The sequence below is a fragment of the Neophocaena asiaeorientalis genome, unplaced genomic scaffold (genome assembly GCF_003031525.2).
Source record: "Neophocaena asiaeorientalis asiaeorientalis breed wild unplaced genomic scaffold, Neophocaena_asiaeorientalis_V1.1 scaffold46, whole genome shotgun sequence".
Lineage (NCBI taxonomy): Eukaryota > Metazoa > Chordata > Mammalia > Artiodactyla > Phocoenidae > Neophocaena > Neophocaena asiaeorientalis.
This window is the reverse complement of record NW_020175393.1, coordinates 1174328-1243492: the sequence shown is the minus strand read 5'-3', so window position 1 is coordinate 1243492 and position 69165 is coordinate 1174328. Positions and strand designations below refer to the sequence as shown.

The 69165-nt window shown below is 48.3% G+C and overlaps 3 protein-coding genes and 1 pseudogene across 9 annotated transcripts in view; 2 read left to right on the top strand and 2 right to left on the bottom strand.

Annotated features, from left to right (window-relative positions):
* Window positions 1-10699, top strand: part of COL11A2 (collagen type XI alpha 2 chain) — a 27367-nt gene extending 16668 nt beyond the window's left edge. Inside the window, 34 exon segments of the mRNA XM_024765958.1 lie at window positions 247-300; window positions 465-509; window positions 594-647; window positions 765-809; window positions 948-1001; window positions 1101-1154; window positions 1372-1425; window positions 1818-1925; window positions 2072-2161; window positions 2331-2384; window positions 2589-2696; window positions 2825-2932; window positions 3077-3130; window positions 3231-3284; window positions 3466-3573; window positions 3798-3851; window positions 4103-4156; window positions 4382-4435; window positions 4575-4628; window positions 4971-5078; window positions 5464-5517; window positions 5679-5732; window positions 5849-5902; window positions 6447-6500; window positions 6772-6883; window positions 6979-7082; window positions 7313-7420; window positions 7574-7627; window positions 7940-7975; window positions 8177-8230; window positions 8343-8610; window positions 9171-9283; window positions 9647-9853; window positions 10559-10699. Coding sequence (XP_024621726.1) covers window positions 247-300; window positions 465-509; window positions 594-647; window positions 765-809; window positions 948-1001; window positions 1101-1154; window positions 1372-1425; window positions 1818-1925; window positions 2072-2161; window positions 2331-2384; window positions 2589-2696; window positions 2825-2932; window positions 3077-3130; window positions 3231-3284; window positions 3466-3573; window positions 3798-3851; window positions 4103-4156; window positions 4382-4435; window positions 4575-4628; window positions 4971-5078; window positions 5464-5517; window positions 5679-5732; window positions 5849-5902; window positions 6447-6500; window positions 6772-6883; window positions 6979-7082; window positions 7313-7420; window positions 7574-7627; window positions 7940-7975; window positions 8177-8230; window positions 8343-8610; window positions 9171-9283; window positions 9647-9853; window positions 10559-10699 — 2781 coding nt within the window.
* Window positions 10700-31497: 20798 nt separating this feature from the next.
* LOC112414040 (HLA class II histocompatibility antigen, DO alpha chain) lies at window positions 31498-36562 on the top strand. The gene is made up of 5 exons (XM_024766319.1): window positions 31498-31629; window positions 32794-33042; window positions 33485-33766; window positions 33865-34000; window positions 34231-36562. Exons 1-5 carry the CDS (start codon window positions 31548-31550, stop codon window positions 34232-34234), a joined length of 753 nt encoding a protein of 250 aa, XP_024622087.1. The 5' UTR covers window positions 31498-31547; the 3' UTR covers window positions 34235-36562.
* A 15595-nt stretch (window positions 36563-52157) lies between these two features.
* Window positions 52158-53217, bottom strand: LOC112413945 (polypeptide N-acetylgalactosaminyltransferase 1 pseudogene; annotated as a pseudogene).
* A 4052-nt stretch (window positions 53218-57269) lies between these two features.
* On the bottom strand, window positions 57270-68873 carry BRD2 (bromodomain containing 2). 7 transcript variants are annotated; one of them, XM_024765993.1, is made up of 13 exons: window positions 68500-68873; window positions 64893-66218; window positions 62982-63285; window positions 62241-62378; window positions 61596-61734; window positions 61295-61509; window positions 60823-61197; window positions 60175-60303; window positions 59738-59989; window positions 59334-59599; window positions 58540-58844; window positions 58113-58235; window positions 57270-58005 (listed from the first exon to the last, which is right to left on the bottom strand). In XM_024765993.1, exons 2-13 carry the CDS (start codon window positions 64919-64921, stop codon window positions 57869-57871), a joined length of 2412 nt encoding a protein of 803 aa, XP_024621761.1. In that variant the 5' UTR covers window positions 64922-66218; window positions 68500-68873; the 3' UTR covers window positions 57270-57868. The 7 variants fall into 7 exon arrangements, with proteins under 7 accessions (XP_024621761.1, XP_024621765.1, XP_024621763.1 ...); XM_024765997.1 differs by having other exon boundaries at window positions 61295-61446; window positions 68500-68858; XM_024765995.1 differs by lacking the exon at window positions 68500-68873 and adding an exon at window positions 67092-67209.
* Between the last annotated feature and the right edge of the window lie 292 nt (window positions 68874-69165).

Sequence of the window (69165 nt, the reverse complement as noted above, 5' to 3'; positions counted from 1 at the left end):
TCCTTTTCCCTTCCTTGACCCCTAATTACAGGAAGCACAGACTGACACAGCAGCGGGGGACCCTAGAGAGAATTTAGCCCACTCCCATTCTACAGATGAGGGAACAGAGGCCAGAAGCACTAGTTATTGGCAGAGCCCGGGTCTCCCACCCTGCTGCCTCCACCACCTCTCCTGACCCCCCTTGGCCCTTCCTTGGTCCTCCCCTTTTGTGACGTGTCAATTTTTCCCCTTCTCCATCCTCACCAGGGGTCTCTGGGATTTCCTGGTTTTCCTGGAGCCAGTGGAGAGAAGGGAGCCCGTGTAAGCTGGGGAAGAGTGGGGGGGGGGCAGAGGGAGGAGCAGTTGGAGAGAAGGGAGCCCGTGTAAGCTGGGGAAGGGTGGGGGGGGGGCAGAGGGAGGAGCAGCTCTGGGAGCAGGGGCCTCACACCCTGGGTGATGTGTTGTTTCTGCTTCGTTCCCACCAGGGCGTGTCGGGCAAATCAGGGCCTCGGGGAGAACGTGGCCCCACGGTGAGTGCAGGGGAGAGATGTGTGGCTCAAGATCCAAAGAGGTGCTTTGGGGCTTTTCTGACAACTCCCCTGTCCTCTCTCTAGGGTCCACGGGGTCAGAGGGGACCCCGAGGTGCCACTGGGAAGTCTGGAGCTAAGGTTGGTGGTCTTGGCAGGGCTCATCCCCGCCACTGCCCTGTAGCCCAGCTGCTCTCCTCTGGCCTCAGGGTTGACTAGAAAGCATCTCCTCTCACTCTCTGACTGTTTCCCCCACAGGGAACATCGGGTGGTGATGGCCCCCACGGGCCCCCCGGAGAGAGGGTGAGTGTGGCCTGAGCCCCCTGTTCCCCAGCGCTCCCCAGGGAGCCGGAGTGGGGCCGGCTCCCTCTCACTGCAGGGAGAGACCCCTTGCCCAGCACCCCTCCCCATTCTCCTGACTCAACCTAGCTTTGTATCTAGGGTCTCCCTGGACCTCAGGGCCCCAACGGATTTCCTGGCCCCAAAGGACCTCCAGTAAGCTGACCTCTGACCTCTGACCCGCTCTGGTACTGTGAATCCTTCCCCATCCCCCTTCCCAGCCTAGAGCTCACCTGACATCTGAACCTCTTCCAGGGCCCCCCCGGGAAGGATGGGCTGCCGGGACACCCAGGCCAGAGAGGAGAAGTGGTAAGTGGTGCCCCGGCCTCCTCAGACCCTCACTCCCGAGCTGTCCTGTCCCGAAGGCCCTCTGGGAAGGTTCTCCTGGCTGAGTGGAGCACATCTCAGCGCTGCTCAGACCACAGCCAAGGACTTGGTGGTGACCCTCCGGGAGCCTGGGGTCTGTGCCACAATGTCCACGCCTGACTGTGTGTTCTGACTGCCCTCTCCTCTCTTCCTCTCTCAGGGTTTCCAAGGGAAGACCGGCCCCCCTGGCCCCCCAGGAGTGGTGGGACCCCAGGTATGCCTGCTCCCTGGAGAGAAAGGACCCCAGACCCTGGAGTTAGTCTATCTGCCTCTCTTCTCCCTTTTCCCGGTCACGGGCCCCTGCCCCTCCTTTGACTGAGCTGGGCCCCTGGGACTGGGATTTGGAGCAGGGATCCCAAATTTCAGTCTGTTTCCTGGGCCAGTTCTCATCTTCTCACATCTTGGAGAAGAGGAAGGTCCCCTCAGGGACACCAGGTGGTATGGTTACTCCACACCGGGGAATGAAAACCAGAGCGGAGGCCTAGGAGAGCTCCAGGAATTTCCCAGGAGCTTTGGGGCAGACATGAAGGGGTTCTAAGGGAAAATTTAAGGTGGACAGAGTGAGGTGAAGGCTCTGAGATTGGAGTCTCTCTCTCTCTTTCCCAGGGAGCCGCAGGAGAAAGCGGGCCCATGGGGGAGCGAGGTCACCCAGGCCCCCCGGGACCCCCTGGAGAGCAGGGACTCACTGGAACAGCTGGAAAAGAAGGGACAAAGGTCAGTAAGGGGCCCGGCAGGGGGGAACTTGGGGGTCTAGGGTTGGGGTGCCTAAGGGAACAGGCAAACGGGGATTTGAGGGGACAGAGATCTCTCTGCCCAATTTGGGAGTGTGGAAGTGGCTCATCACCTCTGTTTCCTTTTAGGGTGACCCTGGGCCCCCTGGGGCCCCAGGGAAGGATGGTCCCGCTGGTCTGAGGGGCTTCCCGGGAGAGAGAGGCCTCCCTGGCACTGCTGTGAGTGTGACTCCAACCTGGCTGTCTGTAATAAGTCACCAGTCTTCCCGGCACCCCTCAGCGTCACCCTACTCCCGTCTCCCCACCCCCATCCTTCCCCGCTTGTCTCCTGGACCCCATGTCCCCCCTTCCTGTCTCAAGTCTGTTGCCTCTGATTTCTGGTTCATAGGGCGGACTTGGTTTGAAGGGAAATGAAGGTCCGGCTGGTCCCCCTGGCCCTGCAGTAAGTCTGGGGTCCCTGGGGGGCAGAGGGGAGGAAGGATGCGGTGCGGCATCTGGATTTTGGGGGGGCTGCGGGACCGGGCAGGGTCAGCCATAAGGCATCTGATGTTGGGCTCTTCTCCTGGGAACCATGGTCAGTGGTCCTCTGGTGTAGGTGGGCTGTGGTCTCTTCCTTTGGGGTGTCTCACTCTATCTCCTGTCTCAGGGCTCCCCTGGGGAGCGAGGTGCAGCAGGATCTGGGGGACCCATTGGCCCCCCAGGGCGCCCAGGGCCGCAAGGTCCCCCTGGAGCAGCAGGAGAGAAAGGTGTTCCGGTGAGTGTGGGGTCCCTGGGGAGATGCTGGGGAGGGGTCTGTGAGCTGATGGGTTACGGGGGATTTCCTGTAGGGGTGTTTGAGGGGGACAGCTATCTCTGGGTCATGACTCCTTCCTTCTCTCACAGGGTGAGAAGGGCCCCATCGGTCCGACTGGCCGCGATGGGGTGCAGGGTCCCGTGGGGCTTCCTGGCCCTGCTGGCCCCCCGGGCATGGCAGGAGAGGATGGAGACAAGGTGAGGGAGGCCACAGACCCTGGACTCAGTCTTCTTTCCCGATGAGATCGCTGGTCTGGGCATGGCCCGCAATCCCTGTCTGCTTATTCTCCCCGCCCCCCCCCCACTCCTTCCTCTAACGTCCCACGTGCTTTCTACCCCCAGGGTGAGGTGGGAGACCCCGGACAGAAGGGCACTAAAGGGAACAAGGGGGAACATGTAAGTGTCCATTCCTTTGACTTTTCACCTCTGGCCTTTAACCTCATTCCCACCTGGTCTCTCCCCATCTTGGCATCTCTGACTCTTCTTTCTCCCCCAGGGCCCTCCTGGACCCCCTGGACCCATTGGTCCCGTGGGGCAGCCTGGAGCCGCGGTGAGTGACGATGTCCTGTGTGCAGCCTTGATTCTGCCCTCAGTTTCCCTCTGCCCATGGGGTTGGGGGTGGGAGTGGGGGGCTCCAGGCCTGGTGCCCGGCTCTGTGTGGGGCTTGTGGCTAGAACACACCTGACCCACGACCATCTTTGTGTCCTTGTCCTGCCCTCCTCCCACCTCAGGGGGCAGATGGGGAGCCTGGAGCTCGGGGTCCCCAGGGACACTTTGGAGCCAAAGGTGATGAGGGAACAAGAGGGTTCAATGGGCCCCCAGGACCCATTGGTCTACAGGTGAGTTGGGGGGTGGAGACAGGGGCTGAGAGGTGGGTTCACGCTGGAGCTGATGTCCGCCCCAGACCCCCCAGCCCCCTGCTGACAAAGGAGGTCTGGGGAGGTGGGGGCAGAGGACTGGGTGGTGGGGGGTATGTGGGATCTGTATGGGGGGGACCCCTCTGCCGAGGGCTGTGCTCCAGGTGGTTTGGTCACCTGGGTCTGTGCTGTGTACACCTGCGCAGGGTTTGCCAGGCCCCTCGGGGGAGAAGGGAGAAACAGGAGACGTGGGCCCTATGGTGAGTGGGACCCCATTGATAGGGTGTGATCCCGACTGATTCCAGCCCCACCCGCTAGGCACACCCCTGCTCATCCAGCCCCCACCCCAGCAGCCCACTGCCTCCGACTCCCAGCTCCCTGCATGCCATTCCCTGGCCTGGCTGCCTCCCTCCCCGCCAGGACCTCTGCCTCCCTCACCCTCCACCACTCACGTGCATCTATGGCTGGCTTTCTCTCACGTCCCTTCCCGTCACGTGTATCTTTTCTCCAGGGACCCCCCGGGCCCCCAGGACCTCGAGGCCCAGCTGGACCCAATGGAGCTGATGTGAGTCCTCTTGGCCCCTTGTCCCTCCAGATCAGTGTGGCCGGTCCTCTGCCTCCCTTTCCCCAGACTGTAAACTCTAGTCTCATCTCAGATGCCAAGAGAAGCCGGTGGACCCTGGGAAGGTCTCCCACTGTCTCACTGCTCTGACCTTAGGCCCTCCTCCAGGCTCTGCCCCCCCATGCTCCCCCCCATAAGCAATGATCCCTATTTCTATTCCTCTTCCAGGGTCCACAAGGTCCCCCTGGAGGTGTTGGGAACCTGGGTCCCCCTGGAGAGAAGGTACTGGGAAGGGGTACATAGATGGTCTGGGGGGATGAGGGTTGGACTTTTGCCAATTTTTGGGGGTCAAAAGAGAGTGGGGGGAATATCAGGATTCTTTTTTGGGGGGTGGAGGTTTTTGACCCCAATCTCCTTGCAGGGGGAGCCAGGAGAGCCAGGATCTCCAGGAGTCCAGGGCGAGCCAGGGGTCAAGGTGAGTGGTAGTTCTGAGGCCCTGCTCTGCAATCCTCTTCACCCACTCAATCCCACTCCCACCTTTCCTCTGACCTCCTGGAGCTGGAACTCCTGCGCAGCCCATGAGTCTGTGCTCCTGGTCATTCTCCGTGAGGCCTGGTCCCTGGATCCGGGTGGGCCCTGTCCCCTTTCCTTGAAGGGAAGAGGGGCCAGGGACTCCCACGATGGGCTTGCCTTTCTGTGTGCACCCCGATGTCGGCGATGCACGAGGGGGAAGCTGAAGGTTTTTTAGAAGCAGGGGCTGGATCTTTGATCTCTGGGACCCCTTTGGGACCAGCTGTAACCTCCGCTCATCCTCTAGGGTCCACGCGGGGAACGTGGGGAGAAAGGAGAGTCGGGGCAGCCAGGAGAGGCGGGACCACCAGGGCCTAAGGGCCCCACCGGTGATGATGGCCCCAAAGGGAACCCTGTGAGTTTGTGGGGAGGGGCTGCGAGGAGGCCCCTGTGAATGGAGATCTGGGGATATGGGTGTGAGGATCTTGGAGTTTGGGGAAACCAAGAGTGTGGGGGATGCCTGGGAGGAAGGCTTTGCGAATGGGGTCTCCTGGGAGGGATGTACGGGGTCTGGGATCCAGAGAGAAAGTGAGAGAAACCCTAGTTAATAACCTGAAAGCCTTAGAGGGCAGGCAGTGCAGGAGGTGGGGAAAAGGGGGTGCCAGAGACCCTCTTCCTAAATGGTGCAGGTGGGCACTGCCTGTAGAGAGGGAGAGTGTGGCATGTGGCCATGGGGGTCTGTTGGCCCTGCGTGGGCTTAGGGGGCTGTGACCCTGACCCTTGGTCTCCCTCTGGATCAGGGTCCTGTTGGCTTTCCTGGTGACCCTGGCCCTCCTGGAGAAAGTGGCCCTCGGGTGAGTCTTACCTGGGGAGGGGAGGGGCAAAGAGGTGGTCTGCTCTGGAGGGGCTCTGTGTGGCCGATGGGTGTGGGCATGGGAACCGGGGTTTTGGTAGGGCAGGTGGAGGGATGGGAGGATTGGCAGTTTGACCTTCTGACCTTGTTTCATCCCTGCAGGGCCAGGATGGTGCTAAGGGTGACCGCGGAGAAGATGGAGAGCCAGGACAGCCTGTGAGTGCCCGGGGACCCCTACCCCACCACTGAGCCCAGGCCCTCAGCCCTGTTTCCCCTCTACTATGCCCTATGCCTGAGGGGTCCCTCACCCACCACTCTTCCTCCCTCCACAGGGATCCCCTGGTCCCACTGGGGAGAATGGACCTCCTGGACCACTTGGAAAGCGGGTAAGTGAGGTCGTCACCTGGGACCTTGCGGGGCAGGCTGGATGGCAGTTGGGGCAATGGCAGGTGGGATGTGGAGGGAGATGCCTGGTGTGCCGGTTGTCCTTGGGTGAGGTGTGTATGTGTGTGACCATGTGTGTTTGTAAGCGTGCTGTGTATATTTGTTCCTGTATATTCCATCTGTTCTTGCCAGGGGTGGTGTTGTGTACCAGCCAATCAGAATGGACACGGAGGGAAGGGGCTGGCTTTCCTGGGGAGGTACCTGCTGGGTCAGGATTAACCCTCTTTTTGCTGGTGGTGTGTGGGCAAGAGGCTCTTCACCAAATGCACAGAACTACTCAGTATTTTAACAGCTGATACAGCTGTACCGGCTCTCCCACCCATGAGTCGGCCTCTGCGGTCGTGCCTGTGCATGCGCAGGTATGTGTGTGTGTGTACACGTGTGTGTGTGTACACGTGTGTGTGTGTACACGTGTGTGTGTGCACCAGGAGGACAGCGAGGGGGAGGGAGGTGAGCCTGGCTATTCACTGCCGCCTCCACCTGCAGGGACCTGCTGGTGCGCCTGGTCCTGAGGGGCGACAAGGAGAGAAGGGAGCCAAGGTGAGGGAGAGGCCGCCCTGGATGCTGGAACATCCCTTCCATTTTCCCACCCCTTTGGTCCTCACACAGCAGCCTCCAAACACCTCCCCCACATCCACCATCTCCACGCCGAGCCCCCTGCGGGGACAGGGTTCCCTATACTTGTCCCTGTCCCAGGAGTCCCTGGGGTTTGACCCCTCCTCCCTGCCTCACCCCCGTCCACCTTGGACCCACTGCCCCCAGCCACACCCCCTCCTTTGCCCTTCAGGACACTTTTTTGGGTGTGTTTCAGGGGGATCCTGGTGCTGTGGGTGCCCCGGGAAAGACAGGCCCTGTGGGTCCTGCAGGGCCAGCAGGAAAACCTGGCCCTGATGGTCTGCGGGGGCTCCTGGGCGCAGTGGTGAGTCACGGGGCAGAGAGGCTTGGCTGGGGAGGGGGAGGCGCACGGTGTGGGGACACTCTTCCTCATCTTGGAGGAAGTGGGAAGTGGTGGGGGGAGAGTGTGGTCCTGCCTCCCCCAGGAGAGAGTGACTTCCTATCTCCCCACAGGGACCCCCAGGGCTTCCTGGCCTCCGGGGCGATGCTGGGGCCAAGGGAGAGAAGGTGAGTGACCGCACATTGCCAGGTGTCTCAGCCCCACCCCTGAAACCTCCGGGGGGCCTTGTGCTCTTGGGGAGCCCTTCCTCAGTCAGGGCCGTGGCAGCCGCTGCTCTTTCCTCAGACCCGGCCCAAGTCCCTCTCTTGTCTTCTGGGCTCTGACCCCTGTGGTTCTCCTTCTCCCCATGCATGTGTCTCCTCTCTGCATCCCCCTGACCACCTGGCCCCTTTTCCAGGGTCACCCAGGTCTCATTGGACTGATTGGCCCCCCGGGGGAGCAGGGAGAGAAGGGTGATCGAGGGCTTCCTGGTCCTCAGGGATCCACAGGGCCAAAGGGGGAGACAGTGAGTAGAGGGCGTGGTCCTGGGAGGTCTAAGGGTGGGGTGAGGGTGGGGATTCATGGGGGTGTGGGAAGGTGGGGGGTGGAGACTCAGCTGTGGGGTGAGGGAGGGGGAGGGGAGGAGGACCCAGTTGAACCAGGCCCCTCCCTTTCCTAGGGCATCCCAGGAGCATCTGGCCCTATTGGTCCTGGAGGGCCCCCCGGCTTCCCTGTGAGTACCCCATCTGTTCCTCAACTCAGTCCTCTAAACCCCACTGCCCCCCTCCATAATCCCCCACTGGCTTCCATGACAACGCCAGCATAACACTCATAGGTTCCCGTGTCCCCCATATGTTCTTACACTTTCAGTGTTTCCACTCCTGTCCTTCCAGGGCCTCCCGAATGTCCCCATGTCTCCCATGCCTGCCCCTCTTGTGATGGCTCCCGGGTCCTGTGAACTCGTGTCGTGATCTTGCCTCTCCAGTTCTCCTTGTCCTGACCTTCCCCTGTGCTGACCATCTCTTTCTTGTTCCTCGTTTCACAGGGACCTGCTGGCCCCAAAGGAGCCAAAGGAGCCACAGTGAGTGACCCCCAGCCAGCTCTGACCTTCCCTTCCCCCAACCCTCCATAGGTGGACTTGACACTGTCTCTTCAAGACAAACATACTCCCTGCTGGTGGAGCCCCTCATTCCCAGCCCAGAGACTGATTTGACCCTTCTGTGACCTTGATCGCATTCTTGACCTTCTGACCCCTCCATGACTTCATTGACTCCCTTGGCAGGGCCCAGCCGGACCTAAGGGAGAGAAGGGCATCCAGGGCCCTCCGGGACACCCGGTGAGTCAGTGTCAGGTCCTGCTCTTCTGACAGTCCCCCTCTGTCTGGGTGTTTCTCCACATCGCCCTCACCCTGACCTGTCTCTTGCCCTCTCCGCCCTTCCCTCCACCAGGGCCCCCCCGGTGAGGTAATCCAGCCCCTGCCCATCCAGATGCCCAAGAAGACTCGGCGCTCAGTGGATGGGAGCCAGCTGATGCAGGAAGATGAGGCCGTGCCAACTGGGGGGGCCCCGGGCAGTCCTGGGGGGCTGGAGGAGGTCTTTGGCTCCCTGGACTCCCTGCGGGAGGAGATTGAGCAGATGAGGCGGCCGACAGGGACCCAGGACAGCCCCGCTCGCACTTGCCAGGACCTGAAGCTCTGCCACCCAGAGCTGCCCGACGGTCAGTGCCAGGGACACGACATGTGAACAACTGCGTGGGCATGAACAAGCAGGACGGATGTCGGGGGAGGCTTGGGGAAGCTGTGGGGTGGGGGTGAGGGTGGAGGGGCTTGGGGCAGCAGCTCTTTACCAACTGGGTCAGAGGTATTTCAGTATTTAGCAACTGACATGGTCCTACCAGGCTCTTCAGCTCATTATCCGCTCAGGGTCTACAGAAATAGATAAACATAGACTCGTGGACACACATGCTGGCATTTACACACACAGACACGTGTGCAAGCCTACAGCCACACGCTGGACCAGCGTGAGGGTGTCAGTGCTCCTACCGCCTCCATTGGCGAGCCTGGGGGTGCTGCTGGGGGGAGGGGCGGCAGAGCCGGACAGGGGCATCAGGTGATGAGGGAAACCAGAGCTGTGTTCTGGGGGCCTGGCGGGGGAACGGAGGACTGGGTGTCTGAGGGCATATGTGGGGGCGGCTGGTTGGAGCAGTGGGAGGGAAGTGAGGCAAAGAGCATCTTGGGTCCAAGGCCTCAGGGGCCCTGACCCTCCCCCACTCGACAGGAGAGTACTGGGTCGACCCCAACCAGGGCTGTGCTCGGGATGCCTTCCGGGTTTTCTGCAACTTTACGGCAGGAGGGGAAACCTGTGTGACGCCCAGGGATGATGTCACGCAGGTGAGATCTGGCCTCTGACGGCCCTGTCCCTTGCACCACAGTGGAGCCCCCCTCTGGGCCTAGTGGTTTCTGGGTTTGTGTGACAAGTTCCCTGACCCTTGACCCTGCGGAGCCTGCAGACTATTCTCTTATTCCGTTCCTTCTCACCAGTCTTCTGGTGCTCACTTCATCTCCTTCCCTTGACAACCTAAGACAAAAGTCTGCCTTTTATTTATGCCCTGGCTCCCGCCCCTGCCCCTTACTTCTCCCCCAGCCCTTTCCTCCCACCCATTCCCCGCCCGTGACCCTGGCTCAGCCGCCCTGCTTCTGTAGCTGCTCTGCAGGCCCGTGTCCATCCTTGACTACAGCCCTCTCTCCTGCCAGTTCTCTTACGTGGACTCCGAAGGCTCCCCAGTCGGTGTGGTCCAGCTCACCTTCCTGCGGTTGCTCAGCGTCTCAGCCCACCAGAACATCTCGTACCCCTGCTCTGGGGAGATCCGGGATGGCCCCCTGAAGCTCCGAGGGGCCAATGAGGATGAGCTGAGCCCGGAGACCAGCCCCTACGTCAAGGAATTCAGAGACGGCTGTCAGGTGGGAACCAGGGAGAGCTGGGTGGGGGCAGGTCCCAGACTCAGGCTGGAGGAGGCGGTGGGAAGACCCTTCGGGCAGGGGCGCTCGGGGAGAGCACGAGGAGGCCAGCTTCCTGGTGTCAGGAAGGGCAGGAAGGATGGAAGGTGGGTGTCACCTGTGTGCACATGGCAGTGTCACCCAGAGTGAGTCATGCAGGCTTGTAAGCACATTTACACAGGTTGCCCTCTGCACACACGGGGTATAAACAATGCCCCCTCCCCACGGAGGGGCACACGGACACCCCCAATCCGTATATACATCCCCAGAGTCGCCTGGAGAGGGTCACACAGGTACACACGCGTGGAATCGTGTTGGCTGTCATCACACACTTACACCCACAAACACATGTACACGCGTCCCCGTGGAGTCACACAGGCTCACACCACCACTACAGACAAATAATCTCAAAGGCAAACCCAAAGGTGTTCAGACTGGCTCAAGACTGCATGCGTGTGCATGCACACACACGCACAACCCTCCCAGCTTTCCCAATCCTGACTCTCTGGAAGAAACTTTAGCAAAGTCTGAACATGGGACACGGATGAGAGGAACAGCATCTCAGGGCACTTGAAGGCGCGGAGAGCCTGGGCCTGAGGTTGGGGTGTCTGCGGGCCCTGTGTGCCTCCCCTATGCTCACTCCTCTCACTCTGGTGTCTCCCCCTCAAGACCCAGCAAGGCCGGACGGTGCTGGAGGTTCGAACACCTGTACTGGAGCAGCTGCCAGTGCTGGACGCCTCCTTCTCAGACCTGGGGGCCCCCCCGAGGCGGGGAGGGGTGCTGCTGGGGCCTGTCTGCTTCATGGGCTAAGACCTTCTCCTCTGTCTGACCCTGTCCGTCGACACCAGGCCCACCTGGAATCCCACAGCATCAGCTCTGTGCCACCTCGCAGAAGGGCTCCTCGCCATCTAGGGGGCCTTGGGCCAGGGCACCGAGAGCCCCCAGTCAGGGGCAGTGCAGGGGAGGGGTGCACCTGGGGCTCGCGGCCCTCCCACTTGGAGCCTGTGCCCTGTTCGACAGCTGAGACCCTTATTTAAAATTTACCTCCCAATCACCCCAAACACGTGGAAGAGAAAGGACACTGTGTATTTTGTATTTAAAAGTAATTATATTAATTATTTAAAGAGTGGAAAACAAAATGACAAAAAAGATAAAGAGAGAAATGCCAACAAAAATCAGCGGACTTTGGAGACAGGGCTCTCCAGGGGTGAGCCTGGCACCCTCATCTTTGCCTCAGGGCTCTCCTCAGAGACTGTGGGGGGTTGGGGGCCGAACCCCGCCTCCCTCACACCCCACCTGCAGCACCCACTGTGAACGTTGTAATACATGGTCTCCTTTGTCTCAGGGCTCTGCCTCTCTCTGCCCAGTGTGGGGCTTGCTCATCTCTACCTACCGGGTGTTTGGCTCTGTGGCCCGCACGCCTGCTGTCTTTCACTTGGTCTGGGGCTCGCAGGAATGCCTGCTACTTGGGGACCAGGCCAGCCCCTCAGGGGAGAAATGGAATAGTGAGGGGTGTGTGCAGGCCCTGCGGTCAGCAGACTGTTGAACTATTGAAATTCTTCCACGTTAGCTGGGAAATCGCCGTGGCCCTGAGTCCCCCCGGTACACCACTGCCATCCTGGCCACCCCCATCCCTCCCCTGGGTGCCCCATCACCTTCTCTGATCCTGCAATTAAAGGGTTAATGTGTGGCATCTGGATGGGACTCCCAGGGCCTTGTCTAGCACTATGACCTGCGCCCATTCTGACTGATGGTTAAAAAATGTGATTGTCTCCTGCTGGGGTGCATGTGTGTGGTGCTTGTGTTGTTATTTCAATCCCCACCCCCACTCTCATCCAAAGGTGCCCCTTCTGGCTGAGCTGTTCCCAGAAATGAACGGCTTAATCCCTATTTCCTGGAGGGCCTGTCCAGCTGGGGTGTTAGGGTGCAGAGAGAGTTCATAAAGCCTGGCATAAGAGTTCAGAATCTCAAACAGATCCCCCAGTGACAGCAGGTGGGGGTCCAGGGTTCTGCCTGACGCTGGCGCTGGATTGGTTCGGTGTGCCTGCCCTCCCTGGTTTCACCTCAAACACCCCATTGCCTCCCAGCTTTAGGGACCTCAGGGCTGGAAGGAGCCTCAGATGTCTAGTCTGAACTGTTTGCAAATGAGACCGAGGCTCACTTTCACGACAGCGTTTACCGCCCCAGTCCCTTTGGTACAGGCTCGAATGTCCTGCCATAAAAAGCCAGGGCTGCGGCTGGGGCCCCTCATGCTTGTGTGTATTAGCGTCTACATTACTCCAGGCTTTGTGCCGTGTCAAGATGCATAATCCTCGCCCAGCGTCTCCTCCGACTCCGTGCCGCCCGCTGGCGGCCCCTCTCGGGGTTTATTCAGCAGCTCCGAGCCCTCTGGGTCAGGTGTCTCCTCTGTTCAGGGCTGGCTGCACAGCCGGGCATTCTTGGCAGCTCCTGGGCTTCCCATCCTCACACAGCACATCCTGCCTCCCGCCCGTCCTGGCAGGAGATGAAGACTTCTTTCAGGGCCTCCTGATTACGACGCCCCTTTCCTCGGGCTGCTGGTGCGGGAGGGGGACGGTGTACGAGCGTGTGCACGTATGTCTGTCCCTGCTTCTCTTCCGCAAACCCCCGGTGCGGGTCGGGGCGGGGCTGCTTTGCACCCCAGACCCGGAGTCCCAGTAGGCAGCGCCCCCAACCCTCGTCCCCGTACTTCTTCCTCCCGGCGGATCCCCGATGGCAAGGACAAAGCCCCGATCTTGAAACCCTGAAGTATTGGAGCTAACTCAGTATCGATCCCAGGGAGCTCTCCTATGGGCATCTAGAAGTCCGGCCTCGCATCGGCGGCGGGTGGGCAGGAAAAGCGAGCGCAGGTGAAAACCCGCTTCCGCGCGCCTGCTCTTCGGGCTCCGCGCATCTCTCTGCCTCTGCGGCCCCCTGGTGGTGGCGCGGAGACCTCGCCCGACTAAAGCGCAAGCGCAGTGATTCCGCGCCCTAAGACATCCCTAAACCGCCGCCCCTCCTGCGTCACCAACTGAACCCTCATTCCCACTCCCCCAACCCAGGAGGAGGCTGAATGGAGCAGAAGCCCCTGGCCCTCGTCTATATGGAATCAGGCGATGGACGTGGTTTCTGGGATCAGCCACGCCCTCCCCTCTATCTCAATGGCTTCAGGCACCCTTCTCCCCCCAATCCCAGGCCTCAGCTGAACAGAAGATCATACCTAAATAGATGCTCCTCACACCGCTCGCCCTCACCCACTCCCAGACAAGCCGGGCCAGAGCTGAGGTTTCTCCGGAGCTCTCTTTGCAGTTGGAGCCAAACCCACAGAGGTCGCCCTTGGAGCACAGAGGGGAGTGTTCCCAAAGGTCACTTTTGGTCAGATGCTCTGAGCTCAGAGAGATTTTCTCCGTGGAAACAAAGCCATGCATTTACTCAACTAACATTTATACACGGCGGTTAGGTCCCCAGGCCCATCCACAAAAGCCTATTTAACTAGTATGCCAAGCAATCCCGTCAAACGGTTTTATGAGCAATTCTGTGCCAAGCTGCAGCTGAGGACGCCAGGACCACAGCCCTCTCCTTGCAGTGGGGCATCTCCTGCCCCCTCATCCAGCAAGCTGGGGCCTGGCTCTAAGGAAAGATGAGGGGAAGCACCCAGAGGTGGAAGTTTTGGTGTGTGACTGGGCGTAGGTAGTGCAAGCGTCCTGGAATCTGGACATGTGGGGGCTGGCAGGGACTCCAGTGGCTTGTGGACAGTGGAGACTTCTAGATGGGATGGGGAGGAGATAAAGGAGAGAGAAATAGAGACTTGGGGGGGTGACTTTGGGCCCCCCAGGTTGGAGGAGGGTGTGAAGGTCCTAGACACACAGACAACAACAGGTTGGGAGACTTAGGAGGGGTGAACTAGGAGTAGGGAGGACAATGAGATTATAGCGTGAAGCCTGGGGGGTTGGGTCCTCTAGCCTCTCACATCTTGGAGCTGCTTCTTAGCCTTGAGCTGTATTTGTGGCGTCTGTAACTTATGGTCAAAAAACAACTTGTAGGGCTTCCCTGGTGGCGCAGTGGTTGAGAGTCCGCCTGCCGATGCAGGGGACGGGGGTTCGTGCCCCGGTCCGGGAAGATCCCACATGCCGCGGAGCGGCTGGGCCTGTGAGCCATGGCCGCTGAGCCTGCGTGTCCGGAGCCTGTGCTCCGTAGCGGGAGAGGCCACGGCAGTGAGAGGCCCGCGTACTGCAAAAAAACCAAAAAACAAAAAACTTGTAAAATGTGGACAACTTAGGTAACTGTACTTGGGAGCACTACATATCCCAGAGGGCCATGGCCTACATATCTCTGTCTTCCCTTGGTCATCAAGTCAGTGAAATATGGCACCACTGTGTGAATTCTTACACATTTTCTTTGCCTAAAGTACATGCACATGTTTTGGTTATAGCTGTTGTGGTTCTGTTTATGTCACTATCACACATGACATTCACCGACATTCATTCATTAGACATACCTGACACCACTTAGCGGTAGAAAAACCCAGTTCTACTTTGCTGTGTCTTTTTTTTTTTTTTTTTTAAATAATGGCAATTACCATTTATTGGCAACTTAGTGTTTTTAGGCATTGTACTACTTTTTTTTTTTTTTTCTGGTACGCGGACGTCTCACTGCTGTGGTCTCTCCCGTTGTGGAACACAGGCTCCGGACGTGCAGGCTCAGCGACCACGGCTCATGGGCCCAGCCGCTCCGCGGCATGTGGGATCTTCCCGGACCGGGGCACGAACCCGTGTTCCCTGCATTGGCAGGCGGACTCTCAACCACTGTGCCACCAGGGAAGCCCTACTTTGCTGTGTCTTTAAAGAGTGGTTTTATGGCTATTGCAAAAGCTTTGAAGATACTAAGTCTCCTACCTGGCAGCTCGGGATGCAACATGGATATTGGAAAGTGTATCAGCCACTGCATTGTCTTATTGAGTTATTACCACAAGTAAATCTATGCCAGCTCCTTTCTGATATCCTTTGATATGGCACTAAACTCAGCAGATGCCCACGGGCCCACACAACAGCGTCTGGGATTCCTTCTCCATCCTGTCAGTCACAGTTTCGGGGCTCTTTACTGACAAGCACCGTGGAGGGTGCCATGTTGGACAAGGCACAATGTAAGGTGTGATTACCAAGAAGACAAGCCCCCGTGAGAGAGCTGTTCGTGACAGTCCTGCACTGGGACTGAAGGAAACCATTCCATCATTTTACTGTATCTGATGCTTGAGGGTGATATGTACATTGAGAGCTCCGTTTTACATTTCCATGAATCTACTCTTATTATAGCTTGGCTGCGAACAAGAGATGCTATATATATTGGTTCAGATTAGGTTGAGCTGTGAGACACAGATACCCTGAGAACAATCGTGGTTTAACCAAGATAGACTTTTATTTCTCTCTCACGTTGAGCTCCAGGGCTGGTAGGGTGTTTAACAGTGTCAGAGATTCAGACTTTTTTTCCATCTTCTTGTTCCACCAGCCTCAACATGGCTCTTCCTTCTCAGGTTCAATATGACTGCTTGAGTTCCAGCTTTCAGATTTGCATTCAAATCAGCAGGAAAGAGGAAAGGGAAAGAAGGACCCATCACCCTCTTTATAAGGCCACCTTCTGGAAGTTGCACACAGCAGTTCTCCTTACAGAACATTGGACAAAACTTACGTGTGGCCACACATAACTGGAAAGAAGGATGGGAAACTAGGACTTATTCTGGAAGTCCATGTGCCCAAATAAAACAGAAGGTTCTATGAGGAACTGTGGAATTATGGGTATTAGGGGACAATTCTCTGCCTGCCATGTCTCTAAATCATTTCTTTAGATCCGGAAATGGGGGATTCTCCAGTGGCTGCTTTTACCAATAAAGCAGTCCCACAATTTTCATAAAAATCCATTGTTTAAGAACATATTTGCCCTGAGGGGAGGGGTTTCCAATATTATCTACCCCCGAGCACTAGGCAAAGTACTAAGGAGAAATTTAAAAACAAATAGACTATGTATTCTGTTTTGCAAACTTCCCTCTAGGGAGTTCTTGAAGTTTCTGCAGGCTGTTACAGGCACCTAGAGCTTGTTTTTTTTTTTTTTTTTTTTGCGGTACGCGGGCCTCTCACTGTTGTGGCCTCTCCCGTTGCGGAGCACAGGCTCCAGATGCGCAGGCTCAGCGGCCATGGCTCACGGGCCCAGCCGCTCCGCGGCATGGGGGATCTTCCCGGACCGGGGCACAAACCCGCGTCCCCCGCATCGGCAGGCAGACTCTCAACCACTGTGCCACCAGGGAAGTCCCTAGAGCTTGTTCTTGTTGTCACACTTTCCTCCCTGACTTCACCATGAGTTATCTCTATTGGTGTGCTTGCCTCTGAGTGAGAAGGTAATTGGCCTTGTTGGAGCATAAGTAGAATAGTTAGAATGTGTATCATCTCAAGATGATTTTAATTAGAAATGTCAGCCAGTTGAATTTTCAGAGACCCATGCCATACAGATATGTATTCAGTATTCCAGTCCTTAAACTCCAGTGGTCTATATATCTATTTGCCCTCTAGAGCAGTGCTGTCCACTAGAACATTCTGTGATGAAGGAAATATTCTGCATCTGTACAATCCAATATGGCAGCCACTAGCCACATGTGGCTATCCAGCACTTGAAAAGTGGTTAGTGCACCTAAAGAATTTTATTTTTTTGTTTGTTTTTTGGCCACACGGCATGCGGGATCTTAGTTCCCCAACCAGGGACCGAACCCGTGTCCCCTGCATTGGAAGAGCAGAGTCTTAACCACTGGACCTCCAGGGAAGTCCTACAAGAATTGTAGTTTTAATTTTATTAAATTTTAATTAATCTAAATAGCCACATGTAGCTAGTGGCTACCATATCAGACAGCACAGTCCTAAGGTATCTTGCTGTTTAAAGATCCATATGATTTGGATCCATTTTTAGTAATATGATGAAGAGATCCAAGTTAAATACGGATGTGGGAGATGCAGATTTCAGAATTCACACATGCCAATTAATTTCTGGTCTTCTTTTCTGGGGTAGGGTGTTTCAAGGGCAAGGGCTTTTCCCTGATCCTAGGCAGAATTTTTCTCCCCCAATTTACTGAAAATTTTATGGCTTTATGGTTCATTCCTTTCAATCATAAAATCAATAAAGGAAGACATAGTTTTGGGGTGCAGTTGCTTTTTAAAAAATCAGGTTTACTGAGATATATTTTACTTACGGTGAAATTCATCCTCCTTAGCTGTACTGTCCTATGAGTTTTAACAAGCATATTCATTGTGTAATCACCATCACTATCAAGATAAAAGCTATTTCTACCACCCCCATAACGTTCCTCACAGGCATAATTGTTTTCAGTTCACTCCTGGTTAATGTGTCATAAGTGTAACGAACAATTTTAATACTCGCATTGGGTTTAGGTCATCTCTTTAACTTCTGCTTTATTGGATTGCGCCTCAGGGTGAAAAAATCTACTGAGGTCATATAATAAATGAGACTTGTTGGGGCAGCCAAGGGAAAGCAAACTGGTGATGGACATAGCTTATTGATATTGAGGAGAATATATCAGCCAGATGAATGCATACACGCTAATCAAGGATTGACTTAGAAAGATCTTTTACTAAGGAAATAATATCAGGTACAGTGCTAACCACATTTTGTCTATTTTTATTTATTTACTCTTTTTAATTTTTTTTAAAAAATTATTTTATTTTAGTTTTGGCTGCATTGGGTCTTCGTTGCTGTGCGTGGGCTTTCTCTAGTTGTGGTGAGCCGGGGCTACTCTTCGTTGCAGTGCGCGGGCTTCTTACTGCGGGGGCTTCTCTTGTTGCAGAGCACGGGCTCTAGGGCAGGTGGGCTTCAGTAGTTGTGGCACACGGGCTTAGTTGCTCTGCTGCATGTGGGATCTTCCCGGACCAGTGCTCGAACCCGTGTCGCCTGCATTGGCAGGTGGATTCTTAACCACTGCACCACCAGGGAAGCCCTATTTTAAAAAAATTAGATGAGTGAAATATATAATAAGTACTTAGAACAATCCCTGGCATCTAGTAAGCACGATTTAAGAATTAGTTATTAAAAAACAAAGAATTAGCTATTATTCTTTTAAAAAACTTTATTGATTTACAACATTGTGTTTGTTTCAGGTGTACAGTAAAGTGATTCAGTTATGTATTTTTTTCAAATTAAATTCCACTCTAGGTTATTATAAGATATTGAGTATAATTCCATGTGCTATACAGTAAATCCTTGTTGCTTATCTATTTTAGGTATCGTAGCTTGTATCTGTTAATTCCCTACTCCTAATTTTTCTCTCCCTCCCTCTTCCCTTTGGTAACCATAAATTTGTTTTCTATGTCTCTGAGTGTGTTTTGCATATAGATTCATTTGTATTAGGTTTTAGATTCCGTATATAAGTGATATCATATATTTGTCTTTCTCTGACTTCACTAGGTATAATATTCTCTAGGTCCAACCATGTTGCCGCAAATGGCATTCTTTTATATTTTTTAATTAAAAATTTTTTTGTTTTACTTTTTAAACTTTTTAAAAATTGGAGTATAGTTGATTTAGTGTTGTGTTAATTTCTGCTGTACAGCAAAGTGACTCAGTTATACATATATATATACACATTATTATTATTATTTTTAACAGTCACTTTACTTTTTATTTTATTTTTTATTTTTGGCTCTGTGGATCCTTGTTGCTGTGCACAGGCTTTCTCTAGTTGCGGCGAGCGGGGGCTACTCTTCGTTGTGTCGCGCGGGCTTCTCATTGCGGAGGCTTCTCTTGTTTCAGAGCACGGGCTCTAGGCGTGCGGGCTTCAGTAGTTGTGGCACGTGGGCTCAGTAGTTGTGACGCACGGGCTTAGTTGCTCTGCGGCATGTGGGATCTTCCCGGACCAGGGCTTGAACCCATTTCCCCTGAACTGGCAAACGGATTCTTAACAACTGTGCCACCAAGGAAGCCCTACACATTATTTTCTTAATGTTATTTTCCATTATGGTTTGTCCCAGGACATTGAATATATTTCCCTGTGCTATAAAGTAGGATCTTATTGTCCAATATTTCATTCTTTTTTTTAATCACTGAGTAATATTTACAATTAGCTATTTATATGGGAAAAGAATCTAAAAAAAAAGAGTGGATATATGTATATGCATAACTGATTCACTTTGCTGTACACCTGAAACTAATACAACATTGTAAATCAGCTATACTTCAATAAAAATTTTTAAAAAAGAATTAGCTATTATATTTTATATGGTATTTAAAATTTTTATTTATTTATTTATTTGGCTGCATTGTCTTTGTTGCTGCGCGCAGGCTTTCTCTAGTTGTGGCGAGCGGGGGCTACTCTTCGTTGCGGTGTGCAGGCTTCTCATTGCGGTGGCTTCTCTTGTTGCGGGTCACGGGCTCTAGGCACGTGGCTTCAGTAGTTGCAGTTTGCGGGCTCTAGAGCGCAGGCTCAGTAGTTGTGGAGCACCAGCTTAGTTGCTCCGCGGCATGTGGGATCTTCCCGGACCAGGGCTCGAACCCATGTCCCCTGCATTGGCAGGTGGATTCTTAACCACTGTGCCACCAGGGAAGTCCCTACCTATTATTCTTAATATTGCTATAATTCACAATTAACTTCTGAGATTCACCTACCTTTGGACTGGCCAAAATGAGATGTTAAAGAGCTCTGTTGGTGGGATGGATTATCTCAAGTTTCTCCAGCTATTTTATCATCATTGTTTTTTTACATACTCTGTTAGAGACTTGGCACTGCTTCATATTTACATTTTTTGGTGGGGATGTGAAATTCCAGAGGTTCAAAGTGGGAGCTTTTCTATTTCCCGGAATTGCAGTAGTAAATTCAACATACCCAAGGGCAGGTGAAATCACCATAGGAACTTTTTTGTTTCTCTGTAACCTCAGTTAATGTTATCACAACTTATTCCTTTAGATACTTTCTCCTCCACATGCCCCAACAGTCAAAATAGCCCTCTTATTAGATTAGGTTTCCTAATTAAAAGTTCCTGTTGATCCTGTATCCCAAAGTTCCTAGAATTCTGCAATGTTGTCCTTTGTCCAAAGTTTTAATAGAGTGTAGTGTTTCCAGACAGATCTACTACTGTAACAGATCTGGAGGGAAGGAAATTAAAGTTATTTGTGCTGTCCTAGGAGAGGATCTGGCTTGATCTTCAGGGCAAAGCTCTTTAAACTCAGAGGGTGAATCAGAGGAGGTGTGTTGAAGTGCTTCCTTTCCTGTATGTACTGAGAAAACATGTTCTTAAAATTTGTAAGCTCTTTGTCTTGGAGATTCCCTTTGGCTTCATTCCCAGCGCTTTTCAACTGCATGAGTTGAGGGTTTGCCAAGATTCCTTCTATGGCTGTAGCTTCTGTATCTGCTAGAATTGGACTTTTTTTGTGCTTCTTTAATCTCTTTTGTAAATGTATTAAGTTGCTAGTGGGCCTCTTATGTTTTTGAGATTTTGCTATCCCCAAATCTAATGATCCATGACCAGAGAAGACTCTTTATCTCTACCTTCCCTGGCTTCTAAAATTCTATTTTTTAAAAAATATTTATTTATTTATTTTGGCTACGCCAGGTCTTAGTTGCGGCATGCGGGATCTTCGTTGACACATGCGGGATCTTTAGCTGCAGCATGCAGAAGCTTTAGTTGCAGCATGCAAACTCTTAGTTGTGTCATACATGTGGGGTCTAGTTCCCTGACCAGGGATCGAACCAGGGCCCGCTGCATTGGGAGTGCGGAGTCTTAGCCACTGAACCACCAGGGAAGTCCCTCAAATCCTTTTTCATTTTTCTAGCAGCTTATCCTACAGCCTCCAGTAAAGGCTACTAAGAGAGGGCCTACATTGTTTTAAGAGAAAGATTGTAAACTGTGCCTGTCCAATATGGTAGCCACTAGTCACATATGGCTATAATTTAAATTTAACTAGTTTAGAATTAAATGAAAATTTCAGCCCATTGGTTGCACCAGCCAAGGGCATTTTCAGTGCTCAAGAGTACATGTGGCTAGTGGCTGCTCTATTGGGCAGCTCAGATATAAACATTTCCATCAAAGCAGAAAGGTCTATTGGGCAGGGCTGCTCTAGATGTTCTCTGATGAGCACACTCACTTTATAGATACTATGACTCTCTACTTCTGTAGACCTTCTTCTTTCTGAAGTTAATTTTGAAGGGTTGCCTTCTGTTGGTATATTTCTTTATGTTCAATTATTTAACAAAAATATAAATATTGCAACAGAGCAATGATTAGTATATTTTCATGGCTGCTGTCTGAGGCACAGCCAAACTGCAGAAGCGCTGGTGCTGCCAAAGCCTCTACATTTGGCCATATTTATCCCGACTTTTTTTTTGTTAAACTTTTGGCTGCGTTGGGTCTTCGTTGCGGCGAGCAGGGTCTACTCTTTGTTGCGGTGCACGGGCTTCTCATTGCGGTGGCTTCTCTTGTTGCAGAGCACGGGCTCTAGGGCAGGTGGGCTTCAGTAGTTGTGGCGCACGGGGCTTAGTTGCTCCGCAGCATGTGAGGTCTTCCCAGACCAGGGCTCGAACGGCACATTCTTTACAAAAAAGTTAGAGAAAAGGTTACATATATAAAAGTCAGGGTAGGGACTTCCCTGGTGGTGCAGTGGTTAAGAATCCGCCTGCCAATGCAGCGGACGCGGTTCGAGCCCTGGTCTGGGAAGACCTCACATGCTGCGGAGCAACTAAGCCCCGTGCGCCACAACTACTGAAGCCCACCTGCCCTAGAGCCCGTGCTCTGCAACAAGAGAAGCCACCACAAAGAAGAGTAGCCCCTGCTCACCGCAACTAGAGAAAGCCTGCGTGCAGCAATGAAGATCAAACGCAGTCAAATAAATAAAAAATTAAAAAATGTATATTTATTAAAAAAACACTTTGGCGTATTCCAACAAATTGTTCACAAATCCCTTGATTTCTTGTTCCAAGGCTAAATCCCACTGTTGGCCACTAGGTGGAGATGGGAGCCTATTGAACATTCTCTAGCTTTGCAGAACATGTAAAATTCAGATTCTTGGCAATGGATAATCTGACTTTTCCCTCAAATCTTAGACTATTTCTCATAGAAATTACCCCACAGTTTTATTTATTTTTCTTAAAGTTTTGTATTTATTAAAATTTGTTTTTACTTTTTATTTATTTATGTATTTACTATTATTATTATTTTGGCCACATCGCACGGCATGTGGGATCTTAGTTCTCTGACCAGGGATCAAACCTGTGCCCCCTGCATTGGGAGCACAGAGTATTAACCACTGGACAGCCAGGGAAGACCCTAATTTTATTATTTTTTATTGAAGTATAGTTGATTTACAATGTTGTGTTAATCTCTGCTGTACAGCAAAGTGATTCAGCTATACATATATATATATATATTCTTTTTCATATTCTTTTCCATTATGGTTTATCCAAGATATTGAATATAGTTCCCTGTGCTATACAGTAGGACCTTGTTGTTTATCCATCCTGTATATAATAGTTTACATCTGCTCATCCCAGACTCCCAGTCCTTCCCTCTCCCATCCACAGTTTTAGTTTCCCATGGTTGTCCAATAAAACAGGGAAAGGAAAGAAGTACTAAATCATTTAACTTCCATGTTTCCTTGTGACAACCCTCTACCCCCACTAGGACAAGCTTCAAAACCTGATTTGATGGTTAGAATCCTGAGTTAACTTACAGCTTTATGACTGCAGTCTGATAACGCCACATTAGAAGGAATTCTTGGCCAAACAGAAAGTCAGCGAGACCATCTTCTTTTTGTCAAACCCTATATTAATCTATTGGTTCTGCTTATAAGCAGAGGACGGAATGTTCAGTATTCTAAGGTAACAGTCAAAATGATTTTTTTAAACATCTTTATTGGGGTATAATTGCTTTACAATGGTGTGCTAGTTTCTGCTTTATAACAAAGTGAATCAGTTATACATATACATATGTTCCCATATCTCTTCTCTCTTGCGTCTCCCTCCCTCCCACCCTCCCTATCCCACCCCTCCAAGCGGTCACAAACCACCGAGCTGATCTCCCTGTGCTATGTGGCTGCTTCCTACTAGCTGTCTACCTTACGTTTGGTCGTGTATATATGTCCATGCCTCTCTCTCGCTTTGTCACAGCTTACCCTTCCCCTCCCCATATCCTCAAGTCTATTCTCTAGTAGGTCTGTGTCTTTATTCCTGTCTTACCCCTAGGTTCTTCATGACATTTTTTTCTTAAATTCCATATATATGTGTTAGCATAGTCAAAATGATTTTTAAACTAAGCTTAAAAATGTGTCTTATGGTTACCAAGGGGGAAAGGGAGGGAGGGATAAATTGAGAGATTGGGATTGACATATACACGCTACTATATATAAAATAGATAACTAATAAGGGACTACTGTACAGCACAGGGAACTCTACTCAATACCCTGTAATGATCTATATGGGAAAAGAACCTAAATAAGAGTGGATATATGTATATGCATAATCGATTCAGTTTCTTGTCAGCAGAAATGAACACAACATTGTAAATCAACTATACTCTAATAAAAATTAATTTAAAAAATGTGGCAATCACCCCCAAAGTTCTGGATCTTGGAGTGGAGACTTCCACAGGAGCCAATGTCAGCCCGTCAGGTCCCAGCTTCAGGGGCTGAAGGGAGACCGGGGGGAGAGACTGGTTCCCATGTCTGAGTAACCACGAAGGTGGTTACTTTCTGAGGTTTTCTAACAAGGAGAGAGTCTTTAGGATTTCCCAGGTCAGGGATAAACGCACACTAGGGTCACCAGCTCTCCTTTGCTTCCGGCCCAGACCACAGGGGGTTGAGGAGGAAAAACATGGGCTGGTGTGGCCCCGAGGCGTAGTGAGTGGACCCCAGAGCTTGGAGTCCGGAGGGTCATAAGGGAGTAACTCACTTCACGGTGACAGGTCTGTCCAGACTGGGGTGCTCCACGTGGCAGGGGTAGACGTCTCCCTGCTGGCGGGTCATTTCCAGCATCACCAGGAGCTGGGAGGTCCAGTCTCTGCCATAGATCAGGTGGATGGACACAACCCCAGCTGTTTTCTTCTGTCCATTCAGGAACCAGCAGACTTGCACGTGGCCTGGATAGAAATCAGTCACATGGCAGATGAGCAGGTTGTGTGCTTGCAAGGGCTCTTTCTTGGAGGGGGAGACGTTCACTTTAGGTTGGAGTAGGAGTGCGGGAAAGAATCTTGTTATGACGATGGAGATAGCTAATGCAGGGCGTTGAGTGATTTTCTTGCCAAACTGACATTTAAAAAAAAATCTAAATTGAAGTATGGTTAACGTACAAGGTTATATAAGTTACAGTTGTACCATAAAGTGATTCACCATTTATAAGCCAAATTGATTTTTAGATTTTAAAGATGAATATATCATCCATTAAGCTATTTGGAGGCAGAAGATGGGGGACAGAGTAGGAAAAACAGAGTAAAACATTCAAGTTTTCCAAGAAGGGCCTTGTCAGACACAATAAAGAGAGAGCAGAGAGGAACAGGAGAGGGTCAAAGTCAACACTATAATACTTTCTATAACACCTTCACCAGAAACGTATAGGCTGGTAACTAATATTCTTTGAACAGAAATGTTGAGCCAGTGGTGAAGCTACCTAAATTGACATTTTCCTGTCTTGTTCAAAGGGATGTACCATCCTGCCAAACGTGATCTTAGAATCAGAATATATTCAGCCAATAGCATTCTTTGGATCTCTTGGTCTGATATCCTCATTAGAAAAAGAGAAGAAAAGAAGTAGCTTGATTCATTCTTAGTTTAATGTATGTTTCCTGGTCTCCTCTACCCACCTCCCCTCAACTCCAAAAAAAAAGAAAATTGTAGCAAGAGCCACAAACCCAGTATTTTTTGTGTGTTTAATTAGCAGGGGGTCTGGCCTTTTCCCATGCTGGTCTGGCCCCCATGCACTGTGAAGCCTTCTGGACTCAGGCCACCCAGCCTGGGACCCACTGAGGCTCGGAGATGGGATGGAGAGCGCTTCCCTCCTCTGCTGCCCGAGCCCACCCCTTCCAGGGTCTTCTCTCTCCCACCCACCCTTTCACCTCTGTGCTTCAGGGTGAAACCACTGTCCATGTGTAGTCTGTCTGCACAGCAAGTCCACCGTGCTCTGTCTCAGTCCCAGCAACTCCCTCTGGATGTTCCAAATCGTGGCAGGGTTTTCTTTTTTTACATTTAAAAACATTTTATTGAAGTACAGTTGATTTACAATGTTGTGTTAACTTCTGCCGTACAGCAAAGTGACTTAGTTATACATATAGATCCTTTTGCATATTCTTTTCCATTATTTTTTTTCAGTTATACATATACATGTATCTATTCTTTTTCACATTCTTTTCCCATTTAGGTTGTTACAGAGTACTGAGCAGAGTTCTTTGTTCTATATAGTAGGTCCTTGTTGGTTATCTATTTTAAATATACCAGTGTGTACATGTCAATCCCAAACTCCCGATCTAACCCTCCCCGCCCCCTTCCCCCCCAGTAACCATAAGTTAGTTCTTTAAGTCTGTTTCTATTTTATAAATAGGTTCATTATTTTTAGATTCCACATATAAGCAATATCAAATGGTATTTGTCTTTCTCTGTCTGACTTACTTCACTTAGTATGATAATCTCTAGGTCCATCCATGTTGCCGTAAATGGCATTATTTCATTCTTTTTAACGGCTGAGTAATATTCCATTTTATATATACCACATCTTCTTTATCTATTCATCTGTCGATGGACATTTAGGTTGCTTCCAAGTCTTGGCTATTGTAAAAATCTCTGCTGTGAACATGCAGTGATGTGCTCCATCTTGGTCACAGCCACAAATGCCCCCACGGCACTGTCAAACTGGATGTACACCACTCTGTTATAAAGATATCACTTCCAGTAGCGGTCCATCACTCCCAGTAGCAGTCACTCCTCCTCTGTACACGTACAGCTCTGCGGAAGGTAGAGAACAGGGCAGAGCTGGGCTGGGAGAGGCTACCATGCCCCCAAGAGACTCTGCACACTTTCCCTGTGACGTCGAGTGGCTGCATCCAGGACCACATAGTAGTCTATTGCCTCTTTTCTCCTGAGTCTCCATCTTCCTTCAGCAGAGTGTCTGATTGGAGAACTCAGAGACCTCCCTCTGCCTCTGTCCAGAGCAGAGTCACAATTACTACTTTGTGTTCAGTGTTTTCTCTCTATCCCCTCACCTCACCTCCAGCCTCTGTGCAGTTCTCTCTCAAGGCATTGACATATCAATTCAGTGTTATTCCTGTTGACGTAAAGGTATTTTGATGACTATCCCTAAGCCCATCGCCTCCCAGTGTGAAATGATAGAATGTACAATGTTCTTGGACTCAGTCATGTGACCTTGGAGAAATCACAGAACCCCCCTGGTCCAAAGTTTTCCTACCCCATAAATGGAGGATTTAACTAAATCATCTCTGAGGTCCTTTCCAGCATTAATCATAAAGAGCCCTACCCTAGAGAACCTTCAGGTCTAAGAGGAAAACAAGCAGGTGGACAGGTGGAGAGAGATGGAGAGAGTGATATGACATCTCCTTAGGGTATCTCTTGACTTCTCACTGGTCCTCATCTGCTGGAAAGATCATCTTCTCCTTAGGGGCCTGTGAGGGGAGAAATAGAAGGGAGCAGGTGTAAAGGAATGAAGGATGCACTGCTAACCGGGGAGTCCTAACCACACTGTTTGTCCTACTGCAGGTGACAGCCTTTCTGTGACAGAAGAGGACAGAGGGGAGTCCCCAGCATCAGATCTACTTTATGTATTTATTTATTGACTGTCTGCATGCACAGCTTGCGGGATCTTAGTTCCCCGACCAGGGATTGAACCCAGGGCCACAGCAGTGAAAGCGCAGAGTCCTAACTTCTGAATCGCCAGGGAATTCTAATTTTTTTTTTTTTTTTTTTTTGGTCAGATCTCCTTTAAACCTCCAGTCCCTTTGAATCTCTGTGCTCCTCAGCACCAATGATGCGAATCTCTAAAGACTCCTCCAAATCCTGGCCATCTGTGATTCCACTCACACTTAGCCCCTTGCAAAGGGCCTGACATATAGAAAGCACTTAATACATGTTGAAATTTGAAGTACGGTGACAAGGTGATCCCCACACTGATCTATAAGCCCCGGTCTCCTCTGGGACTTCTTCCTACACAGCATCCTTCCTGAGAAATACCAGAGACCAATAAATACCTGTGTGTCAGAGCTGGACATCTCTGGTGCCTTCTTTGAGACTCCAGGGCCTGTCCCTGGTCTCGCTATACTTTCAAGTCCCTAGTGGCACGTATCTCGGACACGTAATGTGGGTGCGGATACTGCAGTCTGTGACCTGCCAGGAGGTAAGTCTTGAGAATGTTCACTCTGCCCTGCGTCCTTCCCTAGCCGAGAGCAGGAGGTGGAGGGAACAAGGATGGTTGCTGTTCCCTATGGGGCTGATTTACTCTGAACTATTCCTCACGTTGTCTCTATGCTGCTGCCGACCTCCTTTGACACCCCTTTTATTTCACCCAGAATTCTGATCACCTCTAGACCCCCGGGGTGCCCCTCCTACTCTAGGTGCCCCATCTTCTAGGAGACCTACTTTTTAAAAATTTTTATTGAAATATAGTTGATTTACAGTTTTGTGTTAGTTTCAGGGGTATAGCAAAGCGATTCAGTTTTATATATATATATTCTTTTTTTTACATTCTCTAATGTTATAGGTTATTACAAGATATTGAGTAGAGTTCCCTGTGCTATACAGTAGGTCCTTGTTGTTTATCTATTTTATATATAGTAGTGTGTATATGTTAATCCCGAACTCCTAATTTATCCCTCCCCCACTCCCCTTTGGTAACCATAAGTTAGTTTTCTAACTCTATGAGTCTGTTTACATTTTGTAAATAAGTTCGTTGGCATCATTTCTTTAGACTCCACATCTAAGCGATATCGTATGACATTTGTCTTTCTCTGCAGTAGATATAAAGTTTTGCAGGCGTTTCCCATAGAAACGTTGTTAAGCCCTCAGTGATTCAGTGTCATCTTTGACATGACGTCATATTGCACTGTAGTGACTACTCTTCTGACAGCCCTGCCCCGCCCGGCCAGGCCTTACTTTATTCCTGCTAACTTCTTCCAGGGGCATCTGTGAGCACCTTTGGAGACCCCAACATGTTAGCTAGTTTACTCATGTCTGAATCGCAGTTGTGGATCAAGGTCTGATCTCTCCCATAGGGTCGAGAGCAACGTATGGAGATACAGACGAGTATCGGCCTGAATTTGGGGAATTTTAACATAAACTCCTTCACTGTTCTCTTACGCATGGTCTTGGTGGTGATTTGGAACTAGAAATTAAGAGGTGCTATGAGGACTTGATACAGGAACCTTGAAGTCATGATGTTATTATACATTACATATAAGGGGCAGCCGGAGGAGGAGGCCATTTCCTGTTTCTCACTTACCCTCTGGTCCTGTCCTGGTTCACAGTTACCAAAATAGTAACTCCCTCAGTTCAGGGAGCACCACTACCTCCAAAGAAAAACAACAGGTGTCCTTAAAAGAAGTATTAGTAAATATAGACTAGCCACTTAAAATGAGCATAAACAATGCATTTACAAAAATAAGAGAAGCTATTGTGTAAAAAGAAAAAAAACTAGGGGATATAGGGAAAACTATATAGAAGGTCTAGGTGTAAAAATATATACTATTCGGGAATTCCCTGGTGGTCCAGTGGTTAGGACTTGGCGCTTCCACTGCGGGGGTGGGGCACAGGTTTGATTCCTGGTCCGGGAACTAGGATCCCGCATGCCAAGAGGCGCGGCCAAACAAAAACAAAACAAAACAAACAAACTATATCTATATAGTTTTTTCTTTCAAAAGAAAAACCACATGAATGAGAATAAATATTGGGAGAGATACAACTGAAAAACAGTTAGTAAGCTGGAGTACTAGACTACAGAGCTCTCTTAGAATAAAAGATGGAAGGATAAAGAAATTGAAAACAGAGAAGAAAAGCCAAAAGAGATGAAAGAGAGACGTGCCCAATGTGGGTAATATGAATTTCATAAAAATAGAGAGGAGAAATAGTTACAGAAATAAAAGAGACAAATTCTTAGAATTAAAACATAAAGAGGCTCCGTAATATCCTACAGTAAGATTTGGACAAACCCATTTTAGATACAATATAACAAATTTTACAATAGCAGACAATGAGAGAATTCTAAAAGATTCTGGAGAGATACACTGACAGCAGGTTTCCTAATGCCAACAATGGATGCAAAAAAGTCATTGGGATAATATTATTTAAAACATTAAAGAGAAAAAAGTCAAACTTAGAATTTAATACAACAGCTAAATGTTATTCAAAGTGATGATATAATAAAAACGTTCTCAAGCATACAAAGCTTCAGAAGGTTTGCCCACAAATACATTTAAAACACTTTTGGAGGAAGTATTCCAATAAGAGAAAATTTCAGGAGGTGCCAAAAAGGTATGGGAAGTAAGACTGATCGAATACCTTGGTGAAGGAGAAGTATTTGAATGTATTTGAAAGCATGCTAAGGTGCTTATCTGGTTAGAGGGAAGATGGGGGAGGTACAGACAACACTTTTTTAAAAAAAGATGATGGAATACATGCACCCCAATGCTCACTGCGGTACCATTTACAACAGCCAGGATATGGAAGCAGCCTAAATGTCCATCGATGGATGAATGGATGCAGAAGCTGTGGTACATATACACAAAGGAATACTACTCAGCCATAAAAAAGAATGAAATAGTGCCATTTGCAATGACATGGATGGACCTAGAGATTGTTATACTGAGTGAAGTAACTCATACAGAGGAAGACAAATATCACGATATCACTTATGTGTGAAACCTAAAACATGGTATAAATGAACTTATTTACAAAACAGAAATAGAGTCACAGATGTAGAAAACAGACTTATGGTTACTGAGGGGGAAGGAGGGAGATACATTGGGAGATTGGGATTGACATATACACACTAATATATATAAAATAGATAACTAATAAGAACCTATTGTATAGAACAGGGAACTCAATACTCTGTAATGACCTATATGGGAAAAGAATCTAAAAAGGTTGATATGTGTATGTATAACTGATTCACTTTGCTGTAGAACAGAAACTAACACACTATTGTAAATCAACGCCACTCAGTGTAGGAAAGAGCATCAGAGCAGGTGGTTTTTGTTTATTTTTTTGTGCCAAAAAGCAGTCCATAGACTGCCTGCCCAAGAATCATCTAAGGAGCATGCTAAACACGCAGGTCCCCTGGCCCTACTTTGGAAAAGTTACTCTAACTCAGGTCAGGATGGAACCCAGGAATCTGTATTTTTAACACACTTCACGGCTGATCCTCCTGTGTGGCCAGGTTTGGAAACGCAGACTCAGATGATTTTTCAGATCCCTTCCAAGTTAAAATCATTTATTCAATCACTTTTGACACATTGTCTTCAGATATTTGGTTAGACTTCTTTTTACCAGGATAGCCAGTTAACTTTATATATATATTTTACTTTAGACTAAATTCTGCCAATGCCTCCCAATTAGAAGCCAAAAGTAAGGGTGATGCAGTCCACACAGGTCAACCTCCAGGCTGAGACATGGGCGTAGGGGACATGGAGGGACTCATGGAGGTTACCCAGCACCCTCTGCCCTCCCCAGAAAGGTCCACTGGAACTCCTTATGGCTCTTTTTCACTCTAAATGTCTCTAACAGTTATACAGTTTTCCTCACATAATGAAATAAAGTAATATTTTAAAACATGATTTAAAGATTTAAAAGATTTTTTCTACTGTGTAGCCAGTGTTTCCCTTTTAAAGTTTCTTAGTAAAAAAAAAATTTTTTTTTTTTTTTTTTTTTTTGCGGTACGCGGGCCTCTCACTGCTGTGGCCTCTCCCGTTGTGGAGCACAGGCTCCGGACGCGCAGGCTCAGCGGCCATGGCTCACGGGCCCAGCCGCTCCGCGGCATGTGGGATCTTCCCGGACCGGGGCACGAACCCCTGTTCCCTGCATCGGCAGGCGGACTTTCAACCACCGCGCCACCAGGGAAGCCCTTTCCTTTTTTTTTGTCCATGCCATGTGGTTTGCAGGATCTTAGTTCCCTGACCAGGGATTGAACCTATGTCCCCTGAAGTGGAAGCATAGAGTCCTAACCACTGGACAGCCAAGGAATCCCCAAATTTATTTAATTTTTTGACTCCAAATTGGTCCACAGAAACGTATAGGATGAGTAGGAGTCCCTACACCATGGATTAAGATAGAGGATTTGTTTGAGCTCAGCTATGCGGTGCTCTGATGGCCTTTCCTCTCCCTTCACAGGATACCTTCTTGGAGGATGTAGAAACAGTTAATCTAAGCCCCTTCCATCCCTTTGACTTCCTGTGGACCAAGCCTCCCTGGTGCTTGTGGGCCCAATGAATTCTTCCATCTTCTCACCCAGGCTCTTTCCTCTACTTCTTTCCCCAGCAACAGCTACATTTAACTCAGAGAATTTCTCTGATTGGCTGAATACGGCAGGGGACTCCCTCATCCTAGAATCTGTTTCTTCCTCTTTACCTTCCCCGTCTTCCTTTACCCTCCACACCGACTGGGACTTATTTGGTTAAAGCACCAGGGGACAATGGTCCTCAGTGGGGGGCTGGTCCTGGGACTCCACACCCTGATGACCCTCCTGAGCCCGCAGGAAGCTGGGGCCATCAAGGGTGAGTGCAGAGGGTGCTGGGTGAGGAGAGGAGATTAAGGGCGTGGGGTTACACGCCAGATGGTACAGAGAGTGAACAGTTCCTTTCCTCTGGTTTATGGGCAACTTCTGTTACCCGCATCCCTCTCACCTCTATCAGGTCTGTCCCGGACCTAAAATACAGGTGCAGCTCAGCCCAGCGTCACATTCAGGTGCCTCCTCATTCCTCCCCCCTCTCTGAGACCCAAACCTCCGTCCTACTGCTGCCCAGCATCCTGATTTCTGTACCGCTTCCTGGCTTCGGGCGAGCCCATTTTCTATTGCTGTATTTATCACCAGGTCAATAGGTAGCTGTTTATCTGTCTTTATCCTGCTCTAGACTTGAGTTCCTTGTGTGCGGGGTCCACAGCTGGTTTGTCTGTATTTCCTTGGGGCCTGCTATCGTGCTGGGCACACGGTGGTTTCTCACGATCATTGCACAAATAATTTCATAGAATTATAAAGGCATCTTATCAACGAACCCCTAACTCCCAATTTCTAGAAAACTGAGCCTCAGTCATGGGAAGACACACATTTGATCCTAATGCTCTGAGACAGAAGAGTTGTGACACGAACCCTGAACTTCTGACTCCTTTTCCACTGCTCTTTGCAATACCTTGGGCTGCCTTTTTCTATCCCTTCAGTCTCTGGTCACAAATCTTAATTCTTACTCCTGCCCGCTGTCACCTGTTTTCCCTCACATCCTCTTGCACTGCATCTCTGTGCCCAAAGCTCGATGGAGGCTCTTAACCTTAATTATTTTCTCCTCATCCCACCCCTACTCACCTCTCATCTCACACACAGGACCTGGTAGCACAGCTGGGGCAGACCAGCAGAGCCAAGATTTAACTCTGGGGATCCCAAGCCTGACTTTAGGCAACCTGTCTTCTTCCCAACCCGGTATGCCAGGCTGCACCCGTGACTGTGCTGGCCAGTGTGCAGGGGATGTGCCCATGCCCTCCATCCTCTCCCTTCCGTCCCTTGGCAACCCTTCTACTCTCCAAGGACCAGCTCAGCGTCAGAACGGGACTCTGCCCCCACACAGAACCAAGGATGGGGCACAGCTCAGAGACTCAATACATCACATCTGATGGATGAGATTGATACCTTTTCTTTTCTGCCCTGACCCTGAACTCACCCAATACAGCTGACCACATGGGCTCCTACGGACCAGCCTTCTACCAGTCCTATGATGGCTCGGGTCAGTTCACCCATGATTTCGATGGAGAGCAGCTGTTCTCTGTGGACCTGAAGAAGAGGGAGGCTGTGTGGCGTCTGCCTGAATTTGGCAACTTCGCCTACTTTGACCCGCAGAATGGGCTAGCCAGTATCACGATGGTCAAAGCGCATCTGGACGTCTTGGTGGAGCGCTCGAACCGTACCAGAGCCGCCAACGGTACCGGGCCTTTCCTCTGTGCCCCCATCCACTAAGCCCCTGGCAGGCAGGGGAGGCCCAGAGAAGCCTCCTCTCCCCCTCACAGGCCTCTGTTGACTCCTGGGCACCACTCTCGGAATCTGAGACTGTTGTGCTCAGGCCCTCTCCTTCCCAGGAGGTGCTAGATCTTCTCAGATTCCTTCAGCAACCTCTTCCTCTTGAGAAATGACCCCTCCCGCTGTACTCCCCATCAGGGACCTGGCAGATACAGGACCCCCGGGGGCCCCCTCTGCCCTCCACAATCTCTCATCCCTCTGTCCCCCTGCTTCTGTCCTGGTGTCACCATCCCAGACCATTCCTTGCTCTCAGAAAGCTAATAGGAGGAAACACCCTTCAATCCCAGCCCTGATAAGGCCCAGCTGGAGGGCTGAGCCTGTGGGATTCAGGGCCTGGTTCCTCCTAGTGCCCCCAAGAGTGACTGTCCTCCCCAAGTCTCACGTGGAGCTGGGCCAGCCCAACGTCCTCATCTGCGTCGTGGAGAACATCTTCCCCCCTGTCATCAATATCACCTGGCTGCGCAACGGTCAGACCATCACCGAGGGGGTGGCCCAGACCAGCTTCTATGCCCAGCCCAACCATCTGTTCCGGAAGTTCCACTACTTGCCCTTCGTGCCCTCGGTGGATGACTTCTATGACTGCAAGGTGGAGCACTGGGGCCTGGACCAGCCGCTCTTTAAGCACTGGGGTACGAAGCCCCCTCCCCGGGCCCCCCTTCTCACACCCATGTGTCCTTCACTCTGGAATCCCTTTGCCCGACCCCCTGACCCTCTCTTTCTCTCCCAGAGCCCCAGGTGCCTACCCTGCTGCCTGACACCACAGAGACCCTGGTCTTCACCCTCGGCCTGGCCCTTGGCCTGGCCGGCTTCCTCGTGGGCGTCACCCTCATCATCACAGGCACATGTCTGTCCAGCAGCCCCAGGTGCGCAGGACCCGGGAGTCTGGTGGGGAGAAAAGCAGATGACTCTGCACGGGACTAGGGTGGAGGATGAGAGATTCTGTGGGGAGGGGTGGGGTCAGGGACGAGTGGTAGGCAGGGAATAGAAGAGAAGAGGTGAGGCGAGGGTGTCTGGTTTGGGGGAGGTGGGCAGAGATGGGATCCCAGAAGTGTGAGCTGGGACAACATTGGTCATATGGTTTTTGCTACTTTAGGTAATGGCCCTTCTGAGAGAAACAGGTAGGGGAGACACCCTACGGCTTCCTGGCAAGTGTCTGACAGCCCTTGAATGCTCAGTGTCAGAGTCTACCACGTTCATCCCCACCGTGCTGACTTTGAATGGGATCAACCTCTGTCCTACAGGTCTCCTCCTTTTTGGCTCCTGTACTCATGGCAGGGACTTGTGGGGCACCAAGGAGTTCCCTTTCCCACCCCCAAAACACACACACACACACACACACACACACACACACACACACACACACACACACACACACACACACACACACACACTTTCTTGCTCTACCCAAAGCCCTGGCTAGCAGCAGTAAAATTTTAAACAGTGTTTGCACCGTCTTCATGTTACCAGGTCTTGGCCAATTCTTTCAGGGTGTAAGGGGCGCTGGGATCTGGAAGTGGGGACTTCTGGGGATGACTACTGAGCATGACCACCTGCTACTGGGGATTGACAATCATTCCCGGGCCAGTCTAGCTACGTCTTGCTCCATCTGACGCATCAGTTTGGGTCCCCTTGTGTGTCACGTGTGAACGGACTGTATCACATGGACATCATGAAATCAACATCCTGAATTCGGATTTGCCCCAAAAGGGATGCAGAGTATCCTGTTCATTGCAACTCCCCGCAACCAATGACAGTTCTACAGGGCACCAGGAGAGGAAACGTTCATGGAAATTTCAGTCTTGTCCAGATTTACTCTGTCATGAAGAGGCCATTGGTATCCAGCCATGATCTACAATGTCATCTCCTTTTTCTACATTCCCTAGAGTCCCAAGCATGACAAAGAGGCCCAAGGCTTGGGTAGGATGGCCATATCTTCTGCCTGGGGTCAATCATATCAGGTAGGAGGGTAGCAGTGTAGATCATCAAGGTATCTGGTAAGAGGAAGGTCTAGGAGAGATCCACCTGAATGCTCTCTAAATCTGTGGCCTGGAAGGTTTTAGTTTACTGTGAACAAAATTTAAAATGCACACAAAGTGGTAACTAACTATACAAAGTAGTTTATGTCAAGTACCAAGTGAGTGGTACAGATGGATGGTTTTCAAACTGGAATACAGAGAAGAGTCACTTGAGAGCCTTTTAAAAAGTACAGGCTTCTCCCAGATCTACTGAATTAGAATCTCGGGGCTGGGGAGAGTGGTGACAGGGAGTCTGTAATATTTTAACATGCTCTAGATGGTGCCGATGAAGCCATCCTGGATCCAGGCTGTGGTCTGGGAACAGGGACCCATGGACATAGTCTGGTGCTATTGGAGGTCAGGAAGAGGGGATCCCTGAGGTCTGAGTAGTCCGGGAGGGCTTTCTGGAAAACCTGGTTTTTTTAGAGCATGGAAGTTGAGGAAGGGACTTCCCAGTGGTTAAAACTCTGTGCTTCTAATGCGGGGGCACAGGTTCGATCCCCGGTCAGGGAGCATGCTGTTCCACACAGCCAAAAAAAAAAAAAAGTTGAGCAAGATACAGGTGAGTAGGGGCAAGACGGGGGTTGGAACTGGGAGCATTTGGTCCCAGAAAAGAGAGAAACCAAGAGATTATGGGGACTCTGTGGATTTCCCAAGAGAGAATAAATGGGGGGAAATCGATGGCCAGAAGAGGACTCGGATGGAAGTGGGAGAAGATTATTCTAATCCAGGTTTTTGCTTGCCAGTCACAGAAACGCTATTAAAATGGTTATAGACAAAAGGAGAGGGTGTTTACAGTAAAGACACAGGAGTGGTATTCAGAACCCAAGGGTGGGTTTGAGCCAGGCCCTGCAAGGAACAGAACTCAGAGTGGAAGAGCCAGCAGAACGCAGAGCAGTCCGTCTTGCTCTCTCTCTCTGGACCATATGGTCCCTGTTTTCTAGATCCCTCGATACATCAGCCATATTCTCTCCCTATGGACTGACTGTCCTTTTCAGCTGACATGTCAACCCTATAGGTCCTGTGTTTTTATGTCACCTCAGCTCTAGCCGCCCACAGAGACTGTGACTCCCAGTCACAATTTTAAATCATTGAAAAAACAAACGACTGCCCAAACTTGGGGAAAGTATCCACCCCAGCCCAATGTACTGTGACCAGGGGACCAAGATCCCATAGTACAAACATGGTGGTGGCTGGCACCCACCTCTGGGGTGAGGAGTCGGGTCGTTCTCAGAGAAAGATCTCAGAAGACACCGCAAGAGATGTCTGTCCCCATAGTGCCCTGATCTCTGCTGATCTTTTACTTAAAACTTAACTTGATGCATCCTTGGAAACGTGTTTCTCTCATCTCTGTCCTAATGTTTAATAAAGTCATAAAAGTGTCCTGTCTTGAACAGACTGGTGGTTGCCAAGGCAAGGCTGTTGGGGAAGGGATGGAGTGGGAGTTTGGGGTTAGCAGATGTAAACTCTTATATATAGAATAGGTAAACAACAAGGTCCTACTGTAGAGCACAGAGAACTATATTCAATATCCTATGATAAACCATAATGGAAAAGAATATTAACAAAAAGAATGTATATATATGTACAGCTGAATCACTTTGCTGTACAGCAGTAATTAGCACAACATTATTAATTAACTATACTTCAGAAAAAAAAAAAGTGTCCTCTTTTGACCAGAAGTGTGCTTTTTTTCACTATGCATATATTACCCAGAAATCACTGGAAACAATTTGGAAGGAATATGGAGCTATTCCAAAACTTTTAGGTTTATGTATCTGCCTTCACACTCACATTTTTTCCCCTTCTAGTCTCAAAGTAAATTATCTCTCATTAAAAAAAAAATTGTCCTGCATTCCTTTTTTAAAATAAATTTATTTATTTTTAACTTATTTTTAATTTTTGGCTGCGCTGGGTCTTCATTGCTGTGTGCGGGCTTTCTCCAGTTGCAGCGAGCGGGGGTTACTCTTCGTTGTGGTGCACAGGCTTACCGCGGTGGCTTCTCTTGCTGCGAGCACAGCCTCTAGGTGCGCAGGCTTCAGTAGTTGTGGTACACGGGCTTCGGTTGTTGTGGCTCGCGGGCTCTAGAGCGCAGGCTCAGTATTTGTGGTGCACAGGCTTAGCTGCTCCGTGGCATGTGGGATCTTCCCAGACCAGGGATCGAGCCCATGTCCCCTACATAGGCAGGCGGATTCTTAACCACTGAGCCACCAGGGAAGCCCTGTTCTGCATTATTATTATTATTTTTTTGGGGGGGTTCGCGGGCCTCTCACTGTTGTGGCCTCTCTCATTGCGGAGCACAGGCTCCGGACGTGCAGGCTCAGCGGCCATGGCTCACGGGCCCAGCCGCTCCGCGGCATGTGGGATCTTCCCGGACCGGGGCACGAACCCGTGTCCCCTGCATCGGCAGGCGGACTCTCAACCACTGCGCCACCAGGGAAGCCCTGCTCTGCATTCTTGATCTGACTTCTTTCAGTCTCTTTTAGAATAGACAGTCACCTTCTCTTCTGTATTTTCAAACTCTCCCCCTTTGCAGAGTTCCCTCTCCACAGATAATAAACATATCATCACTCTCATATACTGAGAACATTAAATCTCTTCTCTGTCCTATAACCCATACCGCACAAGCTCCTCCCATCACTTTCTCTGAAAGAGGATTCTGCATGGGCTGCATCCACATCCCCTCTTCCAATCTGCTTTCTTTCTTAAAATTTTAATTTTTAACAACGTAATTTTATCCACATAGTTTAGAGAATCCAATAGTTCTACCAGATTTGCGTAAAAAAAATTCCAGTCTCTAGCCCCTTCTCCTATCATGTTCTTGTCCCCAGAGTTGATAAGTTTTCAACTGCTTTTAACTAATTCTGTTAATACTGACCTTCTGTCTCTAAATAGTATTCTTGCTTTGCCATATCTTGATTTTTCAGCTTCAGGCCTTTTCTCTTTACTTCCTGCTATGGAAGAAGAGGACTTAAATTTTTTCATCCTCACACCACACACATGCACCCCTTCCTCTAATATAGTTATATTGTAATTTAGGCTAGGTTGGTGTTCAGTGTTTATGTTATTATGATCTTATAAAGGGTATTCATAGCCAAACTACAGAGTAAACCATGCCTGCTCTTCCTTTCCTAGACAACTTTGTGTTTTCCCTGGGATGAATAATCGGCCTGTTTTCTCTTTGCTTGGTTTTCTTGGTACCTGTCATTAATGAATCACAAATTTCCTCACAATACAATCAGCTACCCTGGGTATTCTGTCCATTTTACTGTCAGATAAAACTCCCAGAACCTTGTGTCGGCTTCGATCTTAACTAGTTGCTCTCAGTGAGACAGCTGTCATCCTGGGACCACCATTTACCATCTTTGTCAGGATTTACCTGTCCTCTGTGTTGGACATTCTGTTTCTTATATCCAGCTAGAAGAATGACCAGGTTTTGGAATTACTGACGAGATGTTACTTCTCCCAACCATTCATGCAACTCCTCTTGTTCAGACTTTCTCACTTAGGATAGACTCCCAATTCCTTACTGGCTAAGGCTCTCCAACCTCACCCCTCCTCCGGCCTTCCTTCTTTCATTAAGTTACAGCCACACTCTTTCCTTAGACTCCTCCTGCCTGTGATCTTAACATCAATGCTTCCAACTCATCATTCATTCACAACACATGTGGTAAAAATTCAGAGGCTTCCCAGATCAGCTTTGCTAAATAAACCACCCATCTCCAGTCCTTCTCGATCACAAGACTCTATTTATCTTTGTGGACAGACATCTCTCCTGGAATGGAGGCCCTCCTCTCAGGCTTTCTTTCCTCCTTCGGGGGCGTGACCCGTCATGTAGAGACGTCACTTCCTCCCTTCTCTCCATCTCTCCCCTCATCTCCAGTCATTTCCATTAACTGTGGTTTGGCTGTCTTGTGGTTTGATTCTACCTCCTGTGGAGGCTCCAAATTTGAGTAAACCTCCTCTTCCCAGGAGAAGACTCCCTGGCATTTCTGCCTCCCGGAGACTTTCTGTTGCCCCATCCCTAGAGCCCCAGCGCCACTCCTGAGACTCGGTTGGATTCCCACTTTTCCTTCATTCCTTCCCTCAGGCCTGCAGTATATGCTCTGCTCCAGGTACAAGTTCTTACCATAACGCCTGGAACACGGCAGTTACTCAGTAACTGACCAAAGAGTAAGATGTAGTCTGCTCAGCTCTCAAATTCCTTGATGACACACCCAAATGAAGAAAACATTTAAAAACTTTCTGCTGTTAGTGACATGATTGCTTTTATGATTACTATTAGCTTTCATGTATTGAGCACTTCCAATGTGCCAAGCACTAAACACTTACATCTGTCAAAGCTCTGAGTTTGCACACCTACCATGGTGTTTCCTAAATTGTTCCATGGAACTCAAACGTTCTGAAGGATGTTAATAACTTAATTAAAAACAAATCAATGTAAGTAACCTTTTTTTTTTTTTTCCTTGCGGTACGCGGACCTCTCACTGTTGTGGCCTCTCCCGTTGCGGAGTACAGGCTCCAGACGCGCAGGCTCAGCAGCCATGGCTCACGGGCCCAGCCGCTCCGCGGCATGTGGGATCTTCCCGGACCGGGGCACGAACCCGTGTCCCCTGCATCAGCAGGCAGACTCTCAATCACTGCGCCACCAGGGAAGCCCAGTAACCTTTTTTTTCTAAAACATATTTTAATATGGGTAAGGAAATGCCAAACATAAGTATGCAGGTTTTAGTATATAGCAATCTGCCATTCAAAAATGACATGCCATGTTTGGTAATAGCAAAGGATTGGAAACATGTCCAACAAGAATGGAAAAGTTGAAGGAGCTACGGTACCTCCATGAGGAGGAGAAACATTAAGCTGTTAGAAAGAATGAGGAAGATCTCTTTAAGCTGATATGGAGGGATCCCTAGGATGCAGTGGAAAAATGCAAGATACAAAAGAATGTACATACTGTGTGTACCTTGGGGTAAGAAAGAGGGAAGATATATGTTTGCAGAAAGCCACACTGAAAAGATAAACCAGAAATTGTTAAAAAAAGTGGTAGGGGGGAAAAGCAGAGTTGAGGGAATGCATTTGAGGCAACAGGGATAAAAGTGAATATTGACTTTTGAAATATACAAATGCTTTACAATTTTTATAAACATGAAACAAAAAGCCCTAAAATTTAAAACAAACATAAACAACTGAACCTAGGGAGAAGACTTATTTTAACTCCTATTAGAAAACAGTACTGTATATTCTTAGTGGACTATATTCTAAGGATAAAAAGTAGTACTAAAAGCGTTGATAGTCATTCAGTAGTTTTATCATTAGTAATAATATTGTATTGTTATTTTGAAACTATGTTTATATATATTATAGGATAAAGCAACTCAGGAATGATGTAATGTATTTGGGAACCATGATTTTAGCGTATAAAAGGAAAGAAAAAAGTAGCTGAATTAAAACCCTAATATTAAATTTGAATTAGAAACATCAATTTAAACTAATGATTTATAAATATATATATATATTTTCTAGCTCTAGCAAATGAAAGAACCTGGAAGCAATGGTCCTTCAGGAGTGATGGGCATCCTTAGAGCACAGATTGTGGTTTCCTAATACCATTACCCAATAAAAGGAACTGGAGTTTCTTAAAGAAGTGACTTATTTCAAGTCTAGACTAGGGAAAACACAAAGCAAGCTTGTTTCAGAAAACAAGAAAGTGCTCAAAGACTACCAGAGTCATGTCAAAAGATAAGAGCAGCCACCTTGAAGGGGCTCCCACTGGCCAAATTTGGGACAATTTGAGGATTAAAAAAAATTACTATAATCAACTTAAACACATTGACTGGATAAAAATGCATGAGTCCCTAATAATAATCAAATAAAGATAAAGCAAACAAGCAACAACAAGACTTTTCTATCACCACTGGGTGTAATATTCTATTTCCAACAAAGAAAATTGGTACTTAAACAAAACAAGTGGGCTTCCCTCGTGGCGCAGTGGTTGAGAATCTGCCTGCTCATGCAGGGGACACAGGTTCGAGCCCTGGTCTGGGAAGATCCCACATGCCGCGGAGCAACTAGACCCGTGAGCCACAACTACTGAGTCCGCGCGTCTGGAGCCTGTGCTCTGCAACAAGAGAGGCCGCGATAGTGAGAGGCCCGCGCACCGTGATGAAGAGTGGCACCCGCTTGCCACAACTAGAGAAAGCCCTCGCACAGAAACGAAGGCCCAACACAGCCATAAATAAATAAATAAATAAAAAATCACACACACACAAAACAAACAAACAAAAAAAACCACAAGCAGATATCCTGACTTTTCAGAAGGAACTCTATAGTTCCCTGGTTGAGAAAATGTCTTCCTTTCAGATGATGGCCAGCTGGGAAAAAATAGAATGATAAAATCAGTATTTTGCAACCCTAATATGAGAATTGTTTCAGGGAAGGCATCTAGATGTTAGGAGAACAGATGACTGGAAACAGGAGAGTCCCATTACACCAAAGTATCATGCCTACAGATTGTTTGCTATTGATGAAAGGGAGAAAATATCTTCACAGAGGAGAGAGATCTGGCTGTCACTGCCTCAGCTCGGCAATCCAACTTGTCTTCACCAGTAATGAGACAACAACACGGTCATCACATCCTTCTTGATGAGATGAAAAGTACACAGTATCACCTATGAAGAATTATAGTCAAAAAGATCTTTAATCCGAATCTGATCAAGCCTTCTGTTCAAAGTTCTAGTTTATAGAAAATACATTGGATAGAGGAATAAGTCAAATGAAGCCAGGAAGAAATAATCATACAAATTCAGAATGTGAGATATTCTATAAGAAAATTGGCCTGGTCTCTTTAAAAACAACATTAAAAAAAAGGAGGAGGGGGCGATTAAGAGAGACTTGAGAGACATTACAATCGAATTTAGTGGGTGATTCTTGGCAACATCTTTGGGGGAAAACAGATATAAAGACACTTTTGAGACAAATGGGAAAATAGACTGGGTAACCAGTGATATTTGGAAATTATTTTCAATATGATTACTGTACTGTGGTTATGTAGCAAGACAACTTTAAGTATTTAGAGAAAATGCCATGATGTCTTTATTTTGAAATGGATGCAGATATACACACACACACGTGCACAGTTGCAACAAATATGGCAAAATCTTGATAGTTGTTGAATCTATGTTATGGGTAGACAAGTATTCTTCGTGCTTTTTCCAGCTTTTCTTTACATTTGAAATTTTCATAATATTTCATCATAAAGTGTGTGTGTGTGCTGTTTTTGAAAATAGCAGGAAATTAAATGACAGATCATTGGATTCCTGAACCCATGAGTTGATATATGCTACTGATTGAATAATTACTCCTCTGTAATAGATATTTTGTACTTTAAATATAAATAATTTTAATCTTTTGTTCTTTTTATAAATTAAAATAAAGTAAGCATGATGTAATGCCTTTTTTGTTGTTGTTGTTACATTACATGGTTATTAAATACACACATAAAATTTGGCCATTTCTTCCAGCAACCTTTTCATCCCCAGGTTCAAAGCACAGCTTCATTTTATCCTGGAAGCCCTACAATTGCTTCCTCAATATCTTATCCTTTGAGAAAATGTTCTGTAGTCAAAAGTTACTATCACACTGCCTATAGTCATCTCAGGAACACCAAGAGTTAAGTTCAACGGTAAAAATATTAAGATGGTTTGTAATTTGGTACTTTTATCCATGTTCGAGATTTTTATTGTCAATCCCAATCAGAAAAGAGAGAAGATTAATCAAAATATTTTAAAAAAGGAGAAGATACAAAATTTCCAAAATCTTACAAAGTTCATGTAATTTTTATTATTATTATTATTTTTAATTTATTTTTTGGCTGTGTCTCTGCTGCTACTCGCGGGCTTTCTCTAGCTTCAGCGAGCAGGCACTACTCTTCCTTGTGGTGCTCGTGTTTCTCTAATTGAGATGACTTCTCTTGTTGTGGAGCACGGGCTCTAGGCACGTGGGCTTCAGTAGTTGCGGCACACAGGCTGTAGAGCTCAGGCTCAGTAGTTGTGGTGCACGGGCTTAGTTGTTCTGCGGCATGTGGGACCTTCCTGGACCAGGGATTGAATCCATGTCCCCTGCCTTGGCAAGCGGATTCTTAACAACTGCACCACCAGGGAAGCCCTGGTCTATAATTTTTTCATCCTTTTTCTCTCCTTCTTACACAGTCAATACAAGCCGAGATATCCCCCTCCCCAACTTTCCTCTTGTGGACCCTGTCCAGCTGGTCAGAGCCCCATCTCCTTCACATCCACCACCTATACCCTGGCAGCCTTTTTCCTTCACAAAGGTCCCAGTCTCTAAGCCAAGCCTGAAGGTTAAGTATGAATAGTCACCATTCAGATATTACTCAGTGATATTACTGAGTGAATACCACTCAAAGTGAATAATTACCACTCATCTTTGTTCCTCTTCACACAGCAAAAGTCATCATTGGGGAATCCCTCACTTGTACTGATGGAACAAGGTTGTTTCATTTCTCCTTTTGTGTCTTCACACTTCCTAATATTTCTTCAGCTAAGCTCAATTTAGTTGGGCTTGGTGAAAAAAAAATATTTTTCTACAGCATGGCGAAATCTTGGGCAAAGCTACACTTAAAAAGATGTTGAGGAGGCAGAGTCAAGATGGAGGTGCGGGAAGACGCAGAGTTAGGGTCTTCCCACAACTAGGGCACCTGCCGGCTGCTGGTGAGGGCTCTGACACCCAGGGAGTGGGAGGAACCCCAAAGTGAACACATAGGATGTAGGGGGACTGAGCGGGGAGGAGAAGTGGAGGCCAGACAGGATTGGTGCACCTAAGGCTGGGAAGATAAGGAGAGGCAGGCAGGAGGGGCCATCCCAGGTCGGAGGAGAGGAGAGGAAAGAAGGGTGTTTGCCCCACCCACTCGAGCCCACGAAGCCTGCTGGGCTCCCAAGTGAGGTCCCCTGCCCTCTGAGACCGGGGGTGGGGGGCACGCCTGGGCCCCTTCTGTTCCTTGAGCCTAAGCCCCACCCCCACAGCCCCTAGGGCCTTTTCCATCCCTGTGGGTCCTGAGCATTGGCCCCACCCACCACCCAAACCTCACCCTTGCTTGGCCCTGCCCTCCACAGCCAAGGCCTCCCCCCACCAACCCTTTTATTTTGCTGCCCCAGGTGGCATGCGGGATCTTGGTTCATGAGCCTGGGGTTGGGCGGAAGCTCCTGTGGTGGGAGCTCCAAGTCCAAGCACTGGACTAACAGTGAACCTCAGACCACAGGGAATATTCATCGGAGTGAGGTCTCGCTGAGTTCCTCATCTCAGCACCAAGACCCAGCTCTACGAAACAGCCTACAAACTCCAGTGTTGGAAGCCTCAGGCCAAACAACCAGTAAGACAGGAACACAATCCCACTCATAAAAAAAAAAAAAATGAGACAGCAAAAAAATATATCACAGATGAAGGAGCAAGGTAAAAACCTACAAGACCAAATAAATGAAGAAGAAATAGACAATATACATGAAAAAGAATTCAGAGAAATGATAGTAAAAATGATCCAGAATCTCAGAAATAGAATGGAGGCATGGATTGAGAAAATACAAGAAGTGTTTAACAAAGATCTAGAAGAACTAAAGAACAAACAGAGAAGAACAACAGAATAACTGAGATGAAAAATACACTAGAAGGAATCAATAACAAAATAACTGAGGCCGAAGAATGAATAAATGAGCTGGAAGACAAAATGGTGGAAATAACTGCTCAGGAGCAGAATAAAGAAAAAAGAATGAGAAGAATTGAAGACAATCTCAGAGACCTCTGGGACAACACTAAATGCACCAACATTTGAATTATAGGGGTCGCAGAAAAAGAAGAGAAAAAGAAAGGGTCTGAGAAAATATTTGAAGAGATTATAGTTGAAAATTTCCCTAACACGGGAAAGGAAACAGTCACCCAAGTCCAGGAAGCACAGAGACTCCCATACAGGGTGAACCTTAGGAAAAACACTCCAAGACACATATAAATCAAACTAACAAAAATTAAAGTCAAAGAAAAAATATTAAAAGCAGCAAAGGAAAAACAAAAAATATAAATCAATCAATGTGATACACCACATTAACAAATTAAGGAATAAAAACCATATGATCATTTCAATAGATGCAGAAAAACCTTTTGACAAAATTCAACACCCATTTATGATAAAAACTCTCCAGAAAATGGGCATAGAGAGAACATACCTCAACATAATAAAGGCCATATTTGACAAACCCACAGCCAACATCGTTCTCAATGGTGAAAAACTGAAAGTATTTCCGCTAAGATCAGGAACAAGACAAGGATGTCCACTCTCGTCACTCTAATTCAACATAGTTTTGGAAGTTTTAGCCACAGCAATCAGAGAAGAAAAAGAAATAAAAGGAATCCAAATCAGAAAAGAAGTAAAACTGTCACTGTTTGCCAATGACATGATACTATACATAGAAAATCCTAAAGATGCCACCAGAAAACTACTAGAACTAATCAATGAATTTGGTAAGGTTGCAGGATACAAAATTCACAGAAGTCTCTGACATTCCTATACACCAACAATGAAAACTCAGAAAGAGAAATTAAGGAAACACTCCCATTTACCACTGCAACAAAAAGAATAAAATACCTAGGGATAAACCTGCCTATGGAGGTGAAAGATTTTTACTCAGAAAACTATAAAACACTGAAGAAAGAAATCAAAGATGACATAAACAGATGGAGAAATATACCATGTTCTTGGATTGGAAGAATCAATATTGTGAAAATAAGTATACTACCCAAAGCAATCTACAGATTCATTCCCTATCAAACTACCAATGGCATTCTTCACAGAATTAGAACAAAAAATTTTACAATTCGTATGGAAACACAAAAGATCCCGAATAACCAAAGCAATCTTGAGAAAGAAAAATGGAGCTGGGGGAATCAGCCTCCCTGACTTCAAACTATGCCACAAAGCTACAGTAATCAAGACAGTATGGTACTGGCACAAAAACAGAAATATAGAACACTGGTACAGGATAGAATGCCCAGAGATAAACCCACGTACATATGGGCACCTAATTTATGACAAAGGAGGCAAGAACATACAATGTAGAAAAGACAGCCTCTTCAATAAGTGGTGCTGGGAAAACTAGACAACTACATGTAAAAGAATGAAATTAGAACACCACCTGATACCATACACAAAAATAAACTCCAGATGGATTAAAGACTTAAATGTAAGACCAGACACTATAAAACTCTTAGAGGAAAACACTCTTTGACATAAACCACAGCAAGAGCTTTTTTGATCCACCTCCTAGAGTAATGGAAATAAAAACAAAAATAAACAAATGGGACTTAATTAAACTTCAAAGCTTTTGCACAAAAAGGAAACCATAAACAAGACAAAAAGACAACCCTCAGAATGGGAAAAAATATTTGCAAATGAAGCAACAAAGGATTAATCTCCAAAATATACAAACAGCATGTGGAGCTCAATATAAAAAAAACAAGCAATCCAGTTAAAAAATGGGTGGAAGACCTAAATAGACATTTCACCAAGGAAGACATACAGAAGGCCAAGAGGCACATGAAAAGATGCTCAATATCACTAATTATTAGAGAAATGCAAATCAAAACTACAATGAGGTATCACCACACACCGGTCAGAATGGCCATTATCATTCTATCATTATCAAAAAATCTAGGAACAATAAATGCTGGAAAGGGTGTGGTGAAAAGGGAACCCTCTTGCACTGTTGGTGGGAATGTAAATTGATACAACCACTATGGAAAACGGTATGGAGTTTCCTTAAAAAACTAAAAATGGAACAACCATATAACCCAGCAATCCCACTACTGGGAATATACCCTGAGGAAACCATAATTCAAAAAGAGACATGCACCACAATGTTCATTGCAGCTCTATTTACAATAGCCTGGACATGGAACCAACTTAAATGTCCACTGACAGATGAATGGATAAAGAAGATGTGGCACATATCTACAATGGAATATTACTCAGCCATAAAAAGAAATGGAATTGAGTTATTTGTAGTGAGGTGGATGGACCTAGAGTCTGTCATACAGAGTGAAGTAAGTCAGAAAGAAAAACAAATACCATATGGTAACACATATATATGGAATCTAAAAAAAAAAAAAAGTACTGATGAACCTAGTTGCAGGGCTGGAATAAAGAGGTAGACATAGAAAATGGACTTGAGGACATGGGGTGGGAGGGCAAAGCTGGGCTGAAGTCAGAGTAGCATTGACATATATACACTACCGGATGTAAAATAGTTGGCTGGTGGGAAGCAGAAGCATAGCACAGGGAGATCGGCTCGGTGCTTTGCGATGACCTAGAGAGGATGGGAGGGAGGCTCAAGAGGGAAGGGATATGAGGACATAGGTATGCATATGGCTGATTCACTTTGTAGTGCAACAGAAACTAACACAGTATTGTGAGGCAATTATACTCCAATAAAGATCTACTAAAAAAAAAAGATGTTGATAGATCAATAGATGATAGATAGACGTGTGTGTGTCCGTGTGTGTGTGTGTGTGTGTGTGTGTGTGTGTGTGTGTATCTCCTTATTCTTCAGTTCCGGTTGGTGGAGTTAACAAAAATTTCACTTCTGAAGTCCTTTTTTGCTCACATCTATAATATAACCAGAAACTCTGGGCATAGAAGAAAGAATATTAATTTTGAAATCAGCACTACACGGTCTCACCAGCTCTACGATCTTATACACATTGTTATTATTTCCTCATCTCTAAAATAGGAACAATACATATGTGATAGGGATGTTCTGTGGACTAAAGAGATCACTATGAAAAGTGCCTATGATAGGACTTCCCTGGTGGTGCAGTGGTTAAGAATCTGCCTGCCAATGAAGGGGACACTGGTTTGAGCCCTGGTTCGGGAAGATCCCACATGCCATGGAGCAATTAAGCCCGTGCGCCACAACTACTGAGCCTGGGCTCTAGAGCCCACGAGCCAGAACTACTGAAGCCCGTGCACCCTAGAGCCTGTGCTCCGCCATCGCAATGAGAAGCCCGCGCACGGCAAAGAAGAATAGCCCCCGCTCGCAGCAACTAGAGAAAGCCCACGGGCAGCAACGAAGACCCAACGCAGGCAAAAATAAATAAAGAAAGAAAGAAATTAAGAAAAAAAAAAAAGGTCTTCATAATGGAGTTGACACTATGTAGGAGATTGTGTAGGATTTGCTGATGGGGGAAAGAGCATATTTCAGGCAGAGAGAACAGCACGGGCCAAGGTCCAGTGGCAATAAACAGTATGGGAGAATCCGGGAAGGCCTCTCTTCAGCTCCGAGTTGAGCACAGGGTTCAAGGAAGGGTGGATGATGGATACAACCTTATAGAGATGACAAGGGCTAGAGAGAGGCCTTGCAAAGGAGTTCAATCCTTAAAGGTAATAAGCAACATGACCAGATTTCTTTTCTAAAGGATCTCCCTGGCAGCAACAGTGTGGGGGATGGATTCCATGGAAATGGGACTGTGGCTAGAAGACTAGAAAGAGGGGAATTCCCCAGCAGTCCAGTGGTTAGGACTCGGCGTGGGTTGATCCCTGCTTGGGGAACTAAGATCCTACATGCCATGTGCTAAGGCAAAAAAAAAAAAAAAAAGACTAGGAAGAAGAGAGTTGTGACAGTCCAGCCGGGATGGTGGGGGCACTGAAAGGACAGAAGAAGAAGGCTCAGAAGGGCTCAATGGCTGAGCAGAGAAGCGGAGAGCAAGGGCGAGACCAGCAGGCAGGTCACCAGGGAAAGTAATGATACCTTAGCAATACTGATTCTGCTACTTATCCGCTGTAGAACAGAATGGTTCTGAGCCTCAGTTTTCTCATCTGTGAAATGGTGATGGGTATCTACTTCTTAGGATTATTATGAGGACTTACTTTTTTTTTTCGGCTGTGCAGCACAGCTTGCGGGATCTTAGTTCCGCGACCAGGGATCGAACCCGGGCCCAAGGCGGTGAAAGCATGGTGTCCTAACCACAGGACCGTCAGGGAATTCCCTATGAGGACTTAATTTTAAAGGCATTCTAAATGTCTGGCACATTAATGAGTTCTGTACGAATGCTTGTTACATAAACGGATAACTCACAGAGGGAAATGTTTGGAGGAAAAGATAGGATCTTTTCTGGGTATGCACTGAGTGCCAGGAGCCTATGGGACATTGCAATGAGGTCCCTGAAAAACAGATTTGGAACTCTGGAGCAAGGACTAGACAAGAGATAGATTTTATGAGTGGGAGTTGCCTCCAGAGGAATGGATGAAATTGCTTAGAAATACTGTGCAAATAAGGAGAAGAGGGCAAGGACGGTAACATGACAGACAACATCTCATGGAAGGCTGAGGCAGGGACTCCAGAGAAGCCGACCAAGAGGGGCTGTCTACAGAGGATGAGCGCTAGGAACTGGGGTATCAAAGAACCAGGGATGCTACAGAGGTAAAGGGAGATAATGGTCTCTGGGTCAGAAAAGTGAAGGCTCATGTTTCAAGAGCTGAAGCTGGAGGTAAGAAGGCAAGAAAGACCTAAACGTCGGAGGATGGGGGCAATTCCCTTGTGGTCCAGAGATTAGGACTCTGCGCTTTCACTGCCGAGGGCTTGGGTTCAATCCCTGGTAGGGGAACTAAGATCCCACAAGCCCCACAGCGCAGACAAGAAAAAGAAAAACAAAAGATGGGAGGGTGGGCACAAAAATACCTAGAACAGATTCAGGAGGATGTCATTGGTAATATGCTCACCAGGTGGCGCCAAAGACCCTACGTGGCGATTAACACGGGCCTTAGCACTCCTGCTTCTTAGGCGAGCCTCGCGGCGGCTGCATTCAAACCTGACAGTCAGCCAGGTGGCATTCCTTTAGTCAAGGAACCATCAAACTTCCACTACTGGAAAGCTCTGAGGGATACACACACACACACACACACACACACACACACACACACACACCCCTCTGCTCTTCCTTTGGTATGTGAAGATAAAATAAGAACTTTCAGAGAATAGTCCCATCCATTTTATTTCCTACATAGTTTTCAAATCTACCCACGTCTTTTCATTATGGAACTTTTCATAGTTCCATTCCAAACCACTATGCTCAGTTGCTGGGACCCACCACCGCCGATGCTTTCTAAAGTGTCACTCTGCATTCATTCTCAATGCCCCGCTAACCCAGTGTGACTCTTCCCACTGCAATTTCTTCCAAGTAGGTATGTCTCCTAGCTTCCCACCAGACCACAGTACTGGAATTCTTAGTGTAGCAGTTTCTGGAGCCAGATTGCTGGGTTCAAATCCCAGTTCCAGCACTCACTGGCTGTGTTGCGATTTGGGGCAAATTCCTTCACTCTCTGCCTCAGGTCTTCATCTGTTACATGGAGATAATTACCTTAGGGACTTTCCTGGTGGCGCAGTGGTTAAGAATCCGCTTGCCAATGCAGGGGACACGGGTTTGATCCCTGGTCCGGGAAGATGCCATATGCGGTGAAGCAACTAAGCCCGCCCACCTAGAGCTGGTGCTCCGTACAAGAGAAGCCACCGCAATGAGAAGCCGGCCCACCGCAACAAAGAGTAGCCCCCGCTCACCGCAACTAGAGAAAGCCTGTGCGCAGCAACGAAGACCCAATGCAGCCAAAAATAAATAAATAAATAATTAAAAGAAAAAAGACTTACTTCAAAGGACCATAATGAGGACCAGTGTTTTTAGTACACTGCTTGGTACACAGTAAGTGCTCAATAGATGAGAGCTACTATTAAAAGTCTTCAGGATGAAAATTCAAATTCTTACTGTGGCCTAAGTGACCTCCTTGATCTAGCTTTTCCCAACTTTCTGGCTTTATCTGGAAGCACGCATCCTTTTCTGCTGTCTCAGCACCACCTGCTCTCAGACAGTTAGCATCACTGTTTTTTTTTCTTTTTTTTTCATTTTCAGTCAAATTTTATTTAAAAAAAAAAAAAAAGCAGCAGATAAACATTACAATTCAAGAACCTAATCTAAATATGCACTTGACAATGAAGCACATCTGAGTATGGAGTGAAAAATGTTTTTTCCAAGAAACCATCAAACGTATCATCTCCAAATACCCAAATAATAAATCACTTCTGCAGGCCGTCTATTGAGTGGAATCATAAACAAAGAACAGAAGATTTATTGCTGTGAAAACAAATCTGTAGTACAGTAGTATGAATCTTGGGTATTAAACATAATCAGTTGAATCAAGTTAGGAAGTTGAAAATCTAATAAGAAATTTGTGTGTGAGAGAAAGTCTATAAGCCAGCTGACCCAAGAGCAACTGAGATATCAAACTTGTTCAGTGAAACCAGACATTATTTTAAATCTCCATTTTTTGAAGGCAATTAAAAATTACAATTCCAACAGCCCACAAACCAAATTTAAAAAGCAACTGTAGAAAGCAATTAAAACTACGTTCAAGGAGCCACTTTTTCAGCTCAATTTCAGCACCCCAAGGAAAAGAAAAGCATCCATGACTATCACAGATGAAACAGAATGAAATGTCATTGGAATCAGTTACTTTCCCCCACTGAGGTATAAAATCTATATAGAAATTTGATGCTATACTATAACAAATTGTACTTCTCATAGTTCTGTTTTAATTTCCTTTAAACCCTGTTTAATATCGTTTTTTAAATTGTTGTAAAAATGTTTTCACGATTCTGAATCTGGTTCCAGTTCTTTTTCATTTATTTTTATGTCAATATTTAATATACCGGCTACCAGTTCTAATCAGAAAAAAAAATCTTGGACATCTCTTCATTATAACAGCACATTCAGCAGAAATGACTGATGTGCAAGCAAACCATAAAAGGTGCAGCTCTCTGGAAAGCACATTTCGTAGATTGTTTCAGTCTGAATATGCTTTACAATGATTCTTGATGAAAGACTCTTAATCTTGTAAACATCAGTCTCGCTACTACGTAGTTTCATGTCCTTGGACAGGACAGCTGGTTCACAGCTAGTGAAAGAGAGAGCAGTTTAAGTTTTAATGGCTGATAAACCTTACATCCTGCAGGAGGAAAGCACTTTTCCTTTTTTGCTACTTAAGAATGTGGCAGAAATGTATGCTGAGGTAGCCCAGTCAATCCTTATTTTTTTCTTTTTTTGTAAATTTGGTCTCAGAATATTTCTGGAAGGGTTACATTTCAAAGAAGCCACTGCTGGGACCGGCTTCCATTGCAGTCTCTAATGCTGGGCACCTGGCTGTCCTCTTCTGTGGCTTTATCCAGACACTGATTACTGTCCACATGCTGCAGGGTTAGTTTCGCCGGATCATACTCCCAAAGTTGGTTGCCTTTTAGGTGGTGGCATGTGAGCGTTGTGACTGGGCCATTAAGTTTGGAGACATCCAAGCAAAGGTCATCTGTTCTAATTTCTTTGTTGGCAGTGTAAGAGAAAACCTGATTACCTCCCATACCGTGACAGCTAAAAATTCCAACTTTTTCATTCTCTTTTCTAGCCATGTTATCGAGACACTGATTTGTTTCCACATTTCGTATCTCTCCCAGAGAGAAATAGTGACGTGGAATCTGAGAATCGGGATAAATATTCTCTAGGTACCAAGAGAAAGGTCTGCATTGGAGTTTGTGTCTTAGACCAAGTCTTGATGATATATCTCCATAATCTACCTTTGTAACACCTGGAGAAATTATATAGAAGAAATTCTTGAATTCATCCATCCACGCTTCTGCAAGTCGTCTGTTATTTTTATTGATAATCTGCCCTGTGCCTCCTGGAAACGTGTAGGGTGTAGCTTTCCGAAACACATGTCCAACATGTGAGCAAGTAACAATCTCCGAAGTTCCTCCACACTGCCAAATCCTAAAGGAAATTTCTAGGTTTTCTCCTCCCCAAATATCCATTCCAGCGTCATATGTTCCAATTTCCTGAAAGTAATCTCTGTCTATTGAAAAAAGGCCTCCCGCCATCGTAGGTGTTCTCACAGGAAGAGTTCAATCACCTTTCCTTCTGTCCACTTCTCTTTGGGGAACAGGATACCAGCGAAAGTTGAGCTTCCAGTTGAATCCACCATAGGTCCTGCCATGTACTCAAAAGTATCATCACTGATCACATCAATGATAGGACAGACCACTGTCTTCCTGTCATGTTTGATCCTGGCTAAGAGAGGCTCCAGCCACCCCACTGTACATTCATAGTGAGCATCTAAAAAGGTGATCACTTGGCCTTTAGACACTGCAGCTCCTTTTAACCTAGCTCTGATCAATCCAGAACGTTGCTCCATTCGAATTACGTGAACTGGTACTTTTAATTTTTTCACATAACTCTCTAGAGGTCTTTTCAAAAAGTCTCTTTCGGGCTTCCTTGGTGGTGCAGTGGTTGAGAGTCCGCCTGCCGATGCAGGGGACACGGGTTCGTGCCCCAGTTCGGGAAGATCCCACATGCCGCGGAGCGGCTGGGCCCGTGAGCCATGGCCGCTGAGCCTGCACGTCCGGAGCCTGTGCTCCACAACGGGAGAGGCCACAACAGTGAGAGGCCCGCGTACCGCAAAACAAAACAAAACAAAACAAAACAAAAAGTCTCTTTCACTGGCATCATCTACAAGAACAATTTCTTCTAGCATGTGTCTTGGTGAGCGATTAATGACACTATGGACAGTTCGCAGAAGTGTGTTCCAAGCCTCATTATGGAAAACAATCACCACACTTGTGGTAGGAAGATTATCTGCATACACCTTTGTTTTACACCCTTCTAACCTAACATCTGGTAAAGATCTGTTGAGTGCAATCATCTCACCTGGCATTAAATTGAACTGATTGATTTTAAACATCTCTTTCATCTTTTCTTTAGCGCGGGCGCTACTCTCGGGCCGCCATCCGCCGCGCCTTTCTTTTTTTTGAGTCATGCTGCACGGCTTGCAGGATCTCAGTTCCCTGACCAGTTATTGAACCAGGCCACGGCAGTGGAAGGCCGGAATCCTAACCACTAGACCACCAGGGAACGATCACTTTCTTCTGCTGGCAGTGCTCACTCCTGCCCTCCCTGACACAAACACTACTCATCCTTCCCAGATATAACTGAACAGTTCTCAGAAATCTCTCAGAGCAGAACCCTCCTAAATTCTTTACAGATCTTTGCATATTGCACTGCTAAAACTTATAATTTTTATTAAAAACTGTGATCTGTTGTCTAATGTCACCCCTTTTCCTGCTCCCAGAATGTAAACTATGGGGACAGCAAGACCTGCTAGTGGGATTCTGCAGAGTTTGAACTAGGGTGACGATCCAGGAAAGGGGAAAGAAGCAAAGACGGAGATCATGGAATCATCATATATCAGTTCCATCTACCATTCCCAGTCCCCTTCATGGCTCTCTGGGAGTCCTTTTCTCATTGATCAGGGAGTCCTCCCCTGTGTTATTCTTGGCAAGCCTCAGAGAGTAACTCCAACCAGCTTTGGTTCTTATCCTGGGAGCCCCTCAGGGAAGCAGGGCTTTTCAGTCAGGATAGTGCTGAGAGAATCCAAGAGCAAGGCTGGCAGGGCTTGGACTGGGGTGCACACATTTGGGTGCAATTAGAAAGAATCATCTGGAAGACTGTCATGCCTTCATCTTAGAGCAAATCAGCCCAGTAACTGCACCACGAGCTAACTGCACTGATAAAGCAAGATTCAAAGACAAGGCAAGGGCCTTGTCTTTATCTTCACTGCCACACCTCCTGACTGAGCAGTTTGACGTCTAGATCAATGGTGTTTATTGAAAAATAAAACAATCAAAGGAACTCTGAACAAATGATTACTATGGAAACATTAAAGGGGAGCAAATGGCAAGAGGTAGCAAAAAAAAAAAAAAAAAAGAGGCAGTGGAACCCATACTTACAAGAACTGGAAAGAGCATGGGAGGTAATACTGCCCACGGTAGGATTCCATAATTGTTCCTTCTGGTTGTGCTGGGGACTGTGCTTGTTACTTTGGAAGACAATAATTCCAACCAAAATGGGGATCAGACTCCTGAAACTATTACAATGCCTCAAGGAGAGGATGGGATAGAGCTAAGGTTTTGACCAGTAAATTCGACTAAGGGAAAAAGTAAATCAAAGGGCTAAATGGCAACCTCAAGGGTCAGGAACCAGGGAAAGGACTCTTCACCAACAGACTTACCATCAGGAAATCCATGAACGTTTGTAAGCTGTCTAGTGAGGTGGTAAAGAGGGAGGTGTAAACCAGGTCCAGAGCCACTCTTGCCCAGTCTCAGCCTGCTCTGCGGTCAAGGGAATAAGCCAGGCCACCTACTTTTACAGCACTTAGACTGTTCTGGGTTCAGTCTATAGGGAATATTAAATTGCCTCCACAGGTACAATGTCAGAAACTCACCTTTTGAGAGTTGAAGTCTTTATTTTCCCAAACCACAATTTTGAAATACTTAAATGACGTGAACAGAAGGGGATGCAGCCACAGTCTTCCAAGATTGTATGCCTGGTCTCCTCCCCAAACTAATCTCACACCTTAAGTGCCCATTTAAATGAGATATAGTGTTAGATTGACACACATCTATTTGAAATCAACATTTATCCCTTTGGACTTTTAATAAATCCTATCCCACACCCACAACTCTTAAGTACTACTGAACTTTCCAAATCCTTTCCCATCACTTTTCTCTAGATGAACAGAGCTCAAAGGGAGTTGAAGAGTTCACTCACTGAGATCTACAATTAAGTGGGCTGAAAAGCCCAATCAGGGGCTCCTCCCCTTTAAAAAACTAAGGGCCTTGCAAAATGGTAACAAGTGATTCCCAGCCCTGCTTGGGTATTACCATCTCTTTGAGCTTTTGCGTTGCCTGGGCCTCAACTTAAGAATTCAGGGGGAAAAAAAAAAAAAAAAAAAAAGAATTCAGGGAATTCCCTGGTAGTCCAGTGGTTAGGACTCTGCACTTCCACTGCAGGTCTGGGTTCAAGCCCTGGTTGGGAAACTAAGATCACACAAGTCGCGGGGTATGGCCAAAAAAGGATTCAGACAGAAACCCGTTACAAGCTTTTAGCAGCTCTGGAGTCCAAGTATGCAACAAGGGTTGAGTCACTGCTAGAGCCCAATTTATTGCTACCTCCAAAATCATCATTACCATCTCCACTATATTCCACTTTCCACCTGTTTCCAGCAACATTACAGCAGAATAAACCATTAGGTTTACATTCCCAGCCTTTCCATTTAAAAATTCAGGTTTTCTACTACAGCACATTATTTTAGACCGTCCCCTTTTGTAGGGTGTAAAGCCCCCCAAATTCCAGAAACCAGACATCTCATACTTCTCAACTATAGAGCCCTTCTATCTATACAGCACGAGAAGGGGTTGGACTTGTGGAAATTTTTTTTTTTTTTTTGCGGTACGTGGGCCTCTCACTGTTGTGGCCTCTCCCGTTGCTGAGCACAGGCTCCGGACGCGCAGGCTCAGCGGCCATGGCTCACGGGCCCAGCCGCTCCGCGGCCATGTGGGATCTTCCCGGACTGGGGCACGAACCTGTGTCCCCTGCATCGGCAGACGGACCCTCAACCACTGCACCACCAGGGAAGCCCTGGAAATGAGTTCTTGTGATTTCATTTTGGTAAGGATCACTGGAATTCTCTGAACTGGCATTGTATTAACCAACTTTGCAAAGCTATGTACATGTGCAACTTGAGGCCAAAGCAGCAAATTATAAAAGTAGACACAACTGCCTTTTTAAGGCAGATGCCCAATGCAAGAAGTACCTATTGTTGGCTACCTCCCATCCCTTTCACATCTTGCTAAGTGTCCAGGAAACAACCCACATGTCCGGCACGAGAGGAAAACTTGAGCCTATTCCAAATCTTGAGTTTGAAACTCTTGGTTAAGATATGAATGAGCCAGAGAATTTTGTTTTCTTCATCTAAAACCAGAGCAAATTGCAAACTTTAAAGTTATTTTGGGGGATTCACTTTACAAAGGGAAGACGCACTTCTATCACTACAGCAACAGCCTACTGGTTTACTTAAAACAGGATGGTCCTTTTTCCTCATCTCAGAGTACTTTCTTCAAAATCTCAATTGTATCACATTCATTTTGAAGCACTAGAAAAAGAAATGTCATTAAAGTAATAAACTCAAAACTTGAATAATATTTTCTTTATTTACAAGTTAGAATCAACAGACAAAAGACAATCCAGGGGACCAAATGGGGAGATGACTGAAACCCCCAGGGGCCCCAAATGGAGAAGGAAAAGGGAAAACAGAGTAGAAAAAAAAAGTCAACGTAAAAAAAAGAACACCTTCCTCCCTCCCCATGGAGGCTGAGGGGACCACGGCCCCACCCTGCCTCGGCCTTACCTAGCTTAAAATAAATTAGAACAAACAACCTCAAAACAGGGCCCTTACAAATGAACAGGGCAGCTACGGCCTCAGGTTACCCTTTATCAGGGCCTTTGCCCATTCCCACCCTTTACCCCTGCCCCACCACAGTCATTTTGAATAGGGGCTCTATGCCTAAGAGGTCACTCTCCATGGGGCTGGGAACGCAGTTGTATTTTGTCCATTTATGTCCCTCCTTCAGTAATTGTCCCTGCATTCCTCCCCCCTGCAGAGCCAGCTCTCCTACAGTGGGGGGAGGGGGTGAGATGAGGAAGTGTCACAGCAAAGGGAGAGTAGGGGTGGGGCAGGGTGGTCTAGGGGTCCGGTCCTGCGGAGCCTCCTGCCCCATCTGGCCTGGCCCCTTAGCCTGAGTCTGAATCACTGGTGTCTGAAGAAGATGATGATGAAGAAGAGGAGCTGGAATCTGAGCTGGAGCTGGAAGCACTGAGGCGGGACACTGCTACCTGCTGTGCCGATGACGTCTCTGTTTTTTCACTTGCTGCAGAACAAAGTTGAAGTTTAAAGATTATTTCAGTCTGATTTCCATTTTTCAAGAGTCAAGAGGGCAGGATGTAGTGAATTCACAGTGGCTTACTGAACACTCACCTTTCTTGGGGGGCTTTTTGGTAGAATTGAGCTGCCCACTAACATCTTGTAACCGCTTTTCTAGTTCCCGCTTCTTCTCCAAAGCCAGTTCCTCCTTTGTCTTTCCCACAGGTTTCTTAATAGCTAGAAAAAGAAATATACCAGGATTAAGATAGCCAGAAGCACCCTAGTTTCTCTGTCCCCTATTGTTGCCAAATTCCTTTCTTGAACATTGGGAAGCAACTAATCCAACCCTTATCATCCCAGGAGCTGATGATCTCAAGTCCATCAAGCGTATGCCTAACTATCCTTCTCTCACTGTCCTCAGAACTTCGCGAGGATTTGCTGAGTTAACTGAGTTAACTCTGCCCCTCTAGATGCAACAAATCCTCCTCAGAACTTCACGAGGATTTGCTGAGTTAACTGGTGGGCCTCATTTCATACTCACTATAGGGCTTCCGAGGTTTCTTTCGTAGGCAGGAAAGGACATAGCGTTCAAGCTCTCTAAGTGTGGATGGCTTGAGCGTTTCAAAATCAATCTCAATTTCTTCTGGGTTTGAGTCACGTAAAGAGGGCTCCCTGGCTTGAATTATGTGTACAACTCGACCCAGTTTCTCCCCGGGCAACTTGTTGATGTCCAGGCTCAACTGCCGCTTCTCGTCGTAACTCATGGGCCTGCTTTCTTCCTCTTCCTCTGAATCATAGCCTGCAGGCAGGGCAGGTAGGGCTGTCTTTGTGGACTTTTTGGGGAGTCTACGGGCAAAAGAAAATTGTCAATTGTGGGACATTCTCACTATTCAACCTGGATTTCATGCCTGAAAAACTGTTTTCCATTAAGGCAAATGAGTGGGCTACTAGACACTGTATCAGGGGAGCAGAACTTCTATACATGCCAAACACTTTTATTAATCTCAGACTTTGAGAACTAAATATAAGTACACTGGCACAGGTCCACTTTTTTTTGCTCCCTAAAGCACTAACCCAGCCCCGACCACAGAAGAAAACACGAAAAACCACAGATTCACTGGTTTAGAGAAGGAGTAGGCAGACTACACTGTCAGAGTTAAGCAGCTTTGAGAGACTAGTCTTCAAAAGTCTACTTCATCACCTGGCCACTTGCAGAAAAAATTCGCTGGACCCTGATTTAGAGAAACCTTTGCAAGGAGTGGGAGAAATCATCCTCCCCGGAGAGATTACAGACATAACTGAGCTGTCTCTGCTTCCATGTTAGATAGTACTCACTTGGTGCTACTTCCTCCAGAAGGTCCAAAGCCAGGAGGGCCTAGGGTAGCAGCGCTGCCAGCCCCACTGCCACTCGCTTTCTTGGACTTCTTGGGCTGAGATGCGCGAGGTGCCCGAGGCCCTTTGTCATCTTCCTCAACCCCAGCTCGGCCTCGATGCTTCTCTGCCTTCCGTTTCTTCTTTTTCTCTTTTTTTTCTCTCTTTCGCTTGGGCTTGGATATCGGGCCTTGGGACAGGGCAGCCAGTTGTTCATGTACTGCTCGAAGCTAAAGAGGAAAAAGAATCATGTGAAATGGAAAAAATAAATAGGTAAAGCAATAAAGACTGAAACAAAATAAATTTAGGGCCAAGACAATGCACAAACCTCACCCAGTAAACTGAACAGTGACAAATTAAAATAATACCTGTTCCTGTAGTTCAGCCAAGCGATGAGCCCTTTCTTCCTCAGAGTCAGAGCTTTCACTCTCTTCTTCCTCCTCTTCGTCGTCCTCATCTTCTTCCTCCTCCTCCTCAGAAGAGCTCTCACTGCTACTTTCCTCGCTGGAGGACTCTGAAGATGATTTGGCCAAGCCAGGGGGCAAGGCAGTAGAGACTGGTAAAGGCCCTGGTTCCAGTGGTTCATCTGGCATCTTGGCATAACGGAACTCAAATACATCCTAGAAAGAGACAGCAGACTCAAAACCATGCTAGTGGATATGCCCTGATCATACCCAGCCATACGGCAGCTCCAATTTACAACTGTAGAGACTGGGAGAGCCCCATGTTGAGGTTGTGCACCACAGACAGCAAAATTTCTCTCCCCAGACCCATTTATTTTTCCAACTCCGACCTTGACACTCACCTGTAACTTTCGTGCCATGGCCACAACATCATGGTCTGGGGGATTGTACTTATAGCAGTTGGAGAACATAAGCCGCACGTCAGCAGCAAACTCCTGTGCATCCCGGTAATCACGATTCTCCATCTTCCGCTGCAGAAGGAGGCAGCATCAGAAGCTGCACAGGCAGGAAGACTCACCTTTCCCTGCCAGCTCCAGACACCGCAAGGCTAGCCCTCTCGAGAGTACGGGGGCGGGGCAGGGGTAGTCTTAAGGATCTATGCCCTGGGGCTCAAGTTTGAAGTCAAAGGAATTTGGGTGGGTTGAAGAAATATCTATGTCTAGGAAAAAAAATCATTTCTAAGTGAAAAGAGAAGGGTGGGTGGCCTCTGACTAACCAGCCATCCCTTAACTTTCCTATCCTAACCCAACATTCCCAAGAGGTAGGACCTAATTGTAGATGAGCAGCGATGCTCTGAACACAAAACCCACCACACTGTCTCAAACTCCAGAAAATATGGACTCCTAACAATTACCTGACCTTCTGCCCCGTTACTACTTTGTAAAAATAAAATGCCGAGACTGCTGTGTGCCCGGAAAAAGTGACTGTTTTATTGATCCCTAGGCTCCAATCACTGCCTGAGTATCCCATCTGCCCCATGCAGTGGGTACCTTGACAGTGCTGAGGTCCATGGGGTGCTTAATGATGTCATGGTAGTCATGCAGGCCAAGAGCAGAAGCGTCCACTGGTTTATAGAAAGGCCAGGCATAGGCAGCATGCTTCTTAGAGAGTAATTCCTTCAAAATGCCATTGCAGTGTTTTAACTGTTCCGACAGCTTTCCTTTTTTGGAGCTTTGGTGTTGTTGCTGAGAGTCAGGCAAGTCTTTGCGTGGGGGCTTGATAGGGCGGCCACTCTCTCTACGCATAGGGGGAAGCCGTGCTGCCTTAGGCTCAAGACCCCCGGGAGGGCTAGCTGGGGAGCCTGGAGCCAGGATAGCTGTAGGTGTAGGGGTGGTAGTATCTGCTTTCCGCTTTACCCCTTTTTTCTGCAGAGAAAAACAAGACAGGAGCCTTTTACCCTGGGTCCACTCCATTCAAGACCTTTCCCTCCTCATTGTCCCAAAGATATCCACAGATGTATACCTTGGCAAGGGGCTGGGCTGGGGGAGCTGCAGAGACAGCAAGGAGCGGGGGTCCAGCAGAGTGCAAGGACTTGAGAAGGGGCGAAGAGATGACCGATGGGTGGGGAATGTTGAGGACAGTGGTAGGTATCTCAGGTGGTGGAGTATACAGGGCTGTGTGAGACACAGAAGAGACAGCAGGCACCTGATGGGCACTGGTGATACTGCCCTGGAGTGCTGGGGTGGGGGGAAAGAAAAAAAGTTTAGTCTGATTATCTTTCCCATCTTTCGGTCTTCACTGGCAAAACTCCTTCTCTTCCTACCTGCCAATTTGGCCCCTTTCTTGTGGCTGTTCTTAGGGATAGTCACCACAAGCTCTTGTTCCTCTTGTGGCATTGATGCCACCTTCTGTAGAAAGATCTTTTCCAGCGTTTGTGCCATCAGGACAATATCATCAGTAGGCTACAGGAAACACAAAGAAAAAGTTCAAATGCCAGCAAAAGACAAGCAAAACCATTTTTCTCTGAGGAATTCCTAGCCCCAGGCATCACCACCACCCCCCTTACACAACTTCACCATCAAGTACTGAAAATCACCTGTATTGGGCCATTAAATTCCCTTTTCTCTTCCAACTCTGCCCCTCAAGATGCAACAAAGAAATAAAGTTCAGAAGAGAATGAGAGCTGATTAAAAAAAAAATAGTTCCTGCTCTACTCAGATCTCTGGAGATTTCTCTGAAAAACAAGGCCACTATCCACAAGAATAAAAAGTGTTCTATTTAAACATCTCTTAACTCTGGATCTCTGAAACCACATCACTGCTTTTAGTGGTACCTTTTGGAACTCAGACTTTCTAGGATCCTGACTATTGAGAACACCTACAGTAAAACACTTAAACCTTTCATTGATAAAGTAGTGATAAAAAATGCACTGTCTCTCCCCAACTACTAACAACACAAAAACACTCACCTTGTTGTAGATATAACAGTTGGTGAACATGGTATTAAAATCCTGCATACACTCTGAGGCAGCCCAGTAATAGTTGTTTTCAAGTCTCCTCTTAATAGTACCCATATCCATAGGCTGCTTTATAATTTTGTGATAATCCTAAAAAAAGAAATGGTAGGTCAGAGCTACAAAAAAATAAACGCCTGTTCTCCTAAGCAAACTACCGACCCCAACACACACGCACATACACACCCCCTATGCGTCAAGAACACAAAGTCTCCTGAACTGCGGCCCCAATTAAATCTACGGGATAGGAAAAAAATGGAACATGATTCTTATCACCCACAGGGAGGCCCCTACTGCCTTTCTCTAACCACCCACCTCCCACCCACTCTGGAAAAGCTTCCCATCCTGTGACATTACCTCTGGGGTTGGCTATCCATGGGCTGCATGAGGGAGAGGAAGAAGCTAAGAATTTTGGCCACCGTGGTCCTCTCCCAACCTGGGGTGGGAATCTGTAAAATGGAGCCAGGGCACAAAAGTTAAGGAAGGACACATGGAGGGCACAATGAGAGATGCTAAGATAGCAAGCGGTTGGATCAAACACAAAGGACCAAGAATCCAGAAATCTGGTGGCTATCTGCCCTACAGGGTAGAAATGGGAACTCCTAGGGGCCGCAGCAGCTACACTAGACAGCCCACCTCCACGCACACACATTCTTGTTCATTTCCATACCTCCCCACTCCAATCTCTCTACTCACCGGCAGACCCAGTTTGACAGCATCCACAGGCTGCCGGAAGGGCCATGCAAACTGATGTTTCCACAGAGCCTTCATCACCACCTTGTGCAGGTATTGCAACTGGTTGGTAACCCGTCCTGGCTTTTTGGGATTGGACACCTCCGGGGGTGGTGGGTTGGCAGGAGTTAGTTGCAAAGCCGGCACTGAAGCCATTGTGGGGCTCTCGAATCCCTCATACAACAGGGAGGGCTTTCGAATCCTTTTCCCAGGCGCTGCTGCCTCTGGGCCCAGCCCCAGTAACCCTGCATTCCCCTCCCCAGGGAGCCTGTGAAGACAAGGAACAAAACCATACGTGATAATCTTGTGGAACTTGAGACAGTACAATTTACACTAATTTACACTACGTACCCTCAATAAATCCAGGCTTGGAATCTAGTGAAAGGTGGTCAAGATTACGAAAATGAAACCAGTATCCAAACAATCCATGGAGTTTTTGTTCTTGTACTTCCTACCACCTCTTCTGTTCTTAGTCCTACATTCTGAATTCTCAAGTCTGATGGACTCTTTCATCTGTTTTTAAAATTTAAAGTGAAAAAGCCCAAGGTAACTTCTCACAAGGCACAGCCATTTGAGAATCACAGCCTTATTGGGATGGGACTTAAGCAAAATGGGTGGAGCCGAGAAACTCAAGCCCCAAGCTTCCTCCTCACTAGGGACTTGGTGGTTGCCATGGTGGTTGAGCCTGAGAGAAGCGGGTGAAAAGGAAACAAAATAGAAAAATTTCATAAAATGCTAATTAAACTGACACTTAAGAATCCACCTGTGCAAAAGGAATCAGCATCCTCCACAAGCTCTGGATAGTTAACTCCAAACAGACCAGACATCTAACGGAAAACCCTATCAACTCAAAAAAGAAAAAATCAGACAAGGGAGCATTTGTCACACTTCACCGCCTGGAATACCCCAAGCTACCAGCCTCCAGAAATTATTCACAAATTCGTCTCCTCCCTCTGAAGAACTCAAAAAATAGAGCTGTCCGAACAGTCAAGGTCAGCAAGTTCCCTCAGAAAAGTGATACAGACCTCCCCTGCAACCCCTAACAAAAACTGTGATGCCGTTAACAGTTCCCACTGCAGCATCAACTCTGAAGATCAAACGCCAATAATGCACCAAGTTTACATTCTCTCTGGTGCTCCTCGAGACCAGGTGCTTCCCAAGGCCCAAGACTAAAGACGTTATACCGAAATCTCATTGTTTACATCCGCAGAGCTGGACTAGAGGATCCTTAGCTCCACCCTCCTACCCTGAATGAAACTCCCAATTGTATCACAAAAACAAAAAAAAAACACAGCAAAAAACCCAATCCTCTGCAACAAGACACACAACTCTCAACACAAAACCGCACCAGTCAACGAAAGACTAGCAGAAACTTAATGACCTACCCCAGACATTAGGAAAGAGTGATCCTTCTACCCTACTCAGGAAATCTCCGTTTCCAGTCCTCGAGCTCTATCACCATGGCAACCCTGTAAAGCACAAGCTATGGCCACGAACCCACTCCCCCAAAAGGCCTGACAAACCGTCGCTAGACACCAAACCCACTACCCGCAGGACCTGCTCCCCAATCAGCGTCCTTCCCCATTACATTCTGCCGCCACCTCCCTCTGCCCGACTCGGGTAAGATCTAACCACAGAGAAAGAAACAACACATAAACTGACAACCTGTGCTCCCTCCATATTCAGGATCTGGGCCACTGCCTCAGTCCCAAACCGCCGCTCAACCCCCTGCGCGAGCCCGGCGAGCCAACAGTTGCGCCACGGAACAACAACGCGCCCCACTCGGTTCCGCACTCCCTCCGAATCCGACGCCCCACACCCGCGCGCTGCAACTCGCAAACGTCCCCTTCCCACACGCCGTTCGCGGGGACGTACTTGTTGTGGGGAGTCACGTTTTGCAGCATCTTGACCACGGGGAACCGGCGCTGCCCTCAGCCGCGGAAAGTCCGGGTGGCCTCGGTTCCCCTTACCTTCCAGTCCAGCATAACCCGGGAAGTGGTGGGGGGGGTCGGGGGCCGCTGCCCTCGGCCCTCCAGGCAACAACCCCCCCCGCCGGGCCGGCACGAAAGCAGTCTCCTCCGCTGTTTCCCGGAGAACTCCCGGCAGCTTGGCGCGCTCCGCAGGAGGCGGACAGCGATAAAATGGCGGCGGCCCCAGCTGAGGCGGGCGAGCGAAGGGGGACGGACTCTTCAAACCCCAGGACAGTCCCCGATCCCAGATACCGTCGTCAATATTGCCCGCTGTTGGTCTGCAAGGATCCCCTCTTCCTGCCAGGACCGTCCGGCGCGGACGAGGTCCCGTTTCGATCTCGGATGGAGGCGGATGAACACGAAAAGTGGTTTAGGGAGCCGCCGCCTCCATCTTTGAAATCCTCTTGAGGGCGGAGTAGAGGGGGTGGACAGACTCCGAGGACTGGGCGGGGCTCGAAAAAGGGGAGCTTCGGGGGCTTCTATGGGGTCTGTACTGTCCGCCGGGACCGGTCATAGGCCGAGACGAAGGCCATTTCCAAGCGGATGGACGTGGATTGTAATGGCGGCCCCGGACGACTCGAAGGCTCTGTATAGGTAGGCAGAATCCTCCAGCTCGTTCTAGAGGCTGCTCCACTCCAGCGCGAAATGGCGCCGCCGAGCCCCGCGCCAGCCCTTTATATATAGGCAGGAGGGCGGAGCTTCGCCGCTCATGCGCGCCACCGCGCTCGCGACTTCCCCCACCCCCTCCGCGCGCGCGCGCTCGCTCACGCGCGTGAAGAAGCGCAGTCGAAGGGGGAGGAACACCTCTCCGCGGGAGCGTTTTCTATTGGTCGGCGGATGCGATGACGTCATAAGCCTCATTTCCAACGCGTTAGTCACTAGGCAGAAGAATGCCGCATAGACCCACAGGGAAGCGGCAACCCACCACATCTCCGTGCCAATTGGCTGCGCTGTGGTTCGGCAACTCCAGGGAAAGAGTGAGGTTGGCAGGGGTGCAGCACCCTCTCCCCGCCTCCCCTTCCAACAAAGTCTTCCCAGGCGTCCAAGCCCAGTGCGACTGGTGACTGCCAAGCTCGGGCAGGTCGTGCCGTTTGTAGCTCCTCCATTGGCCAGACTGGCAGGACTGGAGGCGGCCGCGTGGGCGTAGTCAGCCTGGGCCCGCCGGGGTGTGGCCACAGGACGCCCGCGGCTTGTTGTTCTCGGCAGTGAGCAGGCCGCCGCAGTGAAGAATCTGAAATGAGGAAGGAGACGCCATCTTAGAAGCCGCGGCCTGACACTGGCAAACAGCTAAGGGCTCCCAAACGCAGCGAGGAAGGAACCGAACGTTCCCGTTCTCCGCAATCAAAAATACAGAATTGATAATTAAAATCCTCCCTTTCCTTCCCCAAGCCAAACAATCGAAAGACAAAGGCAAAACTCTCCCCAGAATCTACCATCTGTGAACTCTTAAAGGCTTTTCACCAACAAGGCAACCAAACAGAATACGTTCCAAACACTTGCACCCCAAGCACCTCTCCAATCCCTCCCACTCATACCTTCAGGTACCAATACAAATATCTGCCTGCTCGACAAAACCTCGGCAACCCTTAACTGGGAGCAAAATGTCCAAACGCACTCATAGACCCTTTAAAATGAAACCCACCTCCTCCCCAAACTTCATTCCGGTGTCTGGCTCAGAGCGGAAAAAACAAGTCCCGCGAGGGGCGAATCAGGGTGAACGCCCTCCCCCTCCTTCAACTTACATCTTTCCCACAATCTAGTACAGTAATCTGAATAGGGTTACAGACTAAGTGTGAATAGAGCCAAAGCACAAGGTCAAGATCTCTAAAGCCACCTCTGGGGCTCCCCCGCCCCCTTACCGGAGAGTGAAAGAATTTCCCCCACCTGGGCTTTAGTGGGGGGCCTTCCCCTCCTCCACGTCCCCTCTTCTGGCTACCAAAGAAGAAAACAGACTATGCATATCTGAATAAGGAAATTAATTAAATTAAGGAATATGAGAGCCCCCTCCCCCCGCAAACCCAGGGCTTCGTGAGGGCCTAGGTCCTTGAACTCCAACTAGGTCACCCTCCCTCCGTAGCGGCCCTGGAACCCTAACCTCGCTTACTGTGTCTAAAATGGCCATCAATTCTCGACCACCCGAGTCCGGCAAACCCTGTGGAGGAGGGGTAGTGCGCACCGGGAAAGCAGTCTCTCTCCTCCCCCCCACCCACCTCCGATCAGACCTCGGCCCCAAAAGTACAAGCGGGCCCGCCCGAGTGGCTGCAGCAAAGAGAGCAATGACACAGCAACTTTGCAAAGGCCTTCTCCCCTCCCCCATTCCCCTCCCCCTAATGGCCCAACCTCCCCAATCTGCCTTTCTCCACCCGGGGCCTTGCAAGTCTGCATACAGGCCTATCAAGGGGCCGGCCAGGGAAGAAAATTTAGGAGGTCGAGAGTATACAGGGCCTTATCAGAAAGGTAAAGGGCAGCCAGACAGTACTCTGGCTTATTTCCTTGCATTCCGGAAAATCACTGCTCTCCGCTCCCTCCCAGTTCTCCCTTCCCCTACATGAGTCACAGGGGAGGCTACTGCTACTCAGTAATTTGGAAAAGTAACTCTTCCCTCTTTTCCGTTCCCTCCCCCGCAATACACAAGGAAAGAACTGTTCAGGAATGGGGGAGGGGATGAAGGAGGCAAAAGACGCCACCCAGGAGAAACCCGAAACCTTGGGAGCTGTGAAATCGTTCCAGGTCCTGAGACTCACTCTCTCCTGTCTCAGGCCACGATTTCCAACCCTTCCCAAGACGCCGGTTGGGCCGGTTTCTGCTCCCAAGAGGACCTCAAGCTTCCAGCCTGCAAGCCCTCCCCAGCCTGGGGTAGACACATGCTCAGCTAAGACCCCCGCCGCGGCAAAGAAGGTTTTTGTTCGGAAGGCTCCGCAGGTCATGTCCACGTGAATGCACACAAATTCGATAAGCGACTCGAAGTGTAACCTCCACCGTGCCATGTGGCGACTGCCAGCTTCCTACCGCTGATACAAAGGAAGCACAGAAATGCTCCTTAGTCTCTGCGGAGAAAGGGAGTGGGCGCCTGGTAACAATCTCAGTTTACAACCCGGGTTGCCAACTCTCAGCATTCCCATCTACGAGTAAGAACTACAGTCACCACTCCCACTCCTCAGCCCACTAGGTCACCCCACCCTCCAAACGCCAAAAGGATCCCTTCTCACCTGGCTCCAAGCTCCTGTACCCCCAGGGGACGAATGGAATGGGGGGGGAACACCGCCCCCACGCCCCTTTGCCCTCCAATTGGTATTGAGACAGAGGTTGGCCATTCCCCTCCCCCACCCGAGGGGCCCTCTCCTGCTCGCCCCCCTACACACTCCCATTGGCTGTAAACTGTTTGAAGGACAAATCCTCCCACCCTCAGGATTCTTCTCTGCACCCCAAGAATCTCCCTCCCGGACTCCCCACCATTGGTTAGGCACTTAAATGACTGACAACGCCCCCGCCCGCCAAAGGCCCCGTCTCACCTGGATCCTGGAACCTTCCAGGGGGGCTCCAATGTTCCCCTTGTCTTGGTGCGGGGGGAGGATGTAATCCGGGGTGTCACCCCCCCGGAAACTGAGGTTGCTTTGGGGGAGGGGGCGTAGCCCCCAGCCCCTCCCTTCCCGACTGAGCTGGGGGGTGGGGAGAGCATCGGGGCCGCGCGGCCACGTCAGCAACATCCAGATTGGCTGACTCGGGTCACGTGCCAGCCGCTCCCTCCCCCCGCTACGGGGGCGTTTTCCGTAGGTTCCTAGGGGTCGTTCAAGGGGCCAAGGGGGCCGCATGGCCCAGGCATTTCTCCACAGACCCAGAGCACTCTAATGCCGCTGCTTCTGCATATCCCCGGCTTCCCATCCTGCTATCGTCGACCCTATCCCCCCCACTCGCCTCTCCGTACGGGTTCAGCATGGCTGCAGCAGCCCGGGAACGTGCACAGCGCAGGCGCATGGGTGCGACCAGCTTGGGGGAGGGGAAAGGAGAGCGGGAGGCCTGGGGAGAGCAGTGCGCAGGCGTGAGGGCGGGTTCTGTAACTCCCGCGGCGGGACTCGGAGCGCGCGCAGTGGGTGGGGCGGAAGCGGGCGCGGCGCACCGACCTCCAGCCTCAGCAGGCCTTACTCCACTGCGGGCGGCCTCGCGGGGCAGCCGGGGGA

Coding starts and splice junctions, on each gene's coding strand:
- LOC112414040 (XM_024766319.1), top strand. CDS start 31,548: ATGGTCCTCAGTGGGGGGCTGGTCCTGGGACTCCACACCCTGATGACC. Junction 31,630..32,793: donor GGAAGCTGGGGCCATCAAGG/GTGAGTGCAGAG, acceptor CACCCAATACAG/CTGACCACATGGGCTCCTAC. Junction 33,767..33,864: donor GCCGCTCTTTAAGCACTGGG/GTACGAAGCCCC, acceptor TTTCTCTCCCAG/AGCCCCAGGTGCCTACCCTG.
- BRD2 (XM_024765993.1), bottom strand. CDS start 64,921: ATGCTGCAAAACGTGACTCCCCACAACAA. Junction 59,990..60,174: donor CCATGGCACGAAAGTTACAG/GTGAGTGTCAAG, acceptor GTCTCTTTCTAG/GATGTATTTGAGTTCCGTTA. Junction 58,236..58,539: donor GAAACCTCGGAAGCCCTATA/GTGAGTATGAAA, acceptor TTCTTTTTCTAG/CTATTAAGAAACCTGTGGGA.